This window comes from Phascolarctos cinereus, unplaced genomic scaffold, assembly GCF_003287225.1.
Source record: "Phascolarctos cinereus isolate Bilbo 61053 unplaced genomic scaffold, phaCin_HiC Scaffold_9;HRSCAF=440, whole genome shotgun sequence".
Lineage (NCBI taxonomy): Eukaryota > Metazoa > Chordata > Mammalia > Diprotodontia > Phascolarctidae > Phascolarctos > Phascolarctos cinereus.
Genome location: NW_027556402.1, coordinates 2917755 through 2988401, shown reverse-complemented (window position 1 = coordinate 2988401; position 70647 = coordinate 2917755). Strand labels below are relative to the sequence as shown.

The following is a 70647-nucleotide window of genomic DNA, read 5'->3' as shown; positions in this document are numbered from 1 at the left end:
TAATGTTCTGACCTTTCCTTCTGGGCTGAGATGGAGCGCTGACCAATCACTAGCCCTAGACAGCACCGGACAGAAGTGAGGCATGTCGAAAGAGGCAGGGAACCTCCCCCAGCCCTGGCGAGCTCGGGGCAGGGAGAAGGAGGGAGTGAAGCAGACAACTGGCCTGAAGGTCAATACCCGCGGACCCATTCCAGAGGATGCCTCCTGGGCTAATCTTTGACATTCCCCAGGGATGAGTTGTCCCTAGAAACTGGGCCCCCACGGGCTCAGAGCAGACCAGAATGCCCCACTTCACAGCTGACTGGGGCTTTCCTTACGGGAGCCTGGACGTCACCCACGTCTCGGGCCTTTCTCTGTTAGTGGGGGAGAGAGGAGAGGGCCTCCACAGTTCCTGAGGGGGGTCCTTCCAGCTCTCTGTCTCCTGGGATCGTGTGTCTCGTGACCCCTCACTTTCAGCCAGAGCACCCGGAAGTCTGGGTTAGAAGAGGAAGAACAATAGAGTGGGCAGTGACTAGCTTCCCCCTACCCCCTGGGAGGAGGCCTGGGGAGCTGCGGTGCCCCCAAAGGCTTGTCTCCCAGGCAGTGACACAGCCACCTCCATCCCTTCATACAGGACTGCCGGGTTTCTGGATCCTGCTCCAGAAGAAGGGGGAGCAGGAGAACTTTGAGACCCAGTGTAAAGGGGGGAGGGCAGGTGGTCTGTGGACCAGAGGTTGGCATCCACAAGGGCAGCTGGTACATTCAACTCATCTCAATCATTCACAGCATTTAATAGGGGCTTACTCTGTGCCAGGCACGTGTCCCTCACTACAGGGATTATTGAGTGAACCCTCTTCATTTTGTAGAGAAAACTGAGGCGTAGAGGAAGGACTTTGCTCAGGATCCCTCAGTTGGCCATTTCTAAGCACAGGGACTTGCCCTCTACCCAACTGTCCCCTATCTGCTCCTGTAGCCCAGCGCTCTCCTCCCACCTCCCAGCCTTTGCTTGAACCTTTCCCTATGGCTGGAATGGCCTCCCTGGCCTGGTGAATTCCTGTCTGTCCACTAAAGCCCAAACCAGCCCCCACCTCCTCCTGGAAGCCTTCCCAGACTCCTCTGTGAGGGGAGGGGTCCCCGCCCCTATTCCTCACAGACCACTTAGTTCTGGAAGTCTTTAATGAACTGGTCAGTTTCTACACTCCCATCTTTCTCTCTGCTGGACCATGAGCCCCAGGAAGGCAGGAAAAGCCTTTATCATCAGGCAGGTGCTTACTGACTGTTTGCTAAGCCCATCTGAGAGTGGGGCATGGGTCCTGAGGTCTCGGGCTGGGACAGTCTGTCCCCCATTTTAAGGATGAGGAGACTGAGGTCCAGTGGGGTCCCAGGCTTGGAGCTGGGAGGGACCATCGAGTCACACGGGTGGGAGGCAGCTATGGTGTCTCCCCAGCTCCTATGACTACAAGCCAACCTCTTTCCCTGCAGTCCTATCTGGCTTGGGCCTTCGTCCGGTTGAACCTGCTTACTAGCATTCTCTCCTCACCTTTCTTAAGTCTTAAGTCAACAAGACAACTCTTCCAGCTCACTCTGATTACTTAACAATGGGCTCCAGGGGCCAGTTCCTCTATTTCACAATTTGCTAAACTGAATTGGATTCATGTTTGGGTCATCATCATTGACCAAACTGAATGGGAGAGGAGGACAGGGGCCCGGCCATGCTCCTCCCTCCTGCCTGCTGAGGGCCCTTTCCTCTGTCCCCCTTTAATGATTGTGTCCCCAGAGGGGGAGGCCGGGCCCGGCCATGTCGCTCAGCTCAGTGCTCTCTGGGGCCTTGGTTGGCCATCTCTCAAGGGCACTGGCGGGCACGTTGGCCTATGCTGAGATCTCTCTAGGGCCCAAACCCTACAGAAAGGAGCCCCTTGGAAAGAGCTTCCCCTGACTGCGGCTCTGGTTTCTGCAACCCTTCCACCAAGCAGGGCCTGGAAGCCTGTTATCACTGAGGCCCCTGGAAAGCTGCCCAGCCCTGACCAGCTCCAGGAAAGGGGAGCAAACATGAGGCCCTGTGGAGTTATTACCGGTCACCAGCTCAGCCCTAGGAGAAGACGGCAGATGTGACTGGCTTGGTCCCAGTCAGCAGCCAGCAGCAGATCTGTCAAAGGGAAGGCAGGGCCAGGCTGAAACCTTAAGGGTATGTAGGATTTGGACATGCAGAGAACTAAAGGAGAGTCATTACAGGCAGGAGGTGCTGTATGAACCCCAGCAGGGAGGTGGGAAAATGCAAAGGCATGTTCCAGAGGAACGTGGGTTGGGAAACACAAAATCAATCAGTCAACATCTATTAAATGCCTATTACGTGGCGGACACTGTGCTACTCTAGGAGACACGCTGGAAGGGAAGGTCAGTGTCAGCTCAGGCAGGGCCTTGAAGGCCGAGGAGCGTTGGAAGAGTGACCCATGGAGGCAGAAGGGGCTGCTCCAGAGGGTCTCCTTCTGACCACGGTGACCAGAAGCTGGGCATTTCATCTGCCCTCCCAGCCAGCAGCCTGGCCATCCCGAGGCAAGGATAGTGAGCTGCTAGATTTTTATCACTAACATCACCATGTTCAGCAAAAAGAGGAAAGAAAATGAAGACAGCAAGAGGCAGCATGGGACCCCTGTCTCAGCAGAGCCAGAGAGCTAGCCACCAGCTAGCCGACAAAGAAGAGGCTTTGGCTCTGAGGCCCCACCCTCGCTTGTAGTGCGGCCACCTTTGGCCTGCTTCCCTTCCTTCCCAATAGGGTTCATCTCCTTTCATTTCATTTCATTTCATTTCTTTCTTTCTCTCTCTTTTCTGTCTTTCTTTCCTGCTCTTTCCTCCCTTCCTTTCTTTTTTTAGTTAATTTTTCTTTAGCTTTCAACATTCACTTTCATAAGCTTCTGAATTCAAAATTTTCTTCCCCTCCCTCCCCAAGACAGCATGCAATCTGATGTAGAATCTACATATCCATTCCTATTAAACACATTTTCACACTAGTCATGTTGTAAAGAAGAATTAGAACCAATAGGAGGAACCACCAGAAAGAGGAAACAAAATAAAACAGAAGGGAAAAAAATAGCAAAGAGTGTGCTTCCATCTGCGCTCAAAACTTCATAGTTCTCTGGATGTGGGCAGCATTTTCCATCCCGAGGCCTCTGGAGATGTCTTGGATCCTTGCATTGCTGAGAAGGGTTCAGTTTATCAATATTAGTCATCGCACAACGTGGCTGTTACTGTGTACAACGTTCTCTTGGTTCTGCTCATTTCACTCAGCATCAGGCCATACAAGTCTTTCCAGGTTTTTCTGAAGTTTGCTTGCACATCATTTCTTATAGCACAATAGTATTCCATTTCATTCATGTATTACAACTTGTTCAGCCATTCCCCAGCTGATGGGCATCCTCTCAATTTCCAATTCTTTGCCACCATAAAAAGAGCTGCTATAAATATTTTTGTACATGTGGGTCCTTTTCCCATTTGTATGACCTCTTTGGGATACAGCCCTAGAAGTGCTATTGCTGGGTCAAAGGGTATGCACATTTTTATAGCCCTTTGCCTCCCTCCCTCCCTTCCTTCCTTCCTTCCTTTCTTTCCTGCCCCTTCTTTCTTCCCTCTCTTCCTTCCTTCCTCTTTCTTTCTTTCTTTCTTTCTTTCTTTCTTTCTTTCTTTCTTTCTTTCCTGCTCCTTCCTCCTTCTTTCTTTCTTTCCTGCTCCTTCCTCTTCTTTCTTTCTTTCTTTCTTTCTTTCTTTCTTTCTTTCTTTCTTTCTTTCTTTCTTTCTTTCTTTCCTGCTCCTTCCTCCTTCTTTCTTTCTTTCCTGCTCCTTCCTTTCTTTCTTTCTTTCTTTCTTTCTTTCTTTCTTTCTTTCTTTCTTTCTTTCTTTCTTTCTTTCTTTCTTTCTTTCTTTCTTTCTTTCTTTCTTTCTTTTTCTTTCTTTCTTTCTTTCTACCATAGATAGGGCATCCACACTGCTGGTATCCTTGGTTTCACTCCCCGCCTCTCATTTCTGGCTTCCCTCTGATTCTGATTCAAGCATCTTCCCCACTGCCCTGCCTGCCTTGGTGCTCAAATGATCCAAACGGGCTGGGGCCTCATCTATCTGGACGTTCCCTCCTTGATGCAGATCGCAGCCTGTTTGTGCCTGCCCTTCCAGGGGTCCACCCGCCATGCTGGAGGCATGTGAGGGCACCGGGGGAGCACTTGGACCAGTCCTCTCTCCTCTTGCCATGGCACCAGCCTGGCTTATTTTTCCATCACACAATGCTTTGCTGACATTCTTTGCTCCTGCTTCTCTTCAAAAGCCCTCATAGGCTCTATGGTACCACCTGCTCACCCACGCCCACGCCTTTCCAGTGCCCTCTCTGTGATGCTCGCCTTTGGTACTTCACAGGTGGGGGCTTTCTAGTTCTCCCAGACCTGCAGCAAGACCGGTAAAATGTTTGTGTTGAAAAGGTAGGCCTGTGCTGCTAAGGGAAGTTTGGGTTTGGTAAGAGCTATGATTTGGTTGTCATTTCCCCAAAGCAATCCAGCCTGCTCACTGGTCCATTTCACTGGCCACGCCCCCAGTCTGCCTTCCTCGCTCAGCCTTTTCTGGGTGGACGGCGAGGCTGAACTCCTCAGGGTGACTACTGACCTCTTCGCGAAGGCTCTGCGAGGTCCCGGGGCTGGATGCATCAGCGCAAAGTTATCTGCTCACAGGAGCGTCAGGAGAACCTCACCATCCAGAAGGGTCCTTTCTTGATTCGGACTCTGGGTTGGATCGCTCCCATCACTGTGGCAAATACTTTTGCCCCGCTCTATGCCTCTCCTGAGGTTCATTTTCAGAGGGTCCCTGTACAGTTAACTCTGTTAGTCCGGCACATCTTCCAAGGAATCCTGAATGTTTCTGACGTACAGCTCTGACGTCAACTAGCCTGTAGGACAGTGTTTCATCCGCCAGCAGATCAAGCAAGCGCAACAGGATCTCGTACTCCCTCGGTCACTCCGTCAGTTGCGAGGTGGCGGCGAGGAGGGCCCTTGCTCAGCATTGCCGTACAAGCCTCCTTGGTCCTCGCTAATCCCTTCATCGAGGATGCCCTCCGTCGGTGGCTGGCGGAGGCCCGTAAAGGCTTTGTGGATGGAGAGAAGCCTTATAGCTTGGGAAGCATTCATGATCTCTCAGCCACTCTCTTTCGTATAATAAGGCTTGAGGTCTTTTCCCGTTCCTTTGATATCTCTACTCCTCCAGATTCCTCCCCCTCAGCCGGGTCCCCGCTCTCTCCCGCGCTCTAGACTTGCTCCAGTCCGGCTCCCTTTCCATCTTTGTTCTCTTTAATACCAGCACGGGCTGTGTGGTGAAGGTCTAAGCTTGGCGGCTCAATTAGCCTCAGTGGGGAAAACAGAAAAAACTTTTTTTTTTCCCGCAAATCTTTTCCCTTTTCTCCCCCTTCTGTTTGCGGTCTTTCCCTTTCATCTTTGAAGCCCTTGCGATGACTTGGCTTAATTATCTAGCTTGCCACGCTCTCTGTAAGCTTATTTTCACTCTCCACTGTTTCTCTCTGCTTGTAATCACCCATTGTCCTTCTTCATGAGGTTTTAAGGATGAATTTACATTTGAGTCAGCGTCTGTATACGATCAACTTCTCAGAGCCAAGATCAGAATTTAAAATAAACAAGAACAGCAACGAGAAAAAGAGCATAGAACTGAGAACACTTAATCCCGAATTGTCTGAACAAGTGATTGGAAATAAACAGTGGGAAATGGACGGGGGGGGGGAGGGGGAATAGGCACTTATATAGCACCTCCTATGTGCCAGGCACTTTACAAGTATCACCTAATGTAATCCTCGCAACAACCTACGAGATAGTTGTTAACATTATCCTCATTTTCCAGTTGAGGAAACTGAGGCAGGCAGAGGATAAGTCAGTCACCTAGCTGGTAAGTGTCTGAGGCTGGATTTGAACTCGGATCTTCCTGACTCCAGGCCCAGCTCTAACCACTGCACCATCCACGGTGGGCGGAAACTGGACCTTTGCTCACTCCACTCGCTCAGCCGTCTGATCTGCTTGATTCCGACTCCACCAAACAAGATGTCCCCAGGCGGGGGCACCCCCAGGCTCTGTGTGCTCCCCGGCCCTCCCCATTGGATTGGGAGCTCCTTCAGGGCAGAGCCAGTCTTTTATTAATTGTACCCCCAGTGCTTAGCTCAGTGCCTGGCACGTAGTGGGTGCTTAATAAATGTTCACTGCATACTAATTTCATATAGAAGTGAAACCAGTGCAAATGAATGGCTACAAGAGGGCATCAAAAGAGCCCGGGCAGTAGACTGACTCAGCAGGGGGGCGCCTGTAGCTTGTCATTAGTCCAACCACTCTCTGGTCATCGGGCCCACAATGACCCAGTTATGAATGCTTTTTTCAGTATTTCTCTTTTATTTTATTTTTTAATTTAAACTTTTTTTTCATTTTTTAAAATTCTGAACTCAAGAAATAAAACAAGCACTGTCTGTCTCCTTGCCACGTTCTTTCTCAGCTTTGAAATGAGAAGGATGCTTCCCCTGCCCCAGGCTGACCTGTCCCTGGTTTCAGGCTTTGTTGGCACTGAGCAGGGAACATCCTCAGAAGAAAGGAGGAAGGAAAGGAGGGAGGAAGGGAGGGAGGAAGGAAGGAAGGAAGGAAGGAAGGAAGGAAGGAAGGAAGGAAGGAAGGAAGGAAGGAAGGAAGGAAGGAAGGAAGGAAGGAAGGGAGGGAGGGGGGGAGGGGAAGAAAAGGGAGGAAGGAAGGAGAGAAGAAGGGAAGGAAGGAGGAAGGAAGGAAGGAAGGAAGGAAGGAAGGAAGGAAGGAAGGAAGGAAGGAAAAAGGAAGGAAGGAAGGAAGGAAGAAGAAGGAAGGAGGGGGAAGGGAGGAAGGAAGGGGAAGGAAGGAAGGAAGGGAAAGGGAGGGGGAAGGGAGGGAGGAAGAGAGGAAGGAAGGAAGGAAGGGAGGAAGGAAGGAAGGAAGGAAGGAAGGAAGGAAGGAAGGAAGGAAGGAAGGAAGGAAGGAAGGAAGAAGGAAGGAAGAGAGAATATCTGAGCATTGAGGCTGCTTAGTCCAGTTCCCCAAAGGCAAGTGAGACAGATTGTATCTTCCGTCTCTAACACTGACATGGCGCTCAGCATCATCCAGGAAAAGTCTAAACTTGAATTTACCTTTTTTAGAAGTTGTGAACTCAGTAAACATAAACATTTTCTCACACAAAGAAGAGCAGTGAAAGAGACTTGTACATAAAACAGTGACTCCTAATGAGGTACAGCTTGGGTTCTTCAGAATATATCACTTTCAATGTGGTGGTAACATAACTGCCCTGCTTACCTGTGCCTCTCTCTGGACTTCCTTCCACTCTCTTCTGTATTAAAAAAAAACAAAAAACTCTTTCACTGATGCTCCTTTCTTTCTCCTCATTCTGCCCCTACAGCCCATCTCCTCTCTGCCAAGAAGTGAGGGCCCTCACCAGTCATCTGGAATCATGGCTGGTCACTGCACTGAGCATAGGTCCTAAGTTTTTCAGAATTTTGTTTTTAACTATATCATAGTCAATGTGCATGTGCTGCATTCCTGGCTCTGCTTCCTTTACTCTGCATCTGTTCGTACAAATCTTCCCAGGTTCCTCAGAATACACCCTTTTTGTAATTTTTTTCCTTACATTGCAATAATATTCCATCACACACACACATTGCACACATTCCATAATTTGTTCACCTATTGGCCAGTAGGTGGGTACCCACTTTGTTCAGTTCTTTGTTAGAACAAAAGGTGCTGCTATAATATTTTTGTACACATGGGTCCTTTTTCTCTGTCTTTCACCTTTTTGGGGGCATGTGCCTCTTAGTGGTATTGCCGCATCAAAGAGTATGCACAGTAGAGTATGCTAGACTGTGAGTAGACTTGGGGGGGGGGGATAGTTTCCAAGTAATTCCCAGAATGGTTGGACCAATTCACACTTCCACCAAGTTGGCATTAGTGTGCCTTCCATCCCACACCCCCTCCGGCCACTGTCCCTCTTCTTTTATACAGTCCCACTCTGGGCTCATTCTCTTAACTCCTACTTTCATAAGCGGTCTGGATCAGGTTGACTGACAGCTTCTGCCGTCAGGGTTCTAGGACTTCCTCTGAGGGGTTGGGGTTTTGTAATGCCACAGATCAGAGACCCTATCCAATGTGTTCCCCCTCCAAAGACTATGCATTAGCCAGAGTTAATAAGCATTAAAAGGGCGTATTTGCAATGTGATAGAATAAGAAGAATGAGCACAGAAATGGTGGCAGTGGGCCATTGACCCCCTCAGAAGTCTAAGACGAAATCTCCCCAAGTATCCGTAGAGTGTAGGGGAAAGTGGGCTCAGGTAACAAAGTGGTAACTCATAGCTCCTGGTTTCTGGATGGAAAACTTTTCCTCCCTTCCTGAAGTCCTCCTGAAATCCCCCTGAAGTGTATCTGCTGGGCCCCCAAGGGTCAGGTCACTTCTGTCCACCCTACAGAAGTTATGGCCCCTGAAGCTTCCTGTCCTCAGCGGTCTAATTTGTTCTTTCCGAAATTTGGATGGGAAGACTTATTGTTACTGAGTCAGTCTCTCCAGAACATGGTCTGTAGTGGGGGATGGGCAGGGGAAGAGGATTCAACATGTGCTCTGGGCTCCCTCTCTCCCAAGCCTTACCTCGTTACCCTTGGGTTACAGGAATGGGGTTCTGGGTCCTTAAAGTGCACCCAAAGCCTTCCTGCCGGAATCCCTTCTCTACTGTAGCTAGGGTCAGGAGTGTGCCTAATTCTCTCAATCAATGCCAGCACATTTTTGCCAGCTGATTTCATTCAGCGGTGAGAAATACTCCACTCTTTGCAACTAGTTTATACCATTGATTGGCTGATTCAACAAAGGTGTCTGCAATGGTTTACACATCTGATTGACTGATTCTGTAACTCAAACTGATCTGTCCCATTAATCACCTCTCCTATTTTTTAATCAGGACCAAATAAGTTCAACATTTACTACTTTGTAGAATAGTTTGAGATCTGGAATGACAGATCTTCCCACTCCCCACCCCACCCCCCCATTTCCCCTGAGGTTCTTGACTTTTTGTTCCTTTTAATGGATTTTGTTGTCCAGTTCTATAATGTAATCCCTTTAATAGTTTGACTGGTATGGTACCTAATCCACAAATTAATTTAGGCGATTGTCACCTTTTATATTAGCATGGCCCAACCATGAGCAATTAATATCTCTCCAATTATTTATCTTCCATTATTTCTGTAAAAAGTATTTTGTAGTTGTATTCGGAGAATTACTGTGTGTATAAATGGAATCTAAAATATTTTATACATTCAATGATTCTTTTGAATAGAACTTTTTTTCTATCTTTTTATGCCAAATTTTCTTAATATACAAAAAAGCTGGTTGTTTTTTACAAATTTATTTTGCACCCTGATGTTTTGATGAGTTACTGATTATCTTAGTTAATTTTGGGTGAATTCCTAGGGTTCTCCAAATATGCCTTTTGTACCACTTGTAAAAAATGATAATTTTGTTTCTTCATCCCCTCAGTTTTTTCTCTTGTATTGTTTCTATAGCTAGTGTTTCTAAACTGTATCAAATGGCAGGTTTTCTTTTGAGGAGGCAGTCAGGTTTAAGTGACTTGCCCAGGGTCACACAGCTACTCTCTGAGGTCGCATTTCAACTCAGGGCTGGTGCTCTGACCATTGAGCCACCCAGCTGCCCCCAAGTGGTAGTTCTGATAACGACTTCTCTTTACCTCTGATCTTATTAGAAACACATATAGTGTTTCTCAGTTAGAGATGACTCCAGCTTGTGGTTTTTAGATGAATCCTGTTTATCGTGTAAAGGGAAGATCTATTTATTCTTGTGATTTTTAAAATTTCTTTTGCATAAAGAGGTGCTCCATTTTACCCAAAAGCTTCTTCTACATTTATTGATGAGGCAGCTAGGGGGCACCATAGTGCACAGAGCACTGGGCCTAGAGTCCAGAAGACTCATCTTGCTGAGTTCAAATCCAGCCTCAGACACTTACTAGCTGTGTGACCCTGGGTAAGTCACTTAGTCCTGTTTGCCTCAGTTTCCCCATCTGTAAAATGAGCTGGAGAAGGGAATGGCAAACCATTCCAGTATCTCTGCCAAGAAAACCCCAAATGGGGTCACGAAGAGTCAGACATGACTGAACAACAAACAGAATATTGATACGATAGTGTGATTTTATTGTTTTTATTATTCATATTTTAAAGGTTCCCCCTGCCCCCAACATTAAATCAGTCCAGCACTCTTGCCAGAAACCCATCTTGGTCATAGTGTATAGAATCTGCTTAATATGCTGTTGCAGGATCTTGACTAATTTTTCATCACTTTTTTATGTCAATATCATTAGAAACATTAAAGCATAGCTTTTTTATTTTTGCTTTTTTTTTTCTTTTTGGTGAGGCAGTCAGGGTTAAATGAGTTGCCCAGGGTCACACAGCTAGTAAGTGTCAAGTGTCTGAGGCTGGATTTGAACTCAGGTCCTCCTGACTCCAAGGCCAGAGCTCTATCCACTGTGCTACTAGCTGCCCCATCTGTAGCTTTTCTTCCTCTTCATTTCTCCCTCATCTAGATATTAGGTCCCTATCTGTCTAATGAAAAACACTTGGTAGAATGCCTTCTTTCCTTGTTTTTACAAGCAATTTGTGTAATCCTGGAGTTGATTGTTATTTGAATCTAACAAAATTCATTTGAAATCCCTCAGGTCTTTGTTTTTTCCTTGGTGAGTTCCTTTATAGCTTGTCCTTTTTTCTGAAATTGATTGATTTTATTTCTTATTCTGTTACCCTGGATATTTTATATTTTTGTAAATATTCACATATTTTGTTTATATTATCAAGTTTTTGTCATATCATTGGACAAAATAAATTCTAACAATTTCCTTTATTTTCTCTTCATTTGTTGTGAATTCTGCATTTAAAATTTGACAACTTGATTTTCCCATCTTTTAAAATCACCTAATATTGTCTATTTTATTGGTTCACTTAAAAACCAGCTTCTAGTTTGATTTATTGATTCGATGAGGTTATTCCTCAATATTTTGTTTATTTCTTCTTTGATTTGTCACTGACATTTTTAATAATGAAAGAAAGTCAAGTCAATAGATTAATAAGCATTTATTAAGCATTTACTATATTCCAAGCACTCTATGGTGCCAAAAAAAAAAAAGGCAAAGCGATGAATTTGGCATATGACTAAAAAAAATTAGAAAAGTAACAAATAAAACTGTTGCACTGGTATTTTCAATAGAAATGTTTGAACGATTCTTATGATATTACAGGTCCATTTTCCACCCCACACCACCCCTCATCCCCCACTTCCTATAATAGCATATTTAGTTTCACAAGGAAAATTATTCTTGGTTGCAAGCCTTTTTCTTCTGTTCTTCAGAATATTATATTCTGGGGCAGCTAGGTAGCACAGTGGATAGAGCACTGGCCCTGGATTCAGGAGGACCTAAGTTCAAATCCGGCCTCAGATACACAACATTTACTAGTTGTGTGACTCTGGGCAAGTCACTTAATCCCATTGCCTAACAACAACACAACAAAAAAATCATATTCCAAGATCTCCTCTCCTTTATAAAAGTTGCAACATAGACTTGCTATGTTCCTTGGTACTTGAGATCTTTCTTTCTGGCTACTTCAAGGATGTCTTTCCCTTTGACCTGAAATTTCTAGATTTTGACTATAGTCTTGCTGCATATTTTCCATTTTAAGTTTGCTTCAGGAGGTGGCCAGTGGACTCTTTCTATTTTTACTTTCCCCTCTGGTTCTAACAGATCTAGGCAGTTTTCTTATATGATTTCTTAAATATGATATCAAGGGATTTTTGTCGTCCGTGTTTTTCAGGAATCGGATGATTCTCACATAATAAGAGGACTGGACAGTAAGAGCCCAGGCCTTAGAGCATGCACAGCGTTCTCTGCCTGCTCTAGAACTACATGGAGGTCTCGGTGATCCTGCCTCCAGAAAGGTGCGTGGAAGGGGCCCTTACTCTCCCAGGTTCAGAGAATGTTCAGATATTTCTGACTCTCTCCTGTTATCTTACTGGTTGATGACAGAAAGCCTTTTACATCTGTTGAGTCAGAAGGGAGAGTGCATGCAAAAAAATCAGACAGACAAAATCTCTCTTTCTCTCTTCCCTAAGGGTAGAAAGGAAATATCATGGGCCTTCTTGGGGGGGGGGGGAGAGATATCAGCAGCAGCAGTGGCCTGTAGCTCTGGTTGCCTTATTTCTCCACTTGGCAGCCATATAGCCGTCAACATATGGTGCTTCTGTCTTCTGTCTCTGCTGTGTTTCACTCATTCTTGATCTTAGGGGGATGAGTATCAGAGATGGAATGGACCTGAGTATATGGCCTTATGAGCTTTGAGTGGTTGGAAGAGCCATCAACCAGAGCTGGTAAAAGTAGCATCCAAGTCCAGGGAGGATGCAGCCCCGAGTGGCAGGAATTATTTTTATTTTTGCCTTTGTATGTCCATTACGTAGCATAGTTTCTGTGGTATGATAGGTGATTAATTATTGCTTGTTGAATTGAATTTAATTATGATCCTCATTTTATGGATGGGAAAACAGACTTGGATTCAAACACACAGAAAAGGCCAGGCCAAAGTTCAGCCTGGGTGTGGCTCAAATTAACTTAATAAACGGAAATGGGGAAGTAAGTGAGGATGTTAACCTTGCACAACAGAGGAAGTTTTGTAAAATCACCTACGAACTGCTTGTTTAATTAGCTCAGATGTCACTTATACACCTCTGGAAGCAGGCCAACCATTGGCCATATCTTATCAGGCACAGACCAGGGCTTTATACTGCTTTTTATAGAGTACCTTCAGTTCCACGTCACACAGCAATATATTGCAAACTAATGCAGAGCCATAATAGGAAATAGATTTGTTCCTAAAATCAGATTAGATAAAAATATTCTCTGAAACAAAAGATCTAGTAAAACTGAAGATGGAAAAGTGGAAGAACCTAGGTCATTGGAAATATTAATTAGCACAAATGTCAGAAATTCTACTCAATAACAAAATGGAAAACCAACATGAGACTGATGCCTTGAGTGATTTTGAAAAGGAGCACACTTAGACTATCATTTCCAAAAGCCCTTTTTAAAACTTTGAAGGCACAAAGTCCAGCTGGCAAACCAACTATAACAAAAGAAATGAATTTTAAAATCTAGCATTTACTCTGACAAATGAACACACTCTCCTACGGCATGCGACAGAAAGTGTTAAAACATCTCATGACCTGGACACAACCACACATTCGGTGGCCACTGCTTTGGTAAGAGTCATTGGAGGACAGATGGATCTCTCAAGGAGTAGTCCTAAGGGCAACACCATGGCCATTGATTAACCTGTTGAAGATCTGGAAGACAGACCCTGGAAAATTGGGCCAATATACATTGGGTGGTGGTCGTTGTACACACAGCCCGTTGCCTGGTATGCAGCAGGCACTTAACAAATGCGTGTTGTTGATTTGATGTGACCTCCATATTTTCCAGATAAAGACAAGAAAGAAGAAGCCTGCAAAGTGGGATCTGGAGAGCAAAGAGGCCTCACAAGTTCTAGATCCCCTTAATCAGCAACCCAAAGAGAAGGGCACAGAGACCCAAGTCACAGCGACGCAAAGAACAAAACAAAGCATTCGGTGTCGGTCCAAAGCTTTGCTGCAAAGGCTTGAAAAGGAAAGAAATTATAGAAGGGAGGAAAGGAGGGCATGAAAATGTTCTAATCCTCCCCAGCATCGTCAGAAGTCCAAGAGCAAAAATGTAAGCTGGGTCAAATGCAAAACCGAAATCGTGCGCACCGTTAACATGACGAACAGCTACGTCAGGGAGGCGACTGAAACCCTAGCACTGGGAAAAGACTCCCAGTTACTGTCTCAAACTTTTCACAGCTTCCCTCAGGAATGAGACCAATCTTGACTTTACCAGCAGGTACAGTCTATCTACCACCAAAAGATGTGAACTCTAGTGATTTTTCCAAAATACCGGCCAATTTTACCCATTCCTGTACTTGATACCAAGCACCCCCAGCATGTATCACTTTTTTAAAAAATCCATAAGCACCTAAAAGAAAACGATATGTTGGCTGAGGAGTAAAAAAGAAAGATGCTAAAAGTCTCAGGGATGTGAGAAGCATCTAATTGTCAAAAGAATAAAAATCACATATAAGATTTATACTGCCTTTATGAATTACCTGAAAACTTTGGATTCAGGTCTGCACTCATGGCTTATTCCCATGCTGCAAATGTATAAAATAGACCACAGTATAGTGAGGATACTTTTGGTGTTCACATGGAAAACTATTTCCTATTTAAAATGTGCTACCAGTGCCAGAATGCCGAAAACAAAGGACGAACCAAGATGGTATGATAGAAGGAAGAAATACGAGTCTCACTCCACCCTGCCAAAAAGAAAGAAGATCCCAAAACTCCTGTAGACAGATGTGAAACACACTAAACCAAATCCTGATTGGAAAACAAGAAAAAATCATGAGGAGCCCCTTTTGCAGCCCAGGATGGCATAGAGAGACAGACAGAGAGGTCTGCTGAGACTGGGGACAGGGACTGGCCAGGAGCTCACTGTGTGGAGCATTCTGGCACAGGCAGAGGCTACGTGCCAGGGCAAGGAGAGGTCCCACGCCCAGCACAGAGGGCCCTCGTCTTGTGCAGGACACAGGAGTAGATGCCAGCCGAAGTTCAGCTGCTCACCATTCAGTTATGGATCACAGAAAGGGGACCTGCCCCGATGAGCCGTGTCCAGGGTGCAAAGCAGTCACAGGCTTTGGGCCCATGTGGCTTTGGCTGCAGGAGCAGAGTAGTGGTTTCAGTCCCGGCCTCCAAGTCAGTCTGCAGCCTACAGAATAACTGGGCAGATCCCAGATCAAAGGTGAGTTTGCACTGTGGTCACTCTGAACCAACAGAACCTGGCTGACAGAGGTGGAGTCCAGCAGTATCTACTGTAATTCCAACCTGGCAAGGCCACAGGTATATTGTTCAGCCTCAAACACAAGTCAGGAACTCACAGAGCTCAGACGAGAAGGGTGGCCGTTACGCTGTGCCTAGGATCAGAGCGGTCTGGGAGCACCAGAAGTGTGCAGCTCCCCAAGCCGTGCCTGAGGTCCTGGAATAAGACCCGCTCAGCAAGAGGGCAAGCCCAGACCCTCGAGAACCCAGCCCTCCCATCAGGTCCTTGGAAGAGTGAGCAAACAGGAAAAGAGTTCCCCCATCATGAGCTATTATAGCATTGGGACACTTCAGGCACACACGCAGAAGAGAGAATTACTCCAAAACACCCACAAGCAAAGCCTCAGAGGGAAACACAGCTTGGATTCTCAACTGGAATTCCGGGGGTGGGAGGGATGGATTTTTAATGAAACAGATGATTCCTAAGAATTAGTGATGAAAAGACCAGAGACGAGGAGAAATTCTGAGGTTCAAATGCAGGAGTGAAGAGAATCATTAAAAAGTAAACATGAATGAACAATGTTAACAAGATGAATGGGGATAAACTGCTAACATGAGATGGTACATGTGTCCCCTGTGAACCCTGTCACCATCAGGCTCCTCTAATTAGATAGAAGGCCTGGGTTAGATAGATGGATAGATGCATAGAGGGATGGGTGGATGGATAGATGGATAGAAGGTTCTGTTGTGTCTTGATAACATTAAAAAGGAATGGGAAGGGAAGAGGAGTATGCTATGTCGGGGGAAGGAAAAGTAAAGCTAGAAGACAATTGTCTCGTAATCGGGGTGTACAAGCAGCCATCTATATAAACAAGAAGGGGGAGGGGCTGACACTTGAACCTCACTTTCACATGAACTTGGTAAAAGGGGGAAGAATGTGTGCACACACACGCCCACGCGAGCACACACACGGAGTTGGGTACAGAAATATATTTCACTCAAAAGGCAAGTAGGAGGGAAGTGGGAGAAGGGGGATGGGGGAATAACGGGGGGATGGATTAAGGGAGGGATTAGTCCTAAACAGAACAAACTCTAAGAATGCGCAAAAATACTTGTAGTTCTTTTTGAGGAGGCAAAGATTTGGAAACCGAGGGGATGCCCATGGGTTGGGGAATGGCTGAACAAGCTATGGTACCTGAGTGTGACGGAAAACTGCTGTGCTGTGAGAGGTGATGAGCCGGCGGACTTCAGGAAAACACGAACTGATGCAAAGCGAGGTGAGCAGAACCGGAGAGTAGTCTAGGCAGTGACAAGAGCGTGGCGGAGACAAACGGTTTTGAGAGATTAGATCAGGGAGTCCCATGGGCACGATGACCGATCACGATTCCAGAGGACTCCCACCTGACAGATTATAGATCTCATAACTTGTCGGCGGCTCCTCCCACGATGAATACAGACCCCTCAGCCTGGCAGGCAAGACCCTTCACAATCTAGCGCCGACCTCTCTTTTCAAAGTTACTTCACGTTAAGAGGTAGGGACTGAGATTGCGGCTTCACGGGTCTGGGGAACTCCCTCGTGGGTGAGGCGGCTCTCTCCACCAGCACCATTTGATACCCTCTCTGCCGCTGCTAGTCTCGGCCACCTAGAGTCCTGAGAGGGTAGGTGACTTGCCCAGGGTCACTTGGCCAGGACCAGCCTCAGACACTTAGTTGTGTGACCCTGGGCAAGGCACTTATCCTGTTTGCCTCAGTTCTCTCAGCTGCAAAACGGGGAACATATCAGCACCTACCTCTCTGGCTTGTTATGAAGATAAATGAGATAATAATTGTAACGCTCTGCACACGGTGCCTGGCATGCAGGAGGTGCTCCATAAACATTGATTGACTGATCCTAGGCTCCAGGCAGCTGTCTGTTGGCTGCACCATGCTGCCCCGCCTAGTTCATATGGCTCTCCTTAATGCACCGAACTTGCCAATTACCTGACCCCTAAACGGAACTGCCACCTGCCCCCTCTGGGCATTTGTGGAAACCATCCTCTCTGGGATGTGCTCCCCTCATCTTCTCTTGGAATCCTTAATTCCCTCCAAGGCTCAGCTCAGAGACCTCCCTAGGGAGAAGCTGTTCTAATCCTCCCCTCCCCTCCCCCATTGTTACTTCTCTCTCTATCTCTGTCTCTCCCCCCCACTCTGTCTCTGTCTCTCTCCCTCTCACTCTGTCTCTGTCTCTGTCTGTCTGTCTGTCTGTCTCTCTCTCTCTCTCTCTCTCTCTCTCTCTCTCTCTCTCTCCTCAAATTACCCTCTGTTCACTTATCTGTTTACAGGATGAATCCCGGGGTCCTTGAAGGCAAGGACTATTTCCTCTTTGCCTCTGGATTATTCCCAGCCCCGAGTACTCGTGGGTCTTGCAAACAGTAAGGCCTCTGTCCGTGCTTGCTAGGTTGAGGTGTTTAGCTGTGGGCACTCCCTTGATTGATGCAGGGCTTGGAGCCTCCACAAACGCCTGCCCACCCCACCCCCACCCCCTTTAAAGGCAGTTGCGTGTCCTGTAGCCAGAGGTGCTCACCCTCTCACGGCCAGATCTGTGGGACGGAGCCTCCCAGTTCTCAGCTCAGGGGTCCTTGGGGAACAGACACAACCAGCCCCTCTCTGGCCTTGTGCTTGGAGATCTTCCAGATGGAGAAGGCTGGCCCAACTTATCCTCTGCCGATTGAACCTCCAGGAACCCAAGGTCCTCTTCTTGCCACAGTGAGGGTCTGGACAGCCTGGGTGTCTATCCACCGGGACCAGCCAGACCCGGAGCCCTCAGATCCAGAAGCTGGACCCCAGGATACAACTGCCAAGGTGAAGAGGAATTGAGAGCTGGGCTGGGGAAAGGCAGGCCACCCTACTGGAGGAAAAGTCTGACTCTTTGAAGTAGCCGATCCAGGGCCTGTGAAGCTGGCAAGCATGCTGCGCTGTGGTTAATGGGAGCCGGGCAGGACTCCATGTCTGGCGGTGAGGGTTCCACCCGTCTCTGCCACTGAGCGTTCTTCTGTGCACCTCTGGGAAAGTCATGTCCTCTCTTTGACCCCGCTCTCCAGCTTCAGGTTTGCTTCAGTCACCCACCTCAAGACCCAGCTCCAGCCACCCTGCCCTGGACTCCCTGACCACCTCCCAGGTCGGGCCGCCGTCCACCACCCTGCCTCCTGCATCTCCTTCTCCTCCCCTCTTTCACTTCTGGAATCACAAACACATCAACTCTGCCACTGTTACTGGACAGGGAGTGTCATTCTCCTCCCTGATGGTTCCACTCAACATGCCTGTAACTTTCCAAACTGAACACCCTTCCCTGGCCACCATACTCCACTAGGAGTTGTCTCTTCCTAGGAAAATGTGGGTTCCTCAAGGGAGGAAGCTTCTTGCTTTTTTTTTTAAACATTTGGGGATTGTTTGGACAACTGAACCTCTTCCATGAGGTTGAACAGTGGATAATTAGTTGTGTCTGCCAGACTGGTATAAGTAACGGGGAAGCATCTCAGTAAATCAAGATCTGTTCATATGTGCCCCAAACATTCCTGAGAACTTGAACATTTTGTCCCTGAGAGATGGCCTATGCAGACCAGAAGAACATTTCTCCATATGTGTCAAAGAAATCTCATTGCCCTCACCCTTGACCTTAGTAGGAGCCAATGGCTAAATTTATTTCCCCAAGGGAATTCATTTGTGGAAAGGACAAGTTCAATGTTGAGATCTTGGCACTGAAATACTAAACAAAGAATAAGTTTCTCCTTTAGGTACTGAATCCTTGTAATGTGATTTCTCAGGCTGGCCATGATGTGAGTGGGAGTGCTAGATGAAGAGGAGATGAACTTGAGGGCCCCTCTGGAAGCTATCTTAGCTTTCTTGAGGGAAGACATCCACTTCATAAGTGAGGCAATCTAAATTTTTTTTTTTTACTTTTTAGTGTGGCAATCAGGGTTAAGTGACTTGCATGGGGTCACACAGCTAGTAAGTATCAAGTGTCTGAGGCCAGATTTGAACTCAGGTCTTCCTGACTCCAAGGCCGGAGTTCTATCCACTGTGCCACCTAGCTGCCCCTCATTTCTTCTTTTTGCTTCTTAGATGATTTGGTAGATACGACATTAAACATGAGACATTTTGTTGAGTTTGCTTTACAACTAGTTACCATTTTTAAACATGAGTTTCAACACCAGCGATACACAGGTCACTCTGAGTCACCATCCATTCCCATTCACTTGTCCTTTGGTGTGGTTGGAGTTCATGTGTCCTCTGCTTTGGTTCTACTCTTGGCCTTTTGCCTTACCCCAGGGAACAGGACCTCCAAGGTCCAAAGGCATTGTCGTCTGCATTCAGAGTGCAGACAGGTCTCTCTCCAAAAGAAGGGGGAGGTAAGGGAGCTCCACTCTCCATGTTACCAGGGAGAGAGCCTATTTCTTAAAAGTAAAAGGAAGGTTTCAATGGGAAAAGAAGAAGAAAAACTCTGAAGAGGCAGCTGAACAAGGTGGGAAGAGGAAAGAATGTGGAGGAGGTGAGGCAAAATACCACTGAACACTTGGAGCTAAGAAACAAACATGAGGGTCTTCCCAAGAGGAGGGATCTGGACACTGGGAAGAAGTTCTTTGCTCTGCAAAGAATAATAAGATAGAGCCACAGGCACCATCAGGAGACAGACTCAGAAAGACACCAGAGAGACAGACAGAGACAGGCACAGGGTGAGTCCAGTAGGTCTGGAGGAAGAAGAGAGGTCTACTGGTGACTGGTGACTCTCTGGGGGGAACAGAGGACTGACGCAGCTGCGCCCACAACAGAAAGATAAGCTACTCCCCAGGGCACGCCTCCAGGACATGCCAAAGAACCTTCTGAGACTTCTCACATGGGATGCTGCTGCTGGCTCCTAGTGGCACACCTGGGCACAAAGGGTCTTGACAGAAGGAACCTAGAAGACATTGTTAAGAATTCCAAATTCTGTGGATAGAGCACCAGCCCTGGAGTCAGGAGGACCTGAGTTCAAATCCGGTCTCAGACCAGACACTTGACACTTACTAGCTGTATGACTCTGGGCAAGTCATTTAACCCCAATTGCCTCACCAGGAAAAAAAATCCAAATTCTTGGATAAGAAACAGAAGAGTAATATTTTATTCAGCCATTCCTTGATGAAGCCCCTAAGTTTCCAATTCTTTGTCACCACAAAAAGAGCTACCATAAATATTTTTTGTACAATGGATCCTTTCCCCCTTCTCTGATGATGTATTTGGAGTACAGACCTAGTAGTGGTACCTATGAGTCAAAGAGGCTTATATGAACTGATTCAGAGTGGAGTGAGCAGAACCAGAAGAAGTTATACTAAAAATCAATATAGTAAAGGTGAACAATTTTTAGCATTTTTATAAACTGATGGATGATGAAATGAACAGGAAAACAATGAGAACAATTATGTGAAGACAAACGACTTTGAAAGCTGGAGAACTGTGATCAATACAGTGGCCACTCATAATTCCAGAGGACCAGTGATGAAACATGCCATCCATTGCACAGCTGTGACAAATTTAGGGTGCAGAATGGAACTTATTTTATATACAGCCATTGAGGATATTTGTTTTGCATAATTATGTGTATCTGCTACAAGGAATTAGTTTTTCTCTTTTTCCCAACGGAGTAGGAGGTGGGAGGAAGAGAAAATTTAAAAATACATATGTAAAATGTTATGTGTACTTTCAAATGAGGCCACTGCATTATCAGTTTTATTTACCAGTTTACTTTGTTACCTCTCACAAAATCAGAATAATATGTAAATATTTGTTATGTAAAAACAAAATACATCAATACTACTTTTTTTTTTAATTTTAAGCAAAAAAAAAAAAAAGAGCTTTCCAAACTGGAAATAACTTCACAGCTCCACCAACAGCACCTTAATGTACCTGTTTTCTCACAGTTCCTCCAGCATTTGTTCTTTTTCCTTTTTAGTCTATCTTACCTCTCTGATGAACATTAGATGGAACCTCAGACTTGCTTTAATACATATTTCTCTGATCATTGTGATTTAGGGCATTTTTATATGGCTACTGATAGCTTAGATTTTTTCCTCTGAAAATTGCCTGTCCATATCCAGTGACCATTTGCTAATTGGAAATGTTACTTATTTTTATAAATTCGAATCAATTCCCTATGTCTTAGAAATTAGACTTTTATTAGAGAAACTTGCAGCAACGACTTTTCCCTAATAACTTCTCTTCTCATTTTAGCTGCATTCGTTTTGTTTTTGCAAACACTTTTTAAATTTTATATAATCATAATTGTCAATTTTATGCCCTAGATCTTCTCTACTTTTTTTTTTGGTTTAGTTATAAACTCTTCTATTCACAAATCTGACAGGTAATTTCTTCCATGCCCCTCTTAGTATACAGTGTGAGATGTTGTTTCTCCCAGAATGCTTTCTAGTTTTCTTAGTAGTTATTGTCAGATAGTGAGTTCTTACCCTAATGACTGGAATCCTTTAGTTTATTATGTACTGGGTTAGTATGATCATTTGCTTCTGAATATCTTGTACATAACCTATTCCACTGATCAATTAGTCAATCTATTCTTTCTCTTTTTATTGATGAAAGTTTTTAGAGGTATCAAAATTTCCCTAACTATTATTTGGTCTGTATCCAAAAATTTTTGATATGTTGTCACTCTCTTTAATGAAATATGTTATTTTTATAGTTTGTTCTTTAACTCATCCTTTCTTTAGGGTTGTTATTTAGCCTCTAACTAATTTTTGAAAATTTCTTCAGCATTCTTTTATTGAATATTATTTTATTACATCATGGCCCATAAAAGATGTGTTTAATATTTCTGCTTTTCTACATTTGTTTGTGAGGTTTTTGTGTTGTGATATATCAATTTTTGTAAAGGTGCTATACATGACTGAGAAATACGTATTTTCCTTTCTATTCCCATTCAATAATTGACAGAGTCTAGCATATTCTATTCAGATAAAGTTCCAACATACAGAGATGAAGAAGGAATACATTCCAACCACAGGATACACATTGTCTGTGTAGAGGGAATAGGAGATGGAAGGTCAGAGTGTGAGGAAGACTAAGAGGGTCATTCTGGCTGGATGGTAGAGTGTGTGAAGCAGAGTGATGTGCAGCACAGGCTCTGGGATCGCTCTCCCAACCTCCATTAACACCGGAAGGCTGGGTCCTCAGAGTGACAACAGCTGCTTCTGCCCTCACGATTCAGGGGACCTCAGGAAGTTCCTCTGAGGTACGATATGTACCTAATGCAGACACCACCACTTGGTACCCACTGTTTCCAGGAACATTGCAAAGTCCAAACCCTCCAATCCTCCAGAGTTCACAAGATTTGTCTCTGGCCAAAAGGGATGGAGGGAGAGAAAAACCCAAGGCTGAAATCTGAACTGGCTTGGTATTTTATGGAAGACCCACAGGGCATGACAAGGTGTCCATTAGTTTAATTCACTTGATTGAGTGAGTGATTCAATGGAGACCTTCTCAACTGAAAAAGGTATTGGGATAGAGCACTTCACTGGTAACTCTAAGCGGGGTGGGCTGCACTGCCCCCCATCCTTCCATGTGTATACTAAAGCTGGAAGACAGAGCAGAGCCAGGTTGTCAATGGTAAATGCCAAACAGAAGTGCCCGTACTTTATCCCAGAAGCCATGAGAAGCTACCGGAACTTTATGCGCGAAACGGCGAGGAGGACAGGCGGGAAGCTGTTACACTTGGAGGTGACGGGGCTTGAAAGGAGTGGAGAGGAGGCAGCTGATTGGAGGGGGCAGGGGGAGTGTACAAAAGAGCAAAGATTTGAGGATGAATCCCAGGCGCCTGGTGGAACGAAGAATGTGTGCGCCTGAAGGAGACAAGGAACCCCAAATGGCAGACGGGGAAAACAATGTGCTTCATCACCACAGACATAAAGGAGAGCACTGCAGAAAGACTTCGTGACCTAATCAAGGCAGCCACCAGCCCTGATGGTCGAGGCATGCTCCCTCTGATGGAGAACGAGAGAGTGCTGAAGGAAGTAGACGTCGGGCGTGGACAAGGTGTCAGGAAGGTCGGATGGAATACGCTTTCTTACAAGGGCAGGTTCTGTGTGTGGGTTCACGTGTGTGCGTGTACGCACAGGCATGCATGCTTGAAAGAGTCATTGGGATGGGATGAAGGCACCACCTCGAAGATCTGAAGTATAAACCAAGAAGGGAGAGCTGGGGAAACTGAGGCACAGCAGATCCTCCAGATCTGCTCTCAGCTCGCACTGGCATTTTAGAGCAGCCTGCAGAATTCCTGGAGGATGGAAGGGGGCTCCTGGAGTCCTCAGACAGTCCATGGCCCACACCCCCAGGAGGAAGCAAGAACAGGGAAACAAAGGCTCTGGTCCTCGGGCTACTTCTAATCCTCCTGCTCTGAGACTTTATGAACCATGGCTGTCATGGTGCCCACAGGGCCCCATCAGCCCACCCCAGCACATTTCACAAACAACTCAAGGGCCTAGAGCAGGCAGAGGCTCCCACTAGTCCAGAAAGCATTCGTACATCGACCCCACAAAGCATGGGGCCTGGAGGCTGCCTGTCTTTTTTCTGGACTCCTGTAAGTGACTATACGCATTGCACCTGCCAGCTCACCCACCTTCAGGCTCTTATCTCTGCTGTACAGCAGAAGCCCGTCTCTGAACGTTGCTGACCAAGGGCCCGGGCACAGAGGCCTCCTATGACCCAGGGCCAGGGCCAGAGAGAGGAACATAAGTCTGAGCCACAAGGAGGGAGCAGCCAAGTTCCCGGACACTATCTATGAGAAAGCCTCGTGACTCAGCTGGTGGGCAGAGAAGTGTGTGACCTTGGAAGAAAGGAACAGCGGCTTCCTCTGATGGGGGCGAGAGAGCAGATGATGACCGGCCAGCAGTAACCCAAGAAATACAGGGGAGGATTCTACCCTCTCCCTCCCCCGCCTCGGCGCACATGCTCCCACCTGCACACACTTACAGAGACACACACATGCACAAACACACGCACCCTCCCTCCCTCCCACACGGTGAAGTTCTAGGCTCATCACACAGACTTCCCCTTTCCTGGTAACTTCAGACTTTATTATTATGCTAGCTGTGGCTTCTCAGACCCACGCTGCTGTCTTGTCTTTCATAAGAAAAAGAGGAGGAAGAGGAGACGGAAGAGGAGGTACATTATGTGGGAAAGGGCTTATTCTGTAGGTGGAGGAAATGGGTTGAAATCCTAAACCTCACTTATGACCTGCATGGCCGAAGCCTCAGTTTCCTTATCTGGAATAGGGGGGCATAGACTAGTTCAGGTCTATAATTCTATGCTCATATGACCCTGGAGAGCTTCTGCTGGAGGAAAGTCCGGTGCCCTCCACATAATGCCCCTGCCCCATAGCCAGCCCAGCCCCCTTCCCGTTGCTGAACGTGCTCTTGCTCTCCTGCCCCACTGATCACCTTTGCCCCTAGCTTTCCGTGTATCTGGATCCCTTCCTCCCATCACCATCACCTTCACTTGTGGAAATCCCTCCGTAGAAGTCCAGGTCCAAAGCTACTTCTTCCATGCTGCCTTCTCTGATTCCTACCCAGTCAGCCAACTAGAATGCATTCAGTGCTCACTATGCCCAAGGCATTGTGCTAAAGGCCAGTGGCACAAGGCAGGTCCTAACAATAAGCAGTCCCTGCCCTAAAGGAGCTTGTAGTCTGCTGGGGTGACAACCTGCAAACAGCAGCACAGAGACGTCTTGGATAAGTAGGGCTGACATGCTCAGAGGGAGGGCCCTGAGACTAGGGGGCACCCAGCCCAGCCACGAGGCTCCCTTGGAGCCCTCTGTCGTATTCTTACACCTCTCTCATGGTCTACGAGGTATACTAGGGTACAGGCCACTGCCCTGGGCAGGCTGAAAGCATCTGCCCATCTCTCTCTTGAGATGTACACAGATGTTGCTTAGCAAGTCTGTGTTGAAGTGAAACAGATCCTGGGATTTAAAACTGGAAACTGAGAGGTCATCTAGTCCAACCGCCCCACGTTACAGACATCGGAGATGGGAAGTGACCTACCCAAGGTCAACAAGCAGGACCAGCCGAGTCAGGATTGAAAGCTACGCAGCCAGCATTTTCTCCACTGCATCTAGTGCCCCAGCACAGAGAAGCAGAATTACAGAACTCTTGTGGTTGACCTTCATTATTCCGCTGATTTTTCACTTGGCCCCAGAGAGAGAAGTGATCATCGTCAACATCTGGGCTTAGGTCTTCTCCAGTGCTACTCAAGATGAGAGGTTGGTGCCCCCACGTGAAAGCATGTAGGCTCCTTTCTGAACTCGCCCTCTCTTTGGCTCTCCATGGTGTCCACCTGCCCATCTCTGCCTCCCTTCCTCGCCTCCTTGTCCCACCACCAATCCAATCTAACAAACCTCCATTTTGGCAAGACCAGCACATATGAATGACCCCATGACCCTGGCGTGGCTGGAGGTCCACTCATGGAAGAGGCCCAAGGAGGAAGGTGTACTTGAGGACTGAAGGCAGTTTTTCCCCCTGGGACTTGAATTTACATGAACATGACAACATCCCTTCTTGTATTACAAGGCAAGCCAGATGCCAATATTTAAAAAGTGAGGAAAGAAGGAAGGAGGGAGGAAGGAAGAGGAAGGAAGGAAGGAAGGAGGAAGGGAGGGAGGAAGGGAGGAAGGAAGGAAGGAAGGAAGAAGGAAGGAAGGAAGGGAAGGAAGGAAGGAAGGAAGGAAGGAAGGAAGGAGGGAGGGAGGGAGGGAGGAGGAAGGAAAGGAAGGAAGGGAGGGAGGGAGGGAGGAAGGAAAGGAAGGAAGGGAGGGAGGGAAGGAGGAAGGAAGGAAGGGAGGAAGGGAGGAAGGGAGAGAGGAAGGGAGGAAGGGAGGGAGGGAGGAGGTGGAAGGAAGGAAGGGAGGGAGGGAGGGAGGGAGGGAGGAAGGAAAAGAAGGAAGGAAGGGAGGAGGAGGGAGGGAGGGAGAGGGAGGAAGGAAGGGAGGAAGGAAGGAAGGAAGGAAGAAGAAGGAAGGAAGGAAGGAAGGGAGGGAGGGAGGGAGGAAGGGAGGAAGGAAAGGAAGGAAGGGAGGGAGGGAGGGAGGAAGGAAAGGAAGGAAGGGAGGGAAGGAGGAAGGAAGGAAGGGAGGAAGGGAGGAAGGGAGGGAGGAAGGGAGGAAGGGAGGGAGGGAGGGAGGGTGGAAGGAAGGGAGGAGAGGAGGAGGAGGGAGGAAAGGAAGGGAGGGAGGAAGGGAAGGAAGGAAGGAAGGAAGGAAGGAAGGAAGGAAGGAAGGGAGGGAGGGAGGGAGGAAGGGAGGAAGGAAGGAACCATTTACATGGGGCCTACTGTGTGCCAGGCTTTATGCTCAATGCTTCACAAACATCATCCCATTGATCCACCAGCTGCTTAGCCCCCATCCTGGAGAAAGAACAATTTTAGATCCTACAAGTCACTCGGGGGTGCAGAGCTAGAATTGGGGGCTCCTCTCATTTTTATCTAGAATCCACGGGTGGGAGCGGAAGGTTGGAAAGCATTGTCCTAAGACTGCGGTGAGCCATGGCCAATCCTTTTCTGGACTGGAAACCATCCCCCGAGAATGCCCTTGGTTCGCTGGGAAAGATCTTGTACTAAACATTATCTGTCTCCAGAAGGCAATGTGTTCACTGCCTTCATTTGGCCTTGTCAGGCAGAAGCAGAAGCTGTCCCTGGGATTCAGGGGACTGACTGTCTAGTACCCAGAAGGGGTACTGCGTCTTTACCTGGCCCGGGAGAGGAGAGTTGGGCCTATTTCTCTGGGAGACAGACAGAGAGACCGACATGCTTGCAGCTGGGCCGCCAAGCCAAGCCAGGGTAAGAGTCCAAGCAGGACACCTTTTCTCCTTTCCGTGCCCCTCCCCTCTCCCTGGAGGGCAGGCACTGGGCACACCGAAGACAGCTGGGCAGGGCGACCAAGGAGAGAAACCTTGCCAGGGGCCGGACGAGAGCCTCCAAACTGAGCTGAGCCCTGGATTGGAATCTTCCATTTCCAAGCTGCGTGGCTTTGGGAAGTCCCTGCATCTCTCTGGGCTTCAGCACCCCTCTCCTGTCAAATGGCCTGATTGGACAGTTGGCCTCCACGCTGTCTTCAAGTCCTCAGCCCTAAGACTTTCTGAAAACACTAAGAAGGGAGCCCTGTATTTGGAGAAAGAAGCTTGAGTGCGCTGGGTGATCCTGGGCAAGGCATTCCCCTGCTGGGAGCCCCAGATTCCTTATCTATGAAATGGCCTAGCTAGACTTGACCACTTCCAAGGCCCCTCCAGATCTAATGGCCTTTCGTCCTCCGCTAATAAGATTAGTCAATAAATGAAATTTCTTTATTCAATTCCAAACTTCTCAAATATTTGTTTTTAAAAGAATCCAGAGGTGATGATTCCTTAGAGCTCTTGGAATAATAGGCTCCTATGAAAGTGTCCAAAGCTAGTAAGTGGGAGAAATTCGTGTTTATTGATGTTTGCTAAACTTTGGGTTTGAAACCCAAAAGAAAAGGACCCAGAGTGCTCTCTGTCATTGCCCTGCTCTCCCCTTCCTTCCTTTCCCATGAGTACTTGGGTGGAGAGAGTCAAATGAAACGAGGGCAGTGAAGACAAAGTATCCTTCTGGGTACTAGACAGTCAGTCCCCTGAATCCCAGGGACAGCTTCTGCTTCTGCCTGACAAGGCCAAATGAAGGCAGTGAACACATTGCCTTCTGGAGACAGATAATGTTTAGTACAAGATCTTTCCCAGCGAACCAAGGGCATTCTCGGGGGATGGTTTCCAGTCCAGAAAAGGATTGGCCATGGCTCACCGCAGTCTTAGGACAATGCTTTCCAACCTTCCGCTCCCACCCGTGGATTCTAGATAAAAATGAGAGGCCTAGAAGAGGAACCAGGACACAGGGGTCATACAGGAGGCAGATCCCAGCAGGCCACAAAGGCTCTTGTGTTCTGGGACAAAGGTCTCCAAAGGGGAGCCCATAGCATGCCTCCCAGGGTTCGTGTGGGTAATTAGTAGAAATGCAGGTCCCATCCTCCCCCAACAGCCACCAAGGGGCACGTCCTCAAGACACCCACACTGCCTTCTTTGCCCATTGTCTCCTAACACTCCATCCCTTCTAGCTGAAGGCCAACAGTGGCTGTGCCAGCTGCTGGCATTTCCCCTTCTGCCAGCTCTAACCTCTATAGCAGCAATGCTGGCAAAAATCCCCTCCCCTCCTCAGAATCTGCACCCCTGCCTCCAACGCCACCCTGTAACTAGTGGGAGGCATCTCTCATTGGACTCTGCTATCTAGGGCAGGGGCTGGGAAGTAACAGCCCCACTCCAATTCCTTTTTGTTTGGGGTGGGACAGAGTGAAGCACCCAGATGGCATCTAACCTGAGGCAGGGAAGGGTCGTGAGGTGCACTGTCTTTACGTTGTCTTCCCTACCCCTCTCCAACCCTAAACTTCCCTATGATTTTTTAAATGAATTAATTTTTTGCATTCCTTTTTAAAAATTTGAGTTCCAAATTCTCTCCTTCCAGCTCCTTTCCTTACCAATTGAGAAGACAAGTGATATGATACCCATTTATGTGGGAAGTGATGCAAAACATATTTCCAGATTAGCCATTTTAGGGAGGGAAAATTCAGGAGAGAAAGAAGCCTCAGAAACACAAGCTAGGAAGTGGAACTGTCATTGCCAGAGAGTCCGAAGACCCCAAAAGCTCTTATCTCAATCACCTGGCGAGATAATAAGCAGGGCAGGCTTCCTTATCCCTGTTTTGCAAAGGGGGAAACTGAGGCTCGGCACTAGTCACATCATTCCTAAGTGTCATCATTAGTTCTTAAGCAGGGTTGGGAAAGATATTCATAGCAGTGCTTTTGTGGGAGGAAAAGCCTAGGAACAAAGCAGATGCCCATTAACTGAAGAATGGCTGAACAAACTGTGATTTGTGCTGAGCCTGGGGTCAGGGAGACCTGAGTTCAAATCCAGCCTCAGATAGTGTACTAGCTGTGTGACCCAGGGCAAGTCACTTCCCCTCTGTTTCCTCAACTGTCAAATGGGAATAATAAAAATAGCCCTTCCCTCCCAGGGCCGTTGTGGGAATCAAATGAGATAATGTCTATAAAGCACTTTGTCAACCTTAAAATGCTCTGTCAATGGTAGCTGGCATAAATGTAACAGGCTATCACCATGCAGAGCGAAATGACAAGTATGAGGAATTTGGAGAAGCAGAAAGATTTGTAAGAACCGGTAACACAGTGAAATAAATGAAATCAGTGGACAGTCCAGACAATGCCTTCAATCAGGTCACGAAAACGCCGTTAGGAGGAAGCCAAATGCTGCGTGACCATCGGGACCAATCTTGACCCCGCCAAAGGGATAAGGGAGTCCCGCTTCTCTCCTCCACAGCGGAGGGATGTGGGAGGGCGGGGATAAACGGCGCGGTCATCGCCAGACGCGGTCACTGCTCGCTCGGTTCGACGGGCGGTTTTTCTCTTCCACCAAAGAGGCGTTGTTGGGCTGGGGCAGGGCTGCGTACCCCGACACTGACGAGATATAAACATGAAAGGCATCAGTGAAATGGATGTGAGAACCAGGCTGAGCACCTTAGAAAATCCGGACTGAGAGTCGGGTGAAGCGCTCCTCCCTCTCAGGCCCTCAGCTGCCTCCTCCCTAGATGAGGTTGGATTGGACCTCAGTTCCCTCCCACCTCCAAGTCCCACGAGCCTGTATATAGAGCTGCCCCGCCCGACCCCACTGTACAAAAGCATCATTAATCCAAGGGGGTCCGATGGCATCTGGTAGGCACCTCCTGCATACAGCACGTGCCAGGCACTGGTCGGCGGCAAAGTTTTCTTGAACCTGTCAACAGTGTTGGGTGGGGTGCGAGGGGCGGCATGGTACCGTGGGTAGAGTCAGGAAGGCCTGGGTTCCAGTCCTGCACAAGTTGGTTAACCTTTCAGTGCCTCAGACGACTGCCCGAGCCTGAGCTGCGGAAGAGGCGCCCTCTGCACTGGGAGAAGTTCCTCCCCAGGCTGCTCCCCATGCCGGTGGGTCACAGGTCCCGTCCAAAAGAACCAAAATGGGGCAAGACTTTGGACCAAGTCGCCCCAACATCAGCACTGAGGCCGGCAGGAGGCTGGTGGCCGCGAGGTTGGGAGGTCCTCCTAACGGAGCCAGGGACTTGCACTGGGGACTTTCCTCCAACTGTGCAGAGCCCAGCCCCTCCACACCTACTGCCCCTGGGTTTCCAGGACATCGCCACAGAGGGTCCCTTCAACGCGCCGGATTCCTCCCGATACGGCGAGGGTGTCAGGGTGCCATCTGACCGTCCCCCCCCCCCCCCCCCCGTCACCTTGTGGGTAGACCATCCTTTCTGTCATTCAAATCTGTACTCACGTTCTTTGGAAAAAGAATGCTACTTTACAGAGGGTCCAGGTTTTATGAATCTCTCCCTCTCCCCTCTCTCTCCTGTCTCCCCCCTCTCTCTCTCCCTCCTCCCCTCTCTCCTCCATTTTTCTCTCTCCTTTCTCCCCCCCATGTCTCTCTGTCTCTGTCTCTCCCTTTACACACACACACACACACACACACACACACACACACACACACACACACACACACACACACACACACACACACACACACACACACACCCCTTGCCCCATCCCTCTCCAGGTATTGGTAAGAAAAAGCATGGTAGTAGAAGGAATGGCACTTAGAAGCCGACTTTGGGGCCAATTACACTCCGTTCCGAGGAGGGAATTTGGACAGGAAGTTCCAAAAGGAGAGTGGGGGCGCTTTGCGCCCCCGGAGCCCCGGGTGGAGAGCACAGGCTGGTGAAACGAATGCTCGAAGCGGAATTGAGGACCTGGGACTCAACCCTGGCTCTGTCCTTGTTGTCACTGCAGCTGCCTCCTTTGGCCCTCAGCCTCCTGCTCCACGTGACCTCTAGGGCCACCTAGTCCAGATGCCTGGGTCCAAGGTCCTTGGGGGTGTCTGGTTAGACCAAGTTCCTCTCCCTTCCCCTGGGGAAGGAAAGATGGCACATAGAAACACCCCGACCGACTGCTGTCATTGTCGGCCCACTAGGTGGCGCCATAGTGCAGTGCTAGGCCTGGAGTCAGGAAGACTCATCTTCATGGGTTCAAATCCAGCCTCAGACACTTAACGAGCTGTGTGACCCTGGGCAAGTCACTTGATCTGTTTGCCTCAGCTTCCTCATCTGTAACATGAGCTAGAGAAGGAAATGGCGAACCACTCCAGCATCTTTGCCAAGAAGACCCCAAATGGAGTCATAAAAAGCTGGCCATGACTGAACAGCAAAAGCACCTACCATACCAAGCTCCAGGGATACCACAGGCAAAAGGTGGCCCCTGCCCTCAAGGAGCTTATAGTCTGATGGAAGAGACAACAAACAAACACGTACAAACATGCTACAGGCAGAATCGAGAGATAATGGGCAAAAGGAAGGCACTGGGGTTGGGGAAGCTTCCTGCAGAAGGTGCGGTTTTAGTTGGGACTTCCAGGAAGCCAGGGAGGTCAGCGGTCAGAGCAGAGGAAGGACAGCCTTCCGGGTAACGGGCGACAGCCAGAGAGAATGCCCAGAGCCAAGAGAGGGAGCTTCTTGTCCATGGGACAGCCAAGGGGATGGTGTCAATGGATCGAAGGTCAGGAAGTAAGGGAGGAGGGGGCTAGGTGACGAAGGGCTTTGGACGCCACACAGAGCACTCTGAATTCGATCCAAGGAGTTGCTAGAGTTTACTGAGCAGGGGAAAAGGTGGCATGATCAGACCTGTGCTTTAGGAAAACCACTTTGGTGGCTGAACTGAATGTTAGATGGACCGGAGCGGGGGGACCTGAGGCAGTCAGACCCACCCCCAGCAGCTCTTGCAATTGCCTGGCTGGAGGGACACGGGCCTGCGTCAGGGCGGGGGCAGAAGGGATGTGGCCGAGGTGAAACCAACAGGCCTTGGCACCACACTGAATGCAGGGGGTGAGAGAGGAAGCAGGCCAGGCTGACTCCCAGGTCACCAGATGGAAGGACTATCAGATGGTGTTAGCCTTTGTAATTAGCAGGTCCAAACGCAGGCACATAGAACAACTGCTGTCTGGTGGCAGTGGGAAGAAGCAGCCAAGCCTGCCCCTTCCAGCAGAAAGAGCAAACTGGCGTCCAGGCTCGGAAAGACCCACCCAAGTGTGCCCAGGGTGGGGCAAGTATGAGTCAGCCCCATAAAGAGGCCAAATGCCAGAAGCTGTGGTGACCCACCCCGGCCTGGGGATGCATGAGGAAACAAATGCATTCTGCCTTTCCGTGCAGAGTGGGGGCTGCAGGGATCCTCTGCTGCCCCAAGGCGGGTTGGCTGGGTCTGCCATTTTGACAAGGGAAGGCTCAGTGAGGCTGGGGGGAAGGGGGAAGTCACCATGTGTGATGTAAAAACGGGCAGAGCCAACGAGACCTTTAAATAAGGAAATGAAGTGTGCTACCCACCCCCCACGTGTCCAGGCGTCGTGTAACACGTGGGGCCTACACACGCATCCTCTGTCCCCGTGGGCTAGGTCCACCTTAGATCTTTGTCCTCAACTTTGTCTTTTTTTTTTTAAGGCAATTGGGGTTAAGTGACTTGCCCAGGGTCACACAGCTAGTAAGCGTCAAGTGTGGTCTGAGGCTGCATTTGAACTCGGGTCCTTCTGACTTCAGGGCCGGTGCTCTATCCACTGTGCCACCTAACTGCCCCTGAACTTTCTTCTGGGGACCTCCCCACGGTTGCACACTCCCTCAAACTGGCAGACAACCTTTCCCCTTTCCAGAGCTCCGGTCCTCCGTCACTAACTGCTTACCGGCCATCCGCACCTGCACGTCTTAGAACCATCTCCCACTAGGTATTCAAAATGGAAGTCATCGCCCACCCCACCCCCTCCCCCTACTTCTGCCATGGGCACGAGAAGCCAGCAGCTGGGATGAGCTCCAGCATTGGCCCCCTCCACTGCCCACGGTCAGAGAATCCCAGGGGGCCAACCCCCAAGAGGATTCCTCCAGTGGCCCCAGAGCGAGCGAGGGCAGCCCCCCGCAGTCTCAACTCGAGCAGTCCCTCTCTACACCCAGGGGCACCTTCCTCTCCCCAGTGAGCTCCCACCCTTGTGTTCACAGAGCCAAGCTGCTAGTCTCCAGGCTTGGGTCACCTTCTGGGGAGGAAGGAACGGGGGCCTGGAACATAGCAAAAGGTGTGTGATTTTATTTCAGAACAAAGCACACAATGCAGGGGTTCCACTCATCACCCCACCCCAAAGATAACAGCAACACTTCCACAGATCAAAGACAAACCTGAGAAAGCAGCTAGCGCAGAGCACACGGTGGTGGTCGGTGAGGTCTTTGGTCACACCGCTTCCCCTCACCACTGAGCCCCTTCCTCGGAAGCCCCGGCCGGCGTCCTCCCACTGTGGGCTGCGAGGCGCTGCCGCCACTCTCACCATCATCGGACCCGCTGGGGATTCTCGCAGCCGACATCGGGCTGGCTCCCGAGGGCCCCCTTCGCTTGAGCCACCCGTTCCTGCTCTCTTTAGGCACTTTGGTCGCGGAGAAGGTAACAGAAGCACAAGTCCGTAAAATACCTGGTGTGGGGCTCTGGCCAAAGGGCCCCACAGACAAACCATACCAGCAGGCTGCTTGGTGCTTGCAGCGATTTCTGGCTTGAACCAAACAGAAAAGTCAAAAACCGCTGGTGTGACAGACCCCAGGAAAAACAGGCGTTTCAAGTACTGTCAATCAGAGATGACTCGGAGGAGAATCGCAGCAAGGGCCACCTGTGGAATGCTTCTCAGGCGCGTGCCTGGACACTGGAAAGGGGTCAGTCTGAGAGCGGCCAGTGAGAAGGAAGGGATGCCCCCTCACGCCACGGAACAGAACGGACTCGAGAACTCCCGTAGCGCCGGCCTCCCCCACTCGGGACAGGTGGGCGCTCACTCCGCAGAACAGCAGCTCCACGAGAGGCTGGGAGGGCGCACGGTGTCCAAACTAGATCAATACGTGCCTTGGCCGGCAAAGCAGAGACACGGCATGACCTGCTGCAGCCCCCGGGAGAGGCGCATGTGGTAACAGCACGATGACTTTAAAGGGGTCAGTGCTCTGAACAAGGCAAAAACAAAGGAATCCCCAAAATCGGGGGAGTCCCTTCTAAAAAAAAGGGCCTCGGAAGGAAAAGGAAACAAACTGGCAACACTGAGACCCAACCGCTTTCAGAGCTGATCCACAGGGGCTTTTCTAAAGCAACGTAGTGTACGCCGCTCTGCATTCTGGAACACGACCCCCTCTGTCCATCTTTTACTGAAACTGCACGCCCCCACCCCAAAGGCAAAAAGAATAAACATACCATCACGTACACCCTTGCATGTGTACCCAGAGGCCTTTAAATAAAGGGCATATTTTCAAGTTAAAATAAAAATAAAAACATAATACAATGCAGCAGACTCAAGAAAGCCGTAAGGGCACACTCCTTCACGTAGGGTAGGTCAATCAAACCCTGAGCAAATGCACCCACCCTGCAAACAGCCAGAGCATCTCTCTTCCTCCCCCTCACGCTGCTCTGCAGGTGCTAAGGCCCCCCAACACAGGGTGCCCAGCATGTTCAAATGAAGACCACGAGAGAAGCTGGGCTCCAGGAAGAGCAGTCAGAAGAACAGTGTCTGAATACAACCTAACCAGGTTCGTGCCTCTAGGTGAAACAGCCTCCTTCGTCCTCCTTTAGACTTTTTTCTTTGGAGTGAAGAACTGACCTCTTCCTGTCTCAGCATCAGCTGGTTTTTAACGTGTGGGGGTCAACTCAACGCTCTATCTGTGACCGCACTTTTCACACGCTGCAGCGAGCGAGCTGGAGGGGACTGACAAGTCATGCGGTCAAGCCTCCTTCCCTGCAGCACGAGGGATGCTCTCAGCCATCTCTGAGGACCTTCTCATGCCAAGAGTTCCTCACTCTCCGACAAACATCAAATGGGGTGGGGCACATTACTCACTTTATTCTCCTTCCTGGCTGTGCTGAATACGAATGGCGATGCTTGATTTTTAAGACTAATTCCAGTTTAGCAGGCCTCATATCTCCTTATCATTTACTCAGTTTCACAAACTTTCAGGCCATCGCCGTGTGGCAGAGGAAAAAAGGCCTAAAAACCTCATCTTCATAAAAACTGTAGGGTAACAAAGTTATATTTTCTGTGATTTTCCCCAAACTCCATTTTCTTTCCATTTGTCACTCATCTGCATTAAGTAGTAAATTTTCCATCAGATCTGTGACCTGACCTGATTTTGCCCAACCACCCCCCTAGAGACTGAACCTCTTCTAACTGTACCAGTGCCCTGGTGAGTGACTGTGCCACGTGCATCGATCGGAGGGCGGCTGCCATCTCACTCCTGCCCTTGGCTTTCCTTCCCAGGGTCCAGGGCACCCGAGTCAGATGCTGAGACGGGAACGCAGGAATGCCCGGGGATGAGGCGCTTCCCCGGGGGAAGGAGTGCACGTCGGCTAAGGACGAGCCTACCCGAACGCAGACTGGGAACCTTGTATTCGCGAATGGGCAAGCTCACTTCCGAAAAGGAATGTACATATATGTTTGTGTGTGTGCGACAATGTATACACACGCTCACACACAAACACGTACATGAGGACTGTTTAACAATACTTTGAGAACTAAAAGTGCTGGTGGCATTGAATTCCAAAACTCCCTCCATCTGCTGTTTGTTCAACAAATATATATACACACACACACATATATACATATATATTTGTTCAACAAAATACACATATATGCATATATACCTGTAATAAAACTTTTACATGTCTAAGGTGCTTGCATTTTGCATTGTAGAATCAGCTGAACGAATAATTGACCATCTGTTAACTTTTGGTAGCAACCCAAGCTGGGAGTCGCCATCCAGGAGGCAAAAACCCTCAGCTGCTAATTTCGGAAATGGGGCATCTGTGGGGCAGGGGCGCCCTCTACAGGCGCAGAGGAGGACACGCTGGTGAGCTGGCCGCCCTGCATCTTCTCGTTGACGCGCAGCTCACAGCCGTCCCGGAGCATGCGCACGGCAATGCGGGCGATGTTCTTGGAGTCGTCCAGGCCGCTGTGGGGCCGCCCGTCGTAGCTCATGCCCAGCTTCTCAAGCATGACGGTCAGCTTGGTGTGATTCCTCGGAACCTGGAAACGAAGCACAGCAGGTCGCCTGTCACAGACTTCGCGAGAACACGCACGAGGACCAACGTCAAACTCCAGAACGCCGTCCCGACCCCACCCAAGGCCAGGACGGACCCCAGGCCTGCCTCCTGGGCCTCGGCCACCCCAACCACCGGTGATTCCGGGAAGGAGCTAGTTAGAACACCAGCCAAGTTTATACACGTGGGTGCCAAGACAGGAGGAGCCCGCTGCTTCACAGGGACTCCTGAGAACACCCGCGTCTAAAAGACCATCGGATGTGGCACCAACCTCTTAAGGATCTGCGGAAACCACGGACAAGAATCACACAGAATGAGAAGGGATAACCAGAACAAAACCGAGTGAGTACGCTGAATGGAAATTCTCCTAAAATGCACCCGGTATATGACAGCATAGCAGCACCTCACATTCACCAAACCAGCAAAACCAAAAACAAACCCCAAAAATCCCCCCCAAAACAGCATAACTCAGTGCTGGGGGGGGAGGAGTGATAAAACAGGTACACTCCTACATCAACGGAAAGTGGTGGAATCTTTGCAGAAGGAAATCTGACAATATTCTACAAAAAGAAATCATCCTGTCCATTCCCCGTTGGACCCAATCATCTCACCTCAAAAAATGTTTAAAAAATGTATTTTATGAAAATATCAATAGGTGTAAGAGAAGAACAAGGGAAAAAAGGGGAGCTAGCAGTGGAACTGCTGAATGACCCACAAGACCTCAAGGCTATAGAATATTGTGACGTCATCAGGAGTGACAGACGTGAGGACGATGCAGAAGCGTGGCGATGCGCAGGCCCTCTGGAAAGAACTCCTCTACACTGTGCTGTGCATCATTTGTGAAGAAGGGCCTCCCAAACCATCAGTTCCACCACAAAAGGAAAACTGATACTATGAAAAACAGGGTCAGAGTCCTGAACTCTTCCTTAATCTCCACAGGAAATAATTTGAAGTGAAGGATGTCAATTGGTTAGACTCAAGTGGGAAATCCAACTGGAAGGAAGGAGAGATGAGAGGTACCTGTAGGAGCTCCCATGAACTCCATGCTCAGGGGGCCTGACTCTTCTGATCTGTAGAGGATCCGAGCCAGCACATGCCTGCTCTCCTCACCAACAGAGAGCCCCCAGAGCTGCGAGGCCAGCCCTGGCTCGAGGGACGTCCTGGAGAACCAGAGGCACTCCCTTCCTCGCCAAAGTGAAGGAAGGGAGCCTCGATCAGCTTTCCTAACCAGCAGCAGCAGCAGCAAAGACCCGGCCCTTAGGGCTCAGAAGACTGCAAGGGGGATGTACCTTACAACACCTGAACGGCTAAGCCAGGGGCGGTAAGATGCTCCAAAAAATGAATGGGATTCACTTGAATTCATGACGAGGAGACAGGTACGAATGCGTAAACACACACACTCCCCCCCCCCAAAATGGCTGTGGAAAACAGAAAGCCACAAACCAGACTCGTGAGGCTGCTAGCAGGCTTAGCAGCAGTTAACAAGAGTAATTTCCTTCTATCTGAATGGGACTCAAAGCAGACATCCATCAGAACATGTCCCCTGAGCTGGCCATGCCAAGTGCCAGAGGGCCCCAATGTCCAGTCTCCGAGTCCTTTTCCAAGAGAGCCTGAGAAGTCAAGTCTTGCTTTTCTGCCAGGCTATCATGGCAGCAGGTCACTTGGTACCTGGGAGCTCATGTCGCCTAGAGAGCTGACAAGGAAACCTAACACCCCACCCCCACCCCCTCCTCCCCCAGGGCAGTAACTGGGCTGACTCTGACGCACTTCAGGAGAGCATCCGTGGAGCAGCTGGGTCTCTGCTGCAGCTCTGGGGGGGACAATGATCCGCAACCTCCCCCTTGATTCCTCACTCTTCCGTCCACACTGAAGGGAGGGCCATGACAGCTGCAGCAGCTTGCATACTTCCAATTTGAGAAATGAAAAGTAATACTTGAAAACAAAATCAGCAAATCAACCAGAAGCCATTTCTGCACAGTGAATCAACAAAGGACTTCCCTGACATAAGTATCGCGCATGACAAGTCTGTTAACATCAATAGCATCACTGTTTAACAAAATAAACAAATATTACCTTGTAAAAGTTTCCATATGACTTTCGAATATTGATCCACTTTTTGGCAAAAGAAGGGTATCTGAGCCTGCTGATTTGACACTGAATATTCAGGAACTTACTCATATCCCATGAACTTGGAGGGGAAGGGGGAAAAAAAGGAGAAGGTAAATGCTATACTAGAGGTACAACTAATTCTTTTAAATCATTCTGATTTGCATGGATCTGCTCATCCTGACTTAAATCACCTTAACTTTTCCCCCATTTACAGCTATTCATCATCTCTACTCTTACACCTCTGTAGCTGTAACACATTTAATTCCTTCCCTCCCATTTCCTCCCCACCCCTCCCCCCCATAAAACCAGCTCCCATGAGAACCAAGGTGAAGGGGGCCCAGCCAAGTGGGACAGGGCTGCCCACCTGACCCAGCCTGAACCTCCTGTCTCATATGCCCAACCATCTGCTCCCAGACAGTCCTCAGACTCACTTTGGACCTACCACATCATCTTCCTTAGGCTGATCCTGATTTCATTAAACACAGGACAGAACATGACTTTCATACATTAGCTTTAACACAAAATGGACACCCATCATGATAAAATTAGGACCATTTCTGCCATTATTGTTAAAAAAAGAAAAGTGGGGCAGTTAGGTAGTGGAGCGGATAGAGCACCGGCCCTGAAGTCAGGAGGACCTAAGTTCAAATCCAGCCTCAGACCAAACACCTGACACTTACTAGCTGTGTCACTCTGGGCAAGTCACTTAACCCCCAACTGCCTAAAGAAAAACAAAAACAAAAACAAAACAACAACAACAAAAAAGAAACAAAGTAAAAGCCACTTACATTTTTTTTAATCAGAAAAAAAGAAGAAAGGCACAAGAGTAGTCAGAATGGAAAGCAGAATACTTAGCAGGCAATTTAAGAAAGCTCTTCCTGCCCCGCTCCGCAGACCTTCTTCTCTCTCGGCTCCTGACCAGCTCTAAGCCCACCTGCACAACCGGGCCAACGGGTACAGAGAAGCCCTACTGGGGCCCGGACACTACAAGGACCACCCTGACCCCTCTTTCCCCTCTTCTGCTCTACAATTCTGCACTGACTTGGTGACGATGGCTACCACTGCCCCTGCTTTTGAGAAGACGAACACAGAACCACAGCTGTCAGACCTCTCGGGGCCCCCTGATCCAGCCTCCCCAGAAAACCTCGGGGTCCTCGAGATGGAGGCAGCCTGCACACCTCCAGAGTCACCACGCTCTTCCTCAGTGCAGTCCCTCGGACCAGGGCGGCACAGAGCAGAGCCCGACGACCGCCGGACGCTATTCTCCGCCGCCCAGCCCCCATCCACATCAGGGACCTCCCTCTATGCACAGGGACTGGCACCTCAGAGGAGGAGGGGTCTTCCCTCTCGACACACCTCTAGCTCTTAATGCAGCCACCGAGCACAGCTATCATTCGGAAAGCCATCTCACTCTGCTGATGCATGTTTCACTCTACGTCCTGAAAGTCCCAAATCCTTTCCAGGCGGCTGCCTAGGACAGCACTTCCTATCTGGAGGAGTGACCGGACCCTGGACCAAGAACTGACATCATTCCCTATTAATCCAGTCTCCTTGGACTCTGCCCAGCACTCTGGTCGGTCAAGGTGTCTGGATCTCTTTCGGCCACCCGCCGAGTTAGCCATAGCAGCCCCTACCTTTGGGTCATCCTGGACAAGCCTGCTCAGCCAGGTCACTAGTCAAGACATTCATCCCCAAAGGCCCAGTGGAACCCCTGCCTGCCAGAACAACAGAACCGTTAACGACTGCTCTTTGGGCCCAAGTACGCCTCCACGTGCTCCAACCTCGTCCACGAGAACCGTGGGAGGATGGGCAAACGCACTCTGGTGACCCGCCAGTCTCAGTGCGGGCAAAGCAGAGAAAGGCCAGTGCCGCATGCCCTGCTGGGGCTGGAATCCTCTGTGCTGGGATCTCTGCTTCCTGCTCCTCATGCTGAAAAGCCAGCCGCCATGCCTCGGATTAAGAGCGGTATGAAACTCAGCGCAGCCCTTCCCCTTCCTTCTCCTCAGGCCCACAGTCCTGTCTTGCTGGAGCCCGGCTCAGCTGCTCCATCAGTCAACTCCTCTGGGTCTCAGGTCACCAAAGGCGACGGTCAGTCAGGCACTCTTTCATACCATCTTCCTTCCCCACAGCCAGGACTGCTCTGCCCCTGCCAGGCCACAGACCACCAAGAAGAATGAAGCTCCAATCCCTTCCTCTGGTCCTCCTCTCTTCCCCCAACCTCATCTCCCTCAGGCCCCTGCGAGCTTCAGCTCTCCCGACAGCTGTCTGCTCCTCCAACACCTAAGAGACAGAGCCCAGCACTCACCCTGGCACTCAAGACCTCAGACACCTGAGCCCAGACCAGCGTCTTCTACACCTTGGCACTCTGCAGGCCAACGCTCTCACCCGAGACCCAGAGAGATGAATGAGAGGATACGGGCCTAAAGCCAAAAAGGCTTACCTCAGCTTCTGAGACCCATGGCCAGCCTCTTCCCATGACTCCACCCCGCTCTAGTCAAACCAGACTCGGGCCTCACTGCCAGCCCCAGGCTCTGCCTGGCCCCACTGCTCTGCACAGCCCAGCTGGGGTCCAGCTGCTCCTTCCATGAGCCTCCTTTCACTGTAAATGCCTCCCCCACCCGGTGCCCCACCAGCCTTTCCCCTGGCCGCTCAGCACAGGCCAGGCTTCTGTGCCCCTGCCCCTCTGCTCCCAGGAGGGACCTGCCATGCTTCTGGGGGCTCTCCGTGCTCCAACATCTTTGGTTTCCTCTGCGTCCTCAGGACGTCTCCTTCTCAATGCTACAGGGTCACTGCTCCCTCCTGGGCACTGGAGGACTCCTGTCCTGCACGCCCTCCTGTTTGAAAGCACTGGGGATGTCTGTAGGTAAACGTTCCTAGAAGGACAGTGACGACTCCGTCCTCAGGCTCTGGGGCCCTACACAGCTATTCCCGGGTCCTTCTTCATCTCCTTCCACACTCCAACCTTCTGACAGAGTCAGGACTTCCCTGACCTCCAAACCACAAGAGAAGCAGGCACAGAGGACATGAAGAAGCATCAACATAAGCAGGGCAGACAGAAAGTCTGAGGAAAGGTCAGAGGAGAAAGGTCGACGTGGATGGGAGTGTAAGAAGAAAGCTGCACGGAGGAGATGGGAGCAGGCAGAGGGGAACACGGAGGGGGTGAGGCAGAGGAAGACAGGCCCAGGGGGTGCCCCAACAAGCAGGCACTGAGCCGTGGAGGAGGAAAGAGCTGGAGCTTAGGAGCGGGCGGAGGGGGGAGGGACAGGCAGCGTGGTTGCAGCATCCCTGCCAACACCACCCCACACTAACAGGGGAGCTTCACCTCACTCATCTACAGCCAGGGGGAAGCTTATTTTGAATGCTGACTGACAAGGAGGCAGGGGCTGAGGAGGGCAGGCCATCGGTCAGCCTATGGGCCAGGCAGGTTGTCTGCTATGCGCTGAAGACACAAAAAGAGGATGATCCTCTGAGGGGGCCAGCTCGCTCCTGAGGCGTCAGTACCGCCCACTGCTCTCCCTTGGAGGACCTTCTGTGATCCCTGCTTCCCCTTCTTCCAGCCCACACCCTCTATGGATCAGAAACAGGAGCATGGCAGCAGAAGAGGCCACCTCCTGCTGGACGCACCCTCGGCAAGTCCCGCTAACGTGTGAGCACCCGTTCTCCACATGTACATCCACAAAGGGCCACGCGTCTACTCACCCGTCCGTCAGGATGGAGTACTTGTACTTTGTCCCTAGCTCTTTCAGCCTCATCCAGTCCACTACGTTCCGAAGTACCTGAGGGAAGGTGTCGGCTCGGTCCACTATCTCCTGAAGATGCAAAACGTAAAAGCAGGGCTCAGCCAATCAGAGGGAGAAAAGGGGGCCCCTGGAGCAAACACCTCAACTCTCGAGTTTCTGTCTGTCTGTGAGTGCCCATTTCCTGAATCCCAGCCAGCCCGTCCCACCCCTCTCGCCCACAGCCCCCTCCATAAGGCACTGGGGGAGGGGGGCCCCTCAGGATTAGGGCTGTCACCAAGCCAACACGAGTGGGGAGTGCAATGATTTTAACCACCACCACCACCACCATCCTGAACTGAAGGAGCCTCTGAATTCTGGACTTTACCACAAGGCCAGAGAGCGCAATCATGAGGCCAGATTTGGCATAAGACAGCCTGTGAACAAGGGTGGATAAAACAGGATCCCCTATATCAGGATGGCCACCTCTCCTTAAGGTTTGAGATCCATCATGGATCCCTGCCATGATGGGCGGAGGAAAATCTTACAAGGTGGTCAACTCCAGCCAGCTGATCTGGGGGACAGAGCTATGCATGTTCTCCTGTGCGTTTAAGAAGACCAGAGTTTGAAGAAATCACTTTGAAGACTGCCAAGGAACACCATCATTTCGATTTTAACTACACTGTCAAAAAACAACTAAGCCCTTCCCTTCATAAAATAAAGCCTGAATTTTCAGTCCCAAGCCCAAGGCATAATCACCTGTGTAATTCCTGTGAGGTTGATGCAGAAGTCAGAAAGCTGTGTGTTAATCTCCGGCCTCACATACTGCTGGAAGGTGTCTTCCTACAAGGCAAAGAGACCACTGGCTCATCAGCAGGTGAGGACAGCTGGCCCTTCTCAAGCTGCGGCACGCACCCTTACATATCTTTACAGCTGGAGCAAGTTTACAATGAATTACAGTTAACTGGCTTGGAGAATCTGGAGACTTCCAACAGTCCTGGAGATAACCAGCTTTTTAGAGCCTTGTGCACACCGCCAAGCGTCCAGTTAATAAAAGGCAGGAGGAAGCAATAGGGAAGTGTGCCGCCCAAGGTGAGATGATCTGTCTAGACCCCACAAGAGCAAATGGCAGACTGCTCGGCTGCCAAGGGCACCCTGATTTCTGCCAAGACAGCGATCCGCAAAGAGCAAGTGCCTGGAAGCGCCCTCTCTGGGACACCAGGAGCCAGTCTTTCTTTGGCCCCTCACACACACCACCTCAGCCTGCTCCTCTGCTCCCCAGAGCCTTCAGGGTCACAGTCGCAGACACTGCCGAGGTCCGAGAGCTTGCCCAGGACCATGGGAGAGCTGGGACCGCCTGAATACCTTCAGCAGTGGGGAACCGACTGCTTCTTAAGGCAGTCTATTCCACTTACGGACAGCACTAAGCATCGCACCTTCCGGTCACGGCCCTCTGGGAAGGCAAGCCAAAGGCATCTGACCATTTCCCGCATGGTAACACTGGGTGTTGGCAGGCAGCTGTGCCATGCTCCCTCCCCTGGCACTCAGGCTTGGCGAGATCTTTCACGGTGCATCAGCTGCTGCAGCAGTTGCAGAACCCCCAACACAGCTGTCACCACCCCTGGCCCGACCACTGATGCCACGGAGCAGCCCACTGTCACCGCAGTCCTCGCTGGAAGCCACAGGACTAAGACTGCCACGCGCCGGCCCGGCATGGAGAAGGGGCAAGTCCACCTCCTCGAGTTTTCCAAAGAACTGAACTCAACCAATCAGTGGGCATGCTGGGCTTTCCCAAACACTCGGCTTTCTAAAGCAGAGCATCTCAGTGTGATCAGAGAGACGGTCTGGTGCGGCTGGCCTTCCAGGCAGGAAGCTCCCTCTGCTACATTGTGGCTGTGTGATGTGGGCAGCTCCTCTCCCCACCACGCAGGCCTTCAGGGGCCATGGATGGCAGGCGGAGCCTTTCTGGAACTGTGCCCCAGAGCCAGGGAACCGAGCAAGCCCTTGGACTCGGCCAGATCACGACCCACATCAAAGAGGGAAGAAAAGGACCCACACGTCCAACCACATTCAGGGCAGCTCGCTCTGTGCTCACCCCAAAGCCGAGGCTACGGGGGCATCCTGCTCTGGGGAACGGCTAAACACAGAGCCGTGTGCACAGGGCACGCAGTGCTATCACGCCCCAAGAAACTAGGAAACAGACAATTCCAGAGGCATCTGGGAAGACCTCGCCCACACGATGTTGAGTAATGCAATGACAACATCATCAAAATTTCAACAATTCTGAAAGCCTTGAGAAGCGGATCAATGCTGTGAAAAACTGCACAGGCAGGGCAGAGGCCTGAGGATGAAGTGCGCTGCTCACCGCTGCCAGGAATCATGTTAAAAAGCACCACGCCTGCTGGGCACTGGCGTCCCCAGAGAGGCTGGACAGCCCTGCCCTCAGGCACTCCCGGCCCAGTGGGGAACCCAAAGCCAAAAAACAAGGTCGCCTCCGAGGGAAAGCACCTCATGAACAAAAGGGGATGCAGATGGAGAGCGTGCCAGGCCTGGGGGACTGCCAGAGAAAATGCCCCATCTAGGGTGAGTGAAAGATTGGGATTCTGCCGACAGGAATAAAACTGAGCTTTCAAATGGTCTAGGAAAATGTTGGGCAAAAAAGACGAAGTCTCAGGACAGTCCCAGAAGCCGGCTCACCCCATGCCAAGAAAGCCAGAGCTCCAGCCACAAATAGCCCTTTTTCTCAGGAGGGTGGCCCCAAAGAAGGCGTCCTAGGGGAGGCCGGGGCCTGCAGGCATGGCATGGGCTCTCGGGGGCTCAGCGCTGGCTGGCCTCTCCTGCAGGTCTGGCCCGCCGCCCCAGGAGCTGTATCCTGGGGCTCACGCTGCCCTCGGCCCTCCTTCTTTCTCCCTCTGGGTTATTTCACTCGGCTTGCTCATCTGCTCCCATAGACTCAATGATCATCTCTAAGCTAATGTCCAGAACCATCCAGCCCTGATATCCAACTGTCACATCCCCAGCTGCCCTGGGGATGCCTCACACTGGAGGACATTTACTGCCAACCCCCCCAGCGCCTCACTCGTCCTGCACTCCTCACTCTCTCTCGTCCCCCACACATCAGCTGCACCTCTTGAATAAGCCCCTTCTCTCCTCTGAGCCTGGACCACTACAATGGCTACTGGGGGTCTGCCTGCCCCAGGCTCTCCCCACTCCAGCCCACCCTCCATTCAGCTCCCAAAGGGATTTTCCTAAAGCACAGGGCCCTCCTGCTCAGTAACCTGCAGGGGCTCCCTGTCGTCTACTGTATCAATGTGGACCCCTCCCACCTTCCTAGCGCTTTACTTTTTCCTATGTGCTCTCTGACTCTGAACGAGACAGGCCTCCCCAGCCCCACTCCTGGCTTCCTTCAGACTCAGCTCAAAGCCTGCCTTCCACAGGAAGCCTCTCCTCCCCACCCCAAGGCAGTGCTGCCCTCTCTACCCTGGGTGCATTCAGTTTGCGTGGCTGTCTCCCTCATTAGTGGCGGGTGAGCCCCTCGAGAGCAGGACTGTTCTGGCCCTTCTCTGTATCCACAGCTACGCATAACACACGCCTGGCTGGGCAGAGATGCCTGACAGTCAGGAATTCCACACCTGCCGTTAGTTACCCCAAGGGCTCCCGGCAAGTGGCTCAGACTGCTGCCAGCTGCGCCGTTCTCCTGGTTCCTGGCCCGCCCCACAGGTGCCAAACGAGTGATTTACCAGCTCTATTTCTAAAGGGATCTTCATCAGGTGAGCGGTCACTCACAGAACTGAAGAGATGTAAGGGACACGACGGCCATCTAGTCTGACCCACGTGCCAAAGGAACGTCCACACTGCCACAGCCCACATGTGGTCACTCGGCCCCTGCCCAGAGCCCTTTTCACCTCCTGAGGAGGCACAACAGCTCTCATGATTAAGCAGCTTTCCCTACCAGGCCCCCGGGAACCTTAACCTTCCCCTCTGCTCTTCCTCCCTCATGCCTGGGTCCCAGCAGAAGTCATCATTCTCACAGCTTGCCACCTTGCCAAGGGGGGCACCCCCACTAGCCCACAACAAGTGACCCTGCGGACAGCCCCCAGGTGGGTCCTGGCCCCTGATCGGAGGCCGAGAGCCCCGGCAAGAAGGCCAGCCAAGGTCACACGGAAGACAACGCCACGCACGGGCCCTGCAGCCCGAGCGCCTGGGTTCACTTACGATCTCCAGCGTGTGCGCGTTCAGTAAGACAATGGGGAACTCGATGATCTCATGAGTGAACTCGGGGGGGTTGCCCTCCTCGCAGGTGGCTTCGAAGTCGATGACGCAGATGTAGTCATAGTAGCTGCTGGCATCGCTGTCCTCCCGCTGCTGGGTCAACTTTTCCTTCTTGTAGTAGTTCTTGAGACGCTTCTTGAGAACGTCCTTCACACCCCTGAGGAGAGATGAGAAGACGGCTTGTGCTCGGAGTGGACAAACATGCAGACTGCAAGGGACAACCCAAGTTACGGGAAAAGACAAGAGAAAAGTACAGTGCTACGGGGAACACCCAAGGCTCCAAGAGACACCTGCCAATGCTCTGGGACTGGAGGGCAACAGGACAGGCCCCGCCCCGCCCCCACAGGGCATCCCAGCCCACTCAAAGTGCAGGCAGAGGGGGCGTTTCTCCTTGGGGGATGGTTAAGCAAACTGTAGCGGATGGACAGAATGAAGTGTTACGGTGTCCAACAGACACTTTGGGAGGAAACTGGGGTGATCCCTGTGAACCGATGCTGAGAGAAGGGGGCCAAACGAGGGGAACGGTTCATGCAACCACTCTGGAGAAAGACCCCTCTGAAACATGTTACCACACTCCATGCAATGACGGGATCTGGTCAACCAGAGGGGATGAATGCGGGAGTTTGTTCTGCTCAGCTGTATAGACAGGCACGCAAAGATTCAGTTTTGGAGTTTATCTGCTTGTTTTCAATGTGCCCAATGGAGGAAGGGAAGGGGGGGCATATTAATTTCACACACATACACACACACACACACACACACACACACACATATGACTCCGAAGAATAAAAATTATGAAATGAAAAGAGACAGATAGGAAGGATGCAGAAGGAAATAGGACTTAAAACAGTTAGCAAGGCCTAACACAGTCAAAAGTTTAATAGGAATCGTACTGTAATGCCCACTAAGAGATCCCTGTCCTATGAAAAGGCGTGCCAGCGATGCCTGCTTTTTCACCGGACACGCCTATTTCTCCAGTGTCCACAGGGGTTCCAACCCAGCCCTTCTCTCCTCAGTCTGAACCTGGTGTTCAATCACACACAGATGCCCGTGTTACACCCTGGGCTGGCAGGGTCCAGGAGACAAAAAGTGGGATTTGTACTAAACCACAAAGCGTAGGCTTGAGCACAAACAGATTTAGATACGAAACTCTCAGGCCCGAGTGGCCAGTGCCAGGGGGCCTCTTCCCTTTCTTCCTCCGGCTGAGCCAAGCACACCAAGATCTTATTTTTACAGATCTTTAGATCACAGAGTGAGGGTGGGGAGGGCCCTGAGAAACATTCAGCTCTTCCAAAGTCGGGCACAAAGTGCTTACGAGGTCTTCACAGGCCATTAGCTGTGCCGATAAGATCACCACTTTAGCTTTAGAACTGGAAGCAACTGCTACGATCTCCTCATGTGACAGTAGAGGAAATGGGGACAGACACTGAGTGACCAGCCCAAGGTCACAAAGGCAGCAAGCAACAAAGTTAACATTTTGTTCTGTTTCTGTAGGACACAGCCTTCCTGTCTCCCCACAGCTGGCAGGCCAGCGGCGACACCTGTGGGCAGCCTGGGGCCCTGACTCTCAAACACGCCTCCACCGGGATGGACTTCGCGCGGCCACCCCGGTGGTATCAGTCCCGCAGGGCTCAGGCCCCCAGACCGCCTCTGCCTCATCGGCAGCGCCAGCAGATGAGCCCTGGCACACAGGCTGCACACACAGGTACCTTCTCCTCTTCTGTAAAGTGAGGATGCTGACCGGCACAGGGGCTCTTAACATAGCCTCCTCTGGTGGGCTGAGCAGAATCATGTTTTTTAAATGCATGAGATAAATACATGGAATTGCAAAGGAAATCAATGAATTATACGGAAATAAAGACGTGCTCTTTTTTCCCTATCCAAGCTCTAAGGCCCCTTGAAATCGCCCTGAGGCAGGTTACAAATTCCTGGGCCACCTTGTCTGCAGGCCCCTTCCAGACTGGCTGCATGTCCAGCTAGCCTTAAAAGGCCACATTATCTGTTTTATTGTCTCTTAGTTTATTCTGTTAATAATTTCCCAATCTCCTTTTAATCTGGCCAGGCCCACTGTGGAGCAGTGGGGGAGATGTGTTCGACACCTAGCCCTGACACAGACTAGGAAGTTACAACTGGAAAGTTCAATGTGCTGGAAGACTGAACATTTCTTATCTGGAATGCAGGACGCTCTCTCCCAACTAGAAGATAGGAACTTCTTTGGGCATGCTCAGACCCTTCTTTCCTCCTCTCTCCCCTACTAGGGGGAGGGCAGCCCCACCCTTCCAATGCCTCAGGCTCCCAACCTAGGAGTCCTCCTCCAGGCCCTCCTTCCCATCTCTCTCTCTCTCTCTCACACACACACACACACACATACACTCTCTCTCTCTCTCTCTCTCTCCCCTGCCCTATCCAATATGGCCTGTCCATTTCACCTCTGTAGCACCTCTTCTCAGTTAACTCCAGCTTCTCCTCTGACCCTACCCCAGCCTGGCACAGACCCTCAGCGCCTCTAGCCTGGACTACAGCGGTGGCTGCTGGGAGGCTCTGCCTGCCCTGGGTGTCCCCCCCTCTACAGTCCACCCTCCATCAGCCACCTAAAGCCCAGGTCCGACCACATCATCGCCCTACTCAGTGTTGTCCAGTGGCTCCCCATCACCTCCGGTATTCAATATAAAATGCTCTGCTTGGCCTTCAAAGCCCTTCAGCACCTGTCCTGTCACTTCCGTGCCCCTGGCTTCCTGGCCCTTCCTCCCACAAGGCCCTCTCAGGCCACCCCTCAGCCTCCTCTGCTCTGACCACTGACCTCCCCAGCTCCATCTTGCTCCCCCTCTTCATTCCAGCACCTTCCCCCACCAAGCATCTCCCAGTTACCCTGTGTATAGCTTGTCTGTACAGAGGTGCTTGAGGTTGCCCCCCCCCAACCCCCCACAGCCCATAAGCTCCCTGAGGGCAGGGACTCATAGTAGGCATGTGACAAGTGTTTACCGACTGACTCCACCCAATGCACCAAAGCCAGACACAAGCCAGAACCTTTTCTCTCCCTCCTGAAAAGCCAGCTGTCTGGGCATCACAGAAGCCTTGTCCTTATCTAACGCAGCTAAAACCTGGGCCCAGGGAGGTCCTCAATGGCAACCCAAGCTTCTGAAAGCAAATATTCCCTCGGAATCGGGCCTATCGAGCCCTGAGTGAAAATCCCTTCTGTCCATCTGGCCCGACTTCCTGCAGGGTGTTTGGTCAGGGCTCAGTGAAAAACACTGAGGAACTAAGCTGGGTGAGACAATTTCAGGGAAAGCTGAGGTGAGTAGGGGGACTCCCCCCAACTCCTGGCTAAAGAAAAACAGACACACCCTGAAATCCGCTACTGAACGATCACTGGGGCAAGGAGAAGAAACCCTAGCCATGGAGCACTGGCACCAAACCAGCCACTCCCTGGCTATGAACGGTCAAGCTCATTGCGCCTCCCTGTGTCGATTTAGGACCACGGGGTCACAGGGCTAGAGACGGAACGGGCCTTGCAGAGGCCTAAGCCAACCCTCCCTCTCCCCCCCTCAGAAGACAATGGTAACAGCGCCAGCATTCACAGAGTGCCTACTACGGGCCAAGCATTTCCATCATTGTGTTGCGGGATACTCCCAACAGCCCTGAGGCAATGACTTGCTCAGGATCACCCAGCTAGGTAAGGGAGGCCAGATTTGAACTCGGGTCTTCCACCCACTGGGCCTTCACTGAGCGTGTGGCCTCCTCTCCAAATCCAGGGCTGTCCCCTGGCACCCAATGCCTGCCACGAGGCAGATACTCTCTTCTTTCTAGATCCCGCTTGCTAGTCTCCCATCGAGGACTAAACACACTTTTCAAGTCAAGACAAAATCAAAAACCAGAACTGGAGGAACTGAAAACTCACCTGGTTTCAAGCTTGAATTCTGAAAGCTTAGCTCGGAGCTCTTCCTTACTCATTCGATTAATGTAACCATTGGTGACGGCAATCTCTTTGTAAACTGGGTCGCTGAAATCACTTGAACTGGAGACCACAGATTTCTTTGCGTTTCTTTCTTGTCTGTCATGGTGGCACTGTTGTTTACCCTGGGAAAAAAAAACCAGACAGAGGGATTCTCTAATTACGGGGAAAGGTCCGGAGCTGCCATTGCCCGGCAGCCAGGCCTGTGGGTCACTTGCCAGGGGTAAGAGCCCAGTGTTCGCAGGGCGCCATGTGCCTTTCCTTTGATACAATGTTACCACCCGGGCTGGAGGCTGCTACATTCCTGCAGGCTCCCAGCCAGGGCTCTGAAGGGGGGCGGGGCCAAGCAAAGCCCCCGGACCGGAGCAGCCCAGGGCCCTCCTCAGGTTCTTCACAGCTAGGGCCGGCCTGGGTCAGGGTGGGTCCGAGAAGGCGGCACTCGAACCCGGGTCTGTACAACTCCCCACGTGAATCCCCGTCTCTGGAGGCCACAGCGGGCCTGAAACCTTTGTCTGTGGGGGTTCCCCCCCCACTCAGACTCTCTACTTGGTTTTGAAGCTTTTACTGAGCAATGCGTCTGGTAAAGCGAGCAGCGCCCACGAAATCTGGGCTTAATAAATGCTCGCTGATTGATGTAATAACAAGGGGGGGGAGATATTCCGCAACACACGAGGCCAGGCGTGTGCAGGGTCACGAGGAGCGGAGGCGCACCACGCATGGGAGGCCTCGACTGCGCCCGAGGATGGAGCCCCTGCTGCGGGGAGAAGCGCGGGAAACACGTGGAGGCACGCCTGCGCGGACGGAACAGGCCCGGGGAAGGGGGGGAACGACCCTTCCGTAGGAGGCGCCTGCGCAAACAGGCCAGGCCCGGGGAAGAGCGACCCAGAGAGTGGAGGCGCCTGCGCAAAAAGGGGCGCAGGCCTAAAGAGAGGGTCGGAGGGGGAGGCCGAGGGGGCGCATGCGCGGCAAACCTGACTCATTCCCGCCGGCGTGAGCTCCTCCCGGGGGACCGGCCCGTCGCTGCCCCCGCGAAGCTGGCTCTCCTGACCCTGCCCGGCGGGCGGCCGGCCGCTGCACGCCTCCATCTCAGCCGGACCCGTCAGCCCCGACAGCTCGCAGTCCTGCTGCACCAGCCTGGCTCTCCAGCACCCCGCCCCCACGCCGAGCAATCGCGAGGACAAACTCCCGCCTCCGTGGTCGAGCGCGGGCTGGCGTGGGCACGCAGCGAGCCGGAGGCGCGCGCACGCACACGCATGCGCCGACGCGTGCGGGCTGCGCTCCATTCCGCCCTTCCTGCTGGGCGCGCGCACGGGGGGGAGGGGGAAGGGAGGAGCCGAAGGAACAGTAGGGGTCACGTGACGACAGGAGGGCCGGAATAGCCAGGGCCCCGCCCCTCACGCTCCTCCGAACCGCAGCCACCTCTCGATTGGCCTGCCCTCCTCCAGTCCCGCCCCTTCCCAGGCCAGCCCCCAGTCACAGTCCAGTGTGGTGGCCCTCAAGCCCCAGGGCTTCTCCCGAGCCACTTCCCTGCTCCAGAATCTTCTGGGGCTCCCCAGTACCTAAGCACCAAGTTGCCATCCTCACTGCTTGGCGCCCCCCCATCCTTTATACCCCATCCATGGTCTGTGGTCCTAACTAGTCTAAGCAGACGCTGCATCTCCTGCCTCCCAGGCTTTGCACTTGTCCCTCTTTCCCTCAGCCTCCTATCATCCCAGATTTCCTTTAGCGTTGAGCCAGAGGGCCGCGCGCTGGGGGAGCCCTTCCTGTTCACACCCAGCACGCTGTCCTGTACACACGTGTGCAAGCGTGTCTTGTCTCCCTGATAGAGTGTAAGCCGCCTGAGGACAGGCCTGCTTCCTTTCCAGCTTGTCTGCCCAGCCCCCAAATGCGAGGTCACTGATGGCAGTTAATTGATGGGCAGTGCCCAGGCAGAGATAAGGAGGAGGGACTGTGGCTCCCCGCCACCTTCATCCCTTGGTGCCCCAGCGAAGGTGGGCAGAGGTGTCCGACTAGACGTCCGGCTCGCTGCGGGGATGCCCGGGCATCCTGGCAGAGTGGGCCAGCCCTCGCTCAGGGCCTGACTTTGGCAGGGGAGCTCAAGACACTGATGGAGTTCCGGGCCCACACCCAGGCCTCTCCGGGTCATTTTTAGCTTTGTTGACCTCATTTCTTCCCTTTCGTTCTGGAGGAGGGCCAACGTGGCCTCAGTACACTGGAGTCAAGGCACAGTGTGTCCCACCTGGCGATGGGACCGAACAAGCTCAGGAGGCTCTGACAGGCCGGGCATAAGCAGTCCCCCTGCACGTGTGGAGTGGAGGCGGTCCCCCACGCGCACATGTCGCTTTCTTTTGAGCACGGTGCCATCTTGGATGGGGGCCTGCCGTGCGGGGCCATCCTGGGCCAGCCTCACTCCCGTCACTCAGTCGGTTCTGAAGTTCTCCAGAGAGACCCCGAGCATGGCCTGGCGTCCCTTCTGAGCACCAAGTGAACATGTGCCTCGTTTTTCAGGCAGGCATATGTTGGTATTCAAGCCAGGTGGCCAAGGTTGAGTTCTCTGCAGTAGACGTTGATGCTTGGCAGGTTAGCTCAACAACGGACCCCCGGGTCTGGGCCGTTACCTACCCGGGTGATCTCCAGAATCTTCCCAAGACAATTCAAACGGAGATGATTCCGTTTCCTGGCACGGCTCTGGTGCACTCTCTGGGTTTCATACAACATTGAGGTCAGCACAGCAGCTCTGTAGACCTTCCGTTTGGTAGGCAGTCTAATACATCTTCTCTCCCATGCTTTCCTTCGGAGCCTCCCTAACACTGAGCCAGCTCTGGCCTCAGCTTCATCATCTGTGTGGACATCCCCGGAAAGTGTATGGCCGAGGTAAGGGGACTTACCGTAGCGTTTGAAATGTCTCTGTTTGCTGTAACTGGTGGTTCCATGCATGGAGACCGTGGTGCTGGCTGGTAGAGAATCTGTGTTTTCTTGCTGTTCATTGTCAGGCCAGAATTAGCACAGGCAGCAGAGAACTGATCCGTACTCTGTTACATCTCAGCCTCAGGGGGTACACTGAGTGCACAATCATCTGTGAACAAAAAGTCACGCACCAACTCTCCCTCCACTTTAGTCTTGGCTTGTAGCCTTTTCAAGTTAACAAATTTACCATCATCAAAGTAGTTGGCCTTAATGCTGTTTTTGTCTTCTTTGAAGGTTTCTGACACGACTCCCCACACACCCCAAATGAAAGCCCTCCTTTGTAGATGGCACACTGGGCCTGGAGTCAGGAACACTCATCTTCCTGAGTTCAAATCCAGCCTCGCTTACTAGTTGTGTGAGCCTAGACAAGTCACTTAACCCCGTTTGCCTCAGTTTCCTCATCTGTAAAATGACCTGGAAAAGGAAATGACCAACCACTCCAGTATCTGCCAAGAAAACCCCAAAATGGGGGCAGCTAGGTGGTGCAGCCTTGGAGCCAGGAGAACCTGAGTTCAAATCTAGCCTCAGACCCTTTAGACACTTGACACTTACTAGCTAGGTGACCCTGAGCAAATCACTTAACCCCGATTGCCTCACCAGAAAACAAAAAAGAAAGAAAGAAAACCTCAAGCAGAGTCACGAAGAGTCAGACACAGCCAAACAGATAGTCAAAATGAATCAATCCACTGACTCAGTCTGTTTGCACACCTCCAGGCCCAGAGATCCTCAAAGAGTCCACTCTTATAACAGTAATTATATCATCACAGCAGCGTTTAGGAAGCACTTGACCGACCCTCACAGATGAGCACGCCGAGGCAGACGGCGGCCGTGACCTGCCCAAGGTCACACAGCTAGGAAGGGGTCACATCTTCCAGCCTCGGCTCCGGCACTCTGTCTGCTGGGTTATCTAGCTGCCCCCTAGATTAGCACTGGTACAGACAGCATCGTTTGTTCTCCGTACCCCAGCTCAGCGGCCCCACCCTTGTTCCAGTTCTTTCCCACAACCAAAACTGCCCTCATAAATGTCTTGGGGTGTGAAGGCCTAGTAGTGGTATCACTTGATCAAGGGGTGATTTGGGGGTGTCTCAGGGGGACCCACAAGTCAGTGCATTTTTGTGAACTAAATATACTAACACTGTAAATGTCACTCGAATAAGATGTTTAAGTGTATTTGACTCCTAAGTACTGATAGCACTTGATGCAGACGTGAATCCTGGCACAGCCAGCCTCCAGGGAAGGGGGGCGGGGGGCTGCAAGGTCAGAGGATTCTGGAGGCTCAGCTCCTGCAACATCTTCATTTGGCAGAGCTGGGGCCTGAAGCCTAGAAAGGAGGCGGCGCTCTTTGCCCAAGAGCCCCCGGGTCAGGGTCAGTGGCGGCTGGGTTCTGACCCAAGCCCCCTGACTGCCTGCGGGCCCTCCTCTACCCCAACCAAGAAAGCAAAAGGGAACTTGGAGAAACCAGATGGGCCACAGTCCCATTTCCTCCCTGGCGCAGGTGTCACGCGCACCGTCTCCCACTGACGGGGGCTCGGGATTCAGCTGGCCTGGGTGCAGCCCGGGGCCAGACCCCAGAAAGATGGGAATTAGCTGTTTCTCATATTCTCAACCTCCCTGAGCCCCCACCTGCCCCAGACGCTTCTGAGCTAGGGGCACTGTTTGCCTCAGTTTCCTCATCTGTAAAATGAGCAGGTTGGCGTCCAGGGTCCTTTCCAGCTGGTCCCCCGGGCCTGGCGTGCTCTCTCTCCTCCCCTCTGCCTCCTGGATTCCTTTAAGACAGCTTACTTCCCCCCTTCTTCCAAAGGGCTTTCCCAGTTCCCCCTCGGTTGAGAAGTGCCTTCTCTGTGTTGATTTTCTCCGGCTGTCCTGCTGTTTTCACGTTGTCTTCCTCACCAGCCTGTGACCTCCTTGAGGGCAGGCCGGGGCCAGGTTTTGACCTTTGCATCCCTAGCCCTCACTTGGCAGATAACATATGTTTGTTGACTGCCTATCTGACCCCTCCACTCAAGCTGAGTTGGAGAAGGGATGGCTGATCTTAGCTCCTGCTTGGTCTTTGTTCTCTCCTCCCAGAAGCCTGGTCTTTGGGATAGAAGAGTCTCATCAAAACTGACTGATGGCCAGTTGATCCCAAGCGTAAGGAAGAAGACAATGAGAGAGGACCTGGTTACCTTTGGCTCAATTCCATCCAATTCACCAACAATGTACTAGTTCATATGGGATGGGGGCAAGCTTGGAGTCAGGAAGGTCAGGGTTCAGGGTTCCCCCAGACAAGTCCAGGCTGTGTGACCCTGGGCCGATAGTTAACCTCTTCATGGCCCCGGGCAGTTAGCTCTCTAAGGCTGGACATTGCAGGATTTTTGGACGTCTCCAGAGCTGCCCTGGGGCAGGGATTGCCATGAGGGTGATTCTCCTGTAAAGATAAAATTGTGGTTCCGAACCTGAAAAATGATGTCCCTGGCTGGAGATGAGCTGGAGATACAAAGACCCAAACAGCTCCTGCCTTCAGAGAGCTTACAGTCCCCTGAGAGGAGATAATGAAACACAAAGCGTATACCAAGTAAACACAGAATAATTCTGGAGGGAGGGGAAGGGAAGACCCCCAGCGGGAGGGAGAACAAGAAAGCCCTCTGCTGGGAAGGCAGGCAGGCAGGCAGGCAGTGCCGTTAGGGTTGGGCCGAGAGGAAAGCTCCCATCCCCAGTGGCAAAGGCGAAGAGGCGTGGGGACCAGGAGTGAGGCCTTGGGTCGAGGCGAGGAAGGCAGAGCGAGAGGCCAAAGGGGAAGGCCTTGAAGGGTTGCAGGGAGGAGTTGGAGGGGGCTTTGGATGAGTCCTTTTTTTCTAATCCCAAGCTTCTTGAAGTGGGCAGTGACGCAGTCAGACCCACGCTTAGGAATATCAGGCAGACGGCTGTGTGGAGGATGGGTGAGAGGGGAGGGAGGCTGGACGCGGGGAGATCGCTTCTTAACCTGAGGTCTGTAGACTAACAGATTTCAGGGGGCAAACAATTCTGTCTCTATTTCCCCTGGGCTCTAACTGAAATTTGGAACTTACCTCCATTAGGAATGTAGGCAATGAGACACGCTTCTGAAAAGGGGCATGAAGGAGTGTGTAGAGAGCACCCACTGTGTGCCAGGCACTATGCTCTGCCCTCCAGGGGCTTACATTCTATTGGGGGGAAGACAATGTACAATGTACAATGTAATTTCCCAAGAGGAAGAGTGGGAGCATCTGGGGAGACTGAGGCAGGGCTCCCGGGGAACGGCCCTGCAGGGGACAGACGGTGGGGCTTGAGCTGGCCTTTGGAAAGGGCAGAGGCGCTGGGGAGGTTCATGCCAGGTAGGAGGTGTACTTTGGCCCGAACATTCGACGGGCCGCGGAGCTTCGTGCCGGGCACTGTGCCGAGCGCTACCCAGACATTCTGTCCCGTGACCCTCACAACAGCTGCACTTCTGCTCTCTTAGATTTGAGGAAACGGAGGCAGGCAGAAGTGAAATGACTCGCCCAGAGTTCCACCGCTGGTGAGTGTCTGAAGCCAGATTTGAACCCAGGCCCTGCTGACTCCAAGCCCAGCCTTCAGTGCCTTATGCTGCCTCATTTACTTGAGCAAGGGAACAGCATAGGCAGCCCCACACTTTAGGAAGAGCTGATCCGTAGCAGGTACAGGGTGGATGTTCATCGCGGCGGTAGGGTTAAAGGGACAAACACCAGAGGGTCTGTAGAGATAGTCAGCCAGCGTTAGCAGCTGCCTGGAGATGGGGGAGGTGGCTGAGTGAGGAGTCAAGGCCTCTGAGACCAGAGAGAAGCCTGGAGGGGCAGAGTCCAGCAGCCCGAGGCCTTTGGGGCCACGTGGAGTCCTCGGACCAAAGCGTCTGAGCCCTGCCTACCCAGTGGGGTGAGTGAGCAGAGGATGAGGGAGTTCTGCTGTGAGAAGCCCCAGCTCTCTGCTGGCCCGATCCCAGGCATCTGATCTAGACCCAGAGAACCTGAGTTCAAATCCCGATGTGTCACTTACAGCCTGTGTGACACCAAGCAGGCCTTGGAACCTCTCTGGGGCTCAGTCTCTTCTGTAAGATGAGGAGCTCCAAGTAGGACCGCTGGGATTCCTCCTGTTTCTAGTTGTACGATCCTCTGAACTCTCCTGACTGATTCCCTGTGGCCACATGGAGGAGTCTTTGAATAGTGTTATTGATAGCTCTCAATTACTCAGATGTCCAAGCTGAGTCTTCCCCAGCCGGGTGCCTTTGGGACCCTTTTCCTCATCCACGTCTCACCAGCAGGGTTAGTCCCATTGCAGAGGCCAGAATGCGTGTAGGCTCTGCTACATTTTCTTCCTTGGGGCTGCTCCTCTGTACCTTTCCCCTTTGGGTGGCTGACCTGGAGGGAGGAGGTTGAGGGATGCTGAATACCTAGCCAAAGGTGGTTCCCCCATGATTCCAGCATGCTTTAGAAAGAGGGAAACTGCCTCGGTGGGAGGCCCTGAGCTGCCCACCCAGTCCTGAGTTGGTCCAGGAGGAACAGGAGGCCTAGAAGGGAAGGGCCTCAGAGCTCAGCGGTGCCCCCAGAGCTACGGTGCCTGCGTGGGGGGAAAGCATCAAGAGTTTGGATGTCCATTTCTCCTGATTTCTCCCCAAGGAAGCCCTGGCTCACTGCATCCTCCCGGTTCACTACTGCAATGGGACATTGCATAATTAATAGTGACATGTATTTTTGGGAGGCTCTGGAGGGGGGAATGGAGGTTCAAAGCTGTTAGGAAGTCGATATGAACCCCAAAAGACCTGCCTCCCTGGGGACCTGATTCTCCACCCAGAAATTCAGCTCAATTCAGAAATTGCAGCTGAGTTTTACAGTAACTCAGGTGTGAGCCTTGGAGTCGGGAAGACCTCAGATGCTTCCTCGCTGTGTGGCTCTGGCCAAGGCACTTCATCTCTGTCTGCCTCAGTTTCCTCAGCTGTAAAGTAGGGATAATAACAATACCTGCCCAGGCTGTCGTGAGGAGGATTAAATGCGGTAATGTTTGTAAAGTGCTGTGCAGACTTTGAAGCAATATATACATGTATATATACATATATATGAAACACTTGATATAATTTGATCAAATGAGATAATGTTTGTAAAACACTCAGTAAAACATAGTAGGTGCTTAATAAATTGCTTGTGCCTTTCCTCCTCCTTTGGAGATGGTGATGTTATTAAATAATCATTACAGGCAAGTACTGTGCTAGGCATGGGGGCACAAAGAGAGAACAGTGCCTGCCCCCAAGGACCTTGTACTCTACTCTGAGAGGAGGGAGGAAACAAGCATTTCTAGAGAGCCTGCTAGGTGCTAGGCACTTTACGAATGTGATCTCACTGGATCCTTGAGACTGTGGGAGGTTGGTGCTTGTATTGTCCTCATTTTACAGTTGAGGAAAGACAGAGGTTAAGTGACTTGCCCAGGGTCTCAGATAGTGTCTGAGGTCACATTTGAACTCAGATCTCCTTGTCTGAAGGACCGGTGCTCTCTCCACTTAGGCAGCCATCTAGCTGATCCTTAGGTACCAGAAATTCCCTGGACTCCGGTTCCCAGGAGATTGTAGGTGTAGTCACAGAGTGGTGGCATCACAGGTGAAGATCCTTGTTGGTAGAAAGTCTGCTAGGAAGTGAGAGGCTGGGAAAGCCGGGGACCAAAATACAGAGGGGGCCCAAGCCAGATTGGCCTCTTTATGGCCAAAACGTCCTCACTGACCCTAAGGAAAGTCCAGCACCTATGGTGAGGGCGATTCCGTGCTGAAGAACCTACATTTGTGCACGCGCTTTCGATATTCATTTATCTTCATGTGATCAGAGGCATACTGAGAAGCAGGAAGAGCTGGGTTCATGCCGCCTCCGCCTCTGCCTCTCGGTGCCCACAAGCGCTGTTCCGAGGGGCAGAGCAGGCGCTCTCTGCACTGATGGAGGGGAATCACCCACAGAGCTGGTCACTGTGTGAATACTTACACTTGTCTATGTAAAGCAGTAGATTTCTTCTGAGGAGCAAGTTTGGGCAGAGTGTAGAAGGCACGTGAGGGAAAATCATTTTTGTGTTATGGGGGCTCTTAATCCTACTGGGGTCCTGGCCTTCTTTAGGGGAAGTCTAGGGAAGCCGAAGGACCTTTTTCTCAGAATTATGTTCTTAAATGCATTAAACAAAAAACAAGGGATTACAAGGCAATCATATTGAAATGCAGTTTAAAAAGATAAATTCCCAGGCCCCACATTAAGTGAGATTAAAAATGTCTCTTTATTTATTTATTTTTGCTATTTTTGGTGAGGCAATTGGGGTTAAGTGACTTGCCCAGGGTCACACAGCTAGTAAGTGTCAAGTGTCTGAAGCTGATCTGAACTCAGATCCTCCTGATGAAAGCCTCTTTAATCATGAAGACAGTGAGTATTTGTTGATTAAGTGAATCACTGAGATAAATCCTTTCTGCTCTACTTGACAACAATTCTGCTCCAATTCAGCAAAGACAGATTGGGAGGGACGCAGGACAAATGACTGAGCTGCAGACTCTGTCTTTAAAAATTCATGAAGCCTTGTTTTAGGGTTCAGGGTCAGATTCCTGGAGTTCTTCCCAGGCTTGTTTCTGCTCTGGTATAGTGATGCTGGGCGGCCCAGCTCCTACCACCACGAGCTCGGTCAGAGAGAATTACTTGTCCGCCTGCCACCAGAGGGCGCTCGGTCCGGAGCCCTGTCAGCCTGGCCAGCCCACTCAGAGCGCTCTGGCCAGGTTCTCTGCTTTGGCTGGGAAGCGGTGACTCTCCAGGGAAGTTGCCCGTCTTATTTAATGGGAAATGTGACTGCGTAGAGGTGTCCTCATTTGGACTGAGTTTGTCTGTTTCTGGAACCCAAGCAGGGTCTTCAGATCTCAATAGATTCTTGCCTACTGAAACTAGGCGACTTTAAAAACCCAAAGGCCGCTAAACTTAATAAAGTCCTCAGCCGGAGAAGGGAGCACGCTGTTGAGTCCGTGTGACCCTGTGACCACATGGGTCCAGACGGAGCGTGGCCCGGGGCCACGGGCAGCAGCACTGGGCACAGCTGCCCAAAGCAGCTGGTTGGGGCAGGCCAAGCTGGGAGGGCTTCAGCATCCCCCTGCATCTTGTGCCTCCCCCTCGGGCGCGAAGCCTCTGAAGCCTGTCTCCTCCACAGGGTCAGCGCTTTTTGCTTCTGGAGGAGCGGACAGTCGTGAATCTGCTGCCTCAACCTCTTCAGTGGGAGCTGTCTTCTTTAGACACTGCCAGGTGTCTGGGCAGACCCAGGACTTCAGGGGCACAGAGCCTGTGCACAGGAGGGGAGCTCAGCAGCCTCTTGCAGGACCCAGGCCCGAAGAATCCCCACATCTGTATTGTCCCCAGCAAGTGGTCGCTGGCCTCTGCCTGCAGACCTCCACAGGAGCATGCGCTTTGGGATGGCTTCTGTGCTTGGGAAGATTTCACTGACGTGCAACCCACCTTGGCTTCTGCGACTTCCCTCCCCCTTCTCCTCATCCCACCCCACGTGGCTTCTGAGAATTGGCTTCATCCTTTCTCTAGCATTGAGAGCCGGCCTCAGCAGCTTCTGCCTTCCTCTCTCCCCACTCTGGGCTCAGGTCACAGGTCAAGGAATGAATCCCAGAAGCCCCAGGATGTTTCCCTCCTGGCCACCTTCTGGGGCCCCACCTTCTTTCTCAGGACTGAGCGGAGAATGTCTGCATGCCAGTGTCTTGCAGGATGGCCTCCTACACACCTGCTGTACGTACAAATTGTGCAAATTCCAAGTTACCTTAAATGTATGTGCACGTCTTCCCTTAGGTAACGAGGTGGCACATTGGTTTGAGAGCAGGACTTGGGATCAGGAAGTCCTGATTTCAAATCTTACCTCAGACACTTATTAGCTCTGTGATCCTGGGAAAGTCCCTTTACCTCTCCAGGCCTCAGTTTCCTTATCTGTAAGATGAGGATAATAATAGCACTCCTAGGATTATTGTAATTCTCATAAAGCACTTTGAAAACCTCAAAGGGCTGCACAAAACTTTGCTATTACTGTTACTGTCATTATTCCCTAATCACATCTGACCTGACATGCAAGTTTCAAAATGATTGAGGAGGGGGCAGCGAGGTGGCACAGGGGATAGAGCACCGGCCTTGAAGTCAGGAGGAGCTGAGTTCAAATCCAGCCTCAGACCAAACATTTGACACTTACTAGCTGTGTGACCCTGGGCAAGTCACTTCGCCCCAGTTGCCCCCCCAAAAAAATTAAAGCCACATGTAATAATACCAATTAAAATTTACTTTTAAAAAAATGAATGAGGAGGCCAGTGATAGGAGCTATCCCAAAGGGGAATGATTGCCTCGGTTGCCGGTCACTGGAGGTCTTCGAGTTTACGCTGGTGATCCCTTCCTGCCCAGGTTAGTATAAAGGGGATTCTCTGTCCAGAGGTCCCCCCTAATTCAAAGCCCGTGACTCTAGGGGTAAGGATCCTATCTAAAATGAGGGGGTGTAAGTTCCCCTTTGCTCCTCTCTATAGTCGTAGATGGATCCACTCTGGGGGGCGCCTCCCTGCCTGGGAGACAAGAGCCACCAGTCAGTTCAGAGCTCCTAAGGTCACATCTGTCCAGCCATCCTTCCTTTCTTCCTTCTTGGGGCTCTGGTCCTTCCGCATGGCCTCCCCCAATCCTGTCCACCTTGCAAAGGGAAGTCTCGCTGTCTTGCATTCCTGGGTATGGCATCCCCCTGGTTCTTGCCATACATGGATGGGAAAGGGGCCTCCTTAGCACATGGTGTCTCTAATCTGCTGGGCTGTGGCAGGAGGTCAATGGACTCAGCCTCAGAGAGATAAGGAGCAAAGCCAAGCCTTAGGTCTTAACAGCTTGAGACTCAAAGAATGGAAACAATCCGTGCAATCTATAAACAAGGGTTAATTCTAGTGCTCCCAAGGAAGGAGGCATGTATTTTTAGGCTTCCAGTAGCAGGGCCAAATTCAGGAGCATGCTGGGATGAGGAGTAGGGTATTTGTGCGTGTGTATGGGGATGTGTGCGGATGTGTATATATACACATACATATGTATGTATATAATGTTTGCATGCATAATAGTGGTAACAGCTAAGGCCAGCAGGGCTGATGGTCCCACCCACTGCCCACCTGCTAGGCTTCTCCTCCCCTCTGCTCTGACTTTCTCTCCTACTAGACCCTCCCCTCTGGGAGGGGCTTTCCTCTCAAGCCAAGCCCAGGGGGCCAAATGGAAGGAGCTCAGTCTCCCTACCAGCCCAGCTCCTGGGATCCAGTACGCTAAGGCAAGGTCTAGAGGAATCCTGGCAAAGCCCTTTCTTCTTCCCTGGGAAGTTGTAAAGTGAACCAGTGACTTTCCTTTGTAGCTTTGAGCCCCCACGTTCAAAACAATGTGCCACTGGTTTAAATTCAATCCCCTCCCTTCCTGGCCATCTCAGCTGTTGGCCTCTACCACCTTTTAAGATAATTCTGAGTTCAGGGACCCTGCCCGTGGTTATCTTGACCGCATTTTTTCAGGCTTGAGAATCAAAGTATTCAAAAACAAAAAGGGAAGCAGATTCTTAAGATGCAGACTTTCCCAGCACGCCAGGGAAAGGCACCAGGCTCCACATGGCTTCTCCTCTCCCCACAGTCCTTTAAGATGAGGGGAGTGGACTAGGTCTGCATCCCAAAGAGATAAAAACAAAAAGGGAAAGTGCTTTAAATTTTATGAAGCGCTTTGCAAACATTGTTTCATTTGAGCCTCACAATGACCCTGGGAAGCAGATGCGATTTTTGTACATAAATGTACAAAAATATTTACAGCGGCTCTTTCTGTGGTGGCAAAGAACTGGAAATTGAGAGGATGCCCATCATCTGGGGAATGACGGAGCAAGTTGTGGTATATGAATGTGATGGCATACTGTTGTGCCAGAAGAAACTTCAGAAGAACCTGGAAAGACGTCTGATGCTGAGTGAAGCCAGCAGAACCAGGAGAACGTTGAACACAGTGACAGCAATATTGTATGATGATCTACTAGGAATAACTTAATTATTCTCAGCGGGATAAAGATGCAAGACAATTCGGTAGGACTCACCATGAGAGGTGCTGTCCATTTCCAGAGAAAGAACTAATAGATCAAAGATACTTTCTCTTTACTTTCTTTATTTTTCTTGGGTTTTTTTGTCTATGTTTTCTTTCACAGAATGATTTACATGGAAATGTGTTTTGTATGACTATACATGTATACTATGTCAAGTTGCTTGCCTTTGAAATGAGGGGAGGGAGGGAAAGAATTTGGAACTCAAAACCTGAAAAATAAGAAGAATGGCAGAATTGTTTTTACATGTAATTGGGGAAAAAGAAAATATTAAATTTTAAAAAGAAACAAAAAAATCCCTAGCCAAAAAAAAAATGAGAGGAGTGGGTCTATGACTCATATCAAGCCACTCCAGAGGTCTCAAGATCAGAGCAAAGTTCAGGGGTGGGGAGGGGGTGCTGCTGACCTAGGAGGCAGGTCAGGAAGACCTGAGTTCAAATCCAGCTCCAGACACTTACTGGCTGTGTCACTTCACCTCTGCTTCCTCAGTTTCCTCAGTTGTAAAATGGGGATGATAACAGCACTTCCCTCCCGTGGTTGCTGTGAGGATCCAATGAGATGTTTGTAAAACACGTAGCTCAGTGCCTGGCACGTAGTAGGCGCGTAATAGATGCTGGCTTCCTTCCTTCCTTGGCGATGCTTAGGGTGACTGCCAAGACAGTGTTATGTATAACAATAGTGGCTAGCGTTTATACAGTGCTCTAAATTTGTGAAGCGCTTTGTAAGCATCATTTCATTGGATCCCCACAGTGACTCTGGGAAGCAGATACTATCATGATCCCCATTTTACAGATGGGAAAACTGAAGCAGGCAGAGGTCTGTCTCAGCGGTGTTACCCCCCCCGCCCCCCAGGAACGCACTGATTTATGGCCCAAACCTCACGTTCCATTCCAAAACAACTCATAGAGCAGGCAGGGGGACAGTGCTCCTTTCTCCTGCGCAGCCACACAGACGGGTTCCTGCTTGGGAGGGTTTACCGGGACATGGTATGATCAGGGTAGGGAAGGTTGGCTTTGGAGGATCCCAGTGTAGGAATTTAGAGAAAATGATTACACAACCCGAAAAACCCCACGCCCAAATGGAACACCCCGTAAGGCGCCGAGCCCTGGGAGGTGGAGAGCCCGATGCTCTGCCGCAGTCAGACGTGAGGTGGCAGGCGCTCTTCGGGGGGCCACGGCTGGGCATGGACCCCGGCTAGCATCCCCAGGAAAGGATAAAAGGGGTGCTTTCTAGGCAGAGGACTGACTGGCCCCAAGATCTCTAGGAGCCTCCCCTGGCCAAGGGCCAGCTTGGGAGTTGAGCCACCTGTGGACTGGCCACACCCTGACCCCTCCCATTGCATCACTGTTTGCTTTCCGGGTTCAATCCTTGCCAGGGAGGTTTGGGCTCCCAGACAGGGGCTGGGACGTCTTTGGTGTGGGGAACAGCCTGATGAGAAACGCCTTCTCTTAAGAGTTGTAGGGATAATAGCTGCTTGGGACGCTAAGATGTTCTGTGCCTGGCCCCGGGTCTCACAGCAGGGAAGGAAGCACCAGTCAGCTCTGCAGGCGTTTAAGTGACTCTCCATCCACCAGTCCCTCCCTGCTGCAATAATGCTGGGGTGTGCTTCCTGGAAGGGGCGGGTGTCGCTACCCGAAGAAGGGAAGGAGGTCCGGATCCTAATGGGACGTGAGTCACAAGCCAGACCAGCCATATATGGGCATTGACCATGAGTAAGCTACAGGGCGGGGCAGAATCATGAGTCAAATTGGGGGTGGGGGTGGTGATAGTATTTATAAGTGATTCTTCTACGTAGGAAAGTCCCAGACTTTGGAAAAGCCTGAGGGGTGGGGTGGGGGGCAGGGAATCAGTGCTTGGTGTCAAACGCATAGAAAATCATCCCTACCAGCAGCACACTGACGTAGAAAACCACAAAGTCGCATTATCTATGTGGTATTGTATTTTTATTTATTTTGTTAAACATTTGATGACAGTTAATGGGGCAAAACTCGGGAGTTTTGAGTTCAACACTTTGCTTTAACAAATTCCCAAGCCATCGGCAACCACAGCCGGGGGGGGGAGGGGTCGCTCCTTACCTTGCGCCCTCTTTCCCTCCCCTGCCCACCTTTACAAATGGGGATCTCGCCCGTTTCATGCAAAGCTCCGTCTACTCTGATCACACTCGCCCCGCTTCTCTCCATTTTGCCTTGGGCCAACTGCAATGTGGATTCTTCTGAGACCATGATGGTACCGGATTCAGAGTCACAGAATTTGAGCATTGGAAGTGACATCCATGCCACCTAGTTTAATTCTCACAACAAAGGAATAGCCGGTGTTGTGTGCCTGGCAAGCAACCCATTGCTCAAGGAGGGAAAACTCATCTCTCTGGAGGAGCTGTGGACAGCTCTCAGGGCTAGAAGTTTCCCCCAAATTGGCCTCTTTGTGACTTTCCTCCTTTTGAGGCCAAACAGAGCAAAGTTACACCTTCCTCCATGTGGCAGCCATGCAGATACTCGAAGACAGGATTCCCCTGAGGCCAAACAGCCCTGGATCCTCAACACCCCCTCCCCATATGCCATAGACTGAAAACCCTTCACCGTCCTTGACGCCCCCTCTTGACAGCTCCAGATTACTAACATCATTCTCAAATTCTGGACCCCAGAAGTGGACATGATACCCCAGATGAGGCTGCCCAGGAGAAAGCACAAACTCCTTTTTCCTAAAAAGCTTTGCCTTTCCACGAAGCCCACTGGCTCCCTGATGTTACTGCTGACTCAGCTTTGCAGGCAGAGGTACTGTCCCTAGCCTCTACTTGTTCAACTGATTTTTTGAGCCCCTTCTGGCTGGGCCTGTATGCACTTTACAAATATTAACTTGTTTGATACTGCCAACAGACCATGAAAGGTACAGGTTCTTCTTGTCCTTATTTTACAGTTGAGGAAACTGAGGCAGAAAGCAGTTAAGTCACTTGCCCAGAGTCACACAGCTAGGAAGGGTCTGAGGCTGGATTTGAACTCGTGTCTGCCTGATTCCAGGCCCAGTGTCTTAACCACTGCACCAGCAGCTGCCTCACCTGTAAATTTGAGGAGCAGGCCATCTACGCCTTTATCTGGCCAAGCAGACTCAGATCACTGAGGCACCCCACCGGAGACCACTGTCAGGTTGACATCCAATCCCCAATGGCTATTTTTTTAGTCCAACTATTTAGCCCGTTCCAAATCCATCTAATGTACTGGCTTCTGGTCTACATCTCTCCATCTTCTCCGCAAGAAGTGTACAGGATACTTTATCAAAAGCTTCACTAAAATCTGGGAAAACTCTAACTACAGTATTCCTCTGAGTGACTAATTCAGGAGTCAGCAGACCATGGCCCATGGGCCCAATCCTACCCACTGCCACCTGTATGACAATGTCCAGTATGAAAATGCAAAAACCAATTCTCAGCTCGCAGACTACACAAAAATGGGGGGGGGAGCAGATTGGGCCCGTGGGCCAGTTCCCCAGTCTCCAGCCTCGTGGAACAACCCAGTTAGAGAAGGAGATGAAGGAAATGGTCTTAGTGGTGTTGGTCAGTCATAGAACATCATGAAGAGGACATTTGCATAAATGTGGCAGAGAACAGTGGAAGCTGTGGGCTGTTTGCCAAGCACAAACCAGCCCGCTCTCATCTTCCCATTCACCACCCAGCTGTGGGGTTATCCACAACAGATGTGCTGACAGACTGGCCCAAGGAGGCACTCACAGCCACAGGTCACAATCTGGCCACTGTCCTTTGCATCCACTTTTTTCCCCCAGTGAGGACACAGGAGAGAAACTTTAGATATGATCATTCACAAGGTTGGTATGGAGGGGGGATACTCCTGGCAGTCCCTAGGACACCGGCTTTTCCAGGGGAGGGTGTATGATCTTGGCCTAGCATGTGACCAATCTCTAGCACTCTTCTCTGAACAGAGAACAAAGAAGTAATTCAATTCTGCCAATGTGAACAGGCACCCAAAGCTTGTTAGGACCTGGGTATTTAAACCCAAGGTATTTAATTTCAGGAATTCTCAAGTGTGAAAGGAAGGAAGGAAAGAAAGGAAAGGAAAGAGGGAAGGAAGAGAGAGAGGGAGGAAGGAAAGAAGGGAGGAAGGAAGGAAAGAAAAAAGGAAGGAAGGGAGGGAAGGAAGGAAGGGGAGGGGGAGAAAGGAGGAAGGGGAGAAATGAAGGAGGGAAGGAGGAAGAGAAGAAGGGAGGAAGGGAAGAAAGAAGGGAGGGAGGGAGGAAAGAAAAAAGGAAGGAAGGGAGGGAAGGAAGGAAGGGGAGGGGGAGAAAGGAGGAAGGGGAGAAATGAAGGAGGGAAGGAGGAAGAGAAGAAGGGAGGAAGGGAAGAAGGAAGGAAGGAAACATGTATTTATTAAATGCCTACTATGTGCCAGGCACTATGCTAAGCACTTCATAAATAACTCATTTGACCCTCACAACAACCCTGGGAAGGAGGTGCTATTATTATCCCCATCTTATAGTTGAGGAAACTGAGGAAGAGGTTAAGTGACTTGTCCAGGGTCACAAAGCTAGTAAGAATCTGAGTCTGGATTTGAACTCAGGTCTTCCTGACTCCTGAGTCTACACTCTGTGCCCTGTGGAGCCACCTGGTTCCCCCTTGCTCAGTGGGCAGCAGGGTCAGTGGGCTACCAATGCTCTCCCACATACATGTGTGAGTACAATAGCCCCTAGTGACAGCAGCTGGGGATGCTATGAAGCAACTAAACAGAGACAGAGAGGCAGAGATGGGAGACCGAAAGAGAGAGAGAGAGGGAAGGGGAAGAAAGAAAGAGAAAGGGGGGTCAGAGACAGAGGCAATTCTGCAGAGTGGGTGTTGATGAACGACAGTTGGGTTGAGCTTATTAGAATTGCATTTATGACCATGATTTAATATTCATCATTCTCTTTCTCTCTCTGTCTCTCTCTCTCCCTCTGACCAGATTTTTAAAAATTGGGGGGGGGGGCTAGGCAGTGGGGTTAAGTGACTTGCCCAAGGTCACACAGTTAAGTGTCAAGTGTCCAGGGTCAGATTTGAACTCAGGTCCTCCTGACTCCAGGGCTGGTGCTCTATCCACTGTACCACCTAGCTGCTCCTCTGAGCAGATTTAAACAGCATGCCCATTTACATGCCTCATCACCATCCCGAAGTCCTCTTTGTTAATAACAACAGCTCACATTTAGACAGCACTTAAACGTTTGCCCATCTCTTTACAGCCATCACCTCATTTGAGCCTGCTCCTTCTAAGCAGCAGACATCACACCCAGAGACTGCTCATTTGTGGTGGGAAATGCCCAGTGCTGGGTGACCCTCCCAATGGCGGCTCTTTGGTGCCTGCGCTGCTGTTTCCAGATGCTTGTGTGTTTTGTCTTTGGTGTGGAAGCTCTGGCTTCAGGATATGCCAGCCATATACTTTTCCTGTTGAGGTCTCTTCCAGGAGATGATCAGTGGGTTCTTTCTATTTCCACTTTATCTTCTGGTTCTAATCTGGCAATTTATGATTTCACAAAATAAAGTATTCCAGATCTTAAACTGTATTATAAAGCAGCAATCATCGAAACTACTTGGTACTGGTAAAGAAATAGAGTGGTGGATCAGTGGAATAGGTTAGGTATGCAAGACACAGTAGTCAATGAGTATAGTCATCTACTGTTTGACAAACCCAAAAGACCCAGTTTCTGGGATAAGAACCCACTATTTAACACAAACTGCTGGGAAAACTGGAAAAGATTATGGCAGAAACTAGGCATAGACCAACATCTTACACCCTATACTAAGATAAAGTCAAAATGGGTACAGGATTTAGATATAAAGACTGATATTATAAGCAAAGTAGGAGAGCAAAGGATAGTTTACCTGTCACATCAATGGAGAAGGGAAGAATTTATGACCAAACAAGAGATAGAGAACATTATGAAATGCAAAATGGATGATTTAGATTATATTACATTGAAAAGTTTTTGCACAAACAAAGCCAATGCAACCAAGATTAGAAGGGAAGCAGAAAGCTGGGAAACAATTTTTACAACTAGTGTCTCTGATAAAGGCCTCATTTCTAAAATATATAGAGAACTGAGTTGAATTTATAAGAATACAAGTCATTCTTCAATTGATACATGGTCAAAGGATATGAACAGGCAGTTTTCAGACAAAGAAATTAAAGCTATCTATAATCATATGAAAAAATGTTCCAAATCCCTACTGATTAGAGAAATACAAATCAAAACAACACTGAGGTACCACATCACACCTATCAGATTGGCTAACATACCAAAACAGGAAAATTATAAATGCTGGGGAAGATGTGGGAAAATTGGAACACTAATGCATGTTGGTGAAGTTGTGAAATGATTCAACCATTTTGGAGAACAATTTGGAACTATGCCCAAAGGGCTACAAAAATGTGCACGCCCTTTGATCCAGCAATAGCACTTCTAGGGCTGTATCCCAAAGAGATCGTACAAAGGGGAAAAGGGCCCACATGTACAAAAATATTTACAGCAGCTCTTGCTGTGGTGGCAAAGAATTGGAAATTGAGGGGGATGCCCATCAGTTGGGGAATGGCTGAGCAAGTTGTGGTACATGAATGTAATGGAATACTATTGTACTATAAGAAATGATGAGCAGGCTGACTTCAGAAGAACCTGGAAAGACTTGTATGGACTGAAGCTGAGTGAAGGGAGCAGAACCAGGAGAATATTGTACACAGTAACAGCCATATTGTGCGATGACTAACTTTGATAGACTTAGCCCTTCTCAGCTTAGATCTCAGGATCTAAGACATCTCCAAAAGCCTCATAGTGGAAAATGCTATCCACATCCAGAGAGAGAACTATGGAGTCTGAATGCAGATCGAAGCATTCTGTTTGCTCTCTTTTAAAAAAAAAAAGTATGTAGGCTCTTTTTCTCGTGGTTTTTAGAAAGCTGGATGATTCTTAAATTATCACTCCTTGACCTGTTGTTTTGTTTTGTTTTGTTTTGTGGTTAACAATAATACTGTGTTCATATTATAACATTTATACAATGCTTTAAGTTTTGCAGTGCACTTCACAAATAGGTCATTTGGTCTTCACATCCGATCTACCACATGTGAGGTAGGTACTGTTAGTATCTCCATTTTGCAGGTGAGGAAACTGAGTCACACAGCGGTTAAGTGACTTGCCTGGAGTCACACAGTTAGTCAGCTTTGGAGGCTGGAACTGAACTCAGGTTTTCCTGACCCCAGTCCTGGTGCTCTATCCACTGGGCCATGTGTAGACTTGGTTCCATTTTTTTCAATTTTTTGACATTTCTTGCTCTCTTATTAGAGTCACTGAGGTTTACTCTTCTTACTAGAGCATTAATTGCCTGAGAAAAAATTGATCCTGTTCTGTTCCAAGTTATCCATTTTCCTTGTGATTCTTTC

At 50.5% G+C, this 70647-nt stretch overlaps 1 protein-coding gene across 3 annotated transcripts; it reads right to left on the bottom strand.

The window, feature by feature from the left end:
• Positions 1-33150: 33150 nt before the first annotated feature.
• Positions 33151-51424, bottom strand: ERI1 (exoribonuclease 1). Of its 3 annotated transcripts, none has more exons than XM_020976783.2 (7): positions 51163-51416; positions 50138-50316; positions 46183-46396; positions 42727-42810; positions 41951-42060; positions 38216-38330; positions 33151-36128 (listed from the first exon to the last, which is right to left on the bottom strand). In XM_020976783.2, exons 1-7 carry the CDS (start codon positions 51274-51276, stop codon positions 35886-35888), a joined length of 1059 nt encoding a protein of 352 aa, XP_020832442.2. In that variant the 5' UTR covers positions 51277-51416; the 3' UTR covers positions 33151-35885. The 3 variants fall into 3 exon arrangements, 2 of the variants coding, with proteins under 2 accessions (XP_020832442.2, XP_078004907.1); XR_013484154.1 differs by lacking the exon at positions 33151-36128 and adding an exon at positions 40557-41124 and having other exon boundaries at positions 38237-40397; positions 51163-51424; XM_078148781.1 differs by lacking the exon at positions 33151-36128 and having other exon boundaries at positions 38237-41124; positions 51163-51424.
• Between the last annotated feature and the right edge of the window lie 19223 nt (positions 51425-70647).

Coding starts and splice junctions, on each gene's coding strand:
- ERI1 (XM_020976783.2), bottom strand. CDS start 51,276: ATGGAGGCGTGCAGCGGCCGGCCGCCCGCCGGGCAGGGTCAGGAGAGC. Junction 50,317..51,162: donor CGCCGGCGGGAATGAGTCAG/GTTTGCCGCGCA, acceptor TTTTTTTCCCAG/GGTAAACAACAGTGCCACCA. Junction 42,811..46,182: donor ACGCGCACACGCTGGAGATC/GTAAGTGAACCC, acceptor TTTGCCTTGTAG/GAAGACACCTTCCAGCAGTA.